The sequence below is a fragment of the Sylvia atricapilla genome, chromosome 4 (assembly GCF_009819655.1).
Source record: "Sylvia atricapilla isolate bSylAtr1 chromosome 4, bSylAtr1.pri, whole genome shotgun sequence".
Taxonomy (NCBI): domain Eukaryota; kingdom Metazoa; phylum Chordata; class Aves; order Passeriformes; family Sylviidae; genus Sylvia; species Sylvia atricapilla.
This window is the reverse complement of record NC_089143.1, coordinates 12,475,668-12,547,756: the sequence shown is the minus strand read 5'-3', so window position 1 is coordinate 12,547,756 and position 72,089 is coordinate 12,475,668. Positions and strand designations below refer to the sequence as shown.

General features: G+C 34.2%; 1 long non-coding RNA gene across 1 annotated transcript; it reads right to left on the bottom strand.

Annotated features, from left to right (window-relative positions):
* Positions 1 to 24,823: 24,823 nt before the first annotated feature.
* On the bottom strand, positions 24,824 to 49,679 carry LOC136359881 (uncharacterized). The gene is made up of 3 exons (XR_010743360.1): positions 49,579 to 49,679; positions 44,433 to 44,515; positions 24,824 to 24,955 (listed from the first exon to the last, which is right to left on the bottom strand). It is a non-coding gene; the product is annotated as an uncharacterized lncRNA (long non-coding RNA).
* Positions 49,680 to 72,089: the final 22,410 nt, after the last annotated feature.

The window sequence follows — 72,089 nt, the reverse complement described above, 5'->3', positions numbered from 1 at the left end:
TTTAAAAATCTGTGGTGTTAACACAAGCAGAAGAGAACAGCAGGTAGAGTTAGAACTGCCTCTGCCAGTGCTCATGATTCCAAATACCTAAGCCATCATCACTGGGAGTTTTAGGATGCTCCAAATTAGAGCATATGGTTGGTCATGTCTTCCTACCTTTAAGGAATAGCCTAGTAGATTCCTGTCTAGAGACGCACAATGTTTTTATGTTTTTGTTTGTTTTTTTTTTTTTTTTCTTAGTAGCATAGTATTATATATATATATATAATATATATATATATATAAGAGCATTTCCAGTGCTCTTATAGACAAGCATTTATGTCACACATAAACAGAATTATATAATAGTTCTTTATTATGCTTAATAACATACACCTTTGTACTGTACAACTACAGTAAGAAGGCTGTTGCTTTCAAATAGCCAAATGGAGTGGTGGTGATGCAGGCAGCAGAATCACATCAGCTAAGGAGAGCTCCAGCACTCAATTCTAATCATGCCTAATGCCTCTGGTCTGCTGTAGGGGTTGCGCATGGTAATTAATTGCAGAGCACTTTACTGTAGGGACATAGTATGGGAGCCAAGGACTAACATCACTACAGAAGCATTTGGCTCAATTTTTCTATTGACTGTTTGGAAGTATTGCCTCTAACAACTAGTTCATCAGAGGAAAAAGCTTTTCTCATTAAGTTATTGCAACACCAGATTTAAACAGTTTTCAGAGCTAACATAATTTCATTTCACAGAAATGTAAACAAAAAGGGTCAAATTGTTCTGTGCTTCTTCACCTCTTAAATGCTCAATGGCAGAGGCTGTAGATCAGAACTCACCCTTAACAGCACAAAGTGTACCATAAGGTTGAAGGTGTCTCCAAAAAATCATGCTTTGACCTCACTGTTGCAGGTAGTATTTATTGATATTTTTTTGCTCTGTCTGTAATTTCAGTATCACAATTGTGTCCAATAGTGTTCTACAAATAGTGTTCTACAAATACTTCTTAATCTGATGAATTACCTTTAGCTTCACGTTCATATTGCCTTGTCCAATCCAGTTTGTTTTTTTCTATCACTCAGTCCTCTGACCTAGCATAAGCTACTTCATGACCTTGGCTCATTTATCTTTTATAGTACCCTTCTCAGTTCACTTTTTTCCTTTTTGTCAGAATGGCACAAAATCTAAAGTTCTGAAAAAGGTATATTAATATATCATCAAAATTGTACAGTGCCTAGACTCAGTAAGAGCTGGAAGACTAGATACTAAGGACCTGTCCCCCTTTATTTAGAAGAGAATTTTGTGATACGTACCCCTTTATATAATCTTAGAGTCCCTGGATGTGGGGTGAAGGAAGAAGAAATAAAAAGTCCCCTTACTCACTGTCTCACTGCGGTAAGCTCTGACACTTGTAAAGGAATAAGTTCAGTACATGATGGTGTGGAGTGATTCTTAGAGGCTCTTATAATTTAAAAGGGTATTTCAAGTCTACAGTATCTTTCAGAAGACAGTGGCACTTTTCAAGTTTTCAGCACTGCGCTTGGTTTAAATGGAAATAATCTATCCTCAAATTTTAGCTCTTTGCACCTGTTGTTCATGGTTCAAAACAGCATGTCTTTGCTTTTGTATGTCTTACACAATTCCAACATAGTCATTCACTATGACTAGGCATCTAAGAATGTGACTCTCATACTTTTTCAGGTGCTGTGAAACAACACCAATCAAACAGCAACCAATAGAATGACCTGTGTTACTCCTTCCCTGCTCTGTCACTTGTGTCTTTGCAAATTCACAAAAACATGAGGAAAAGCTGCAAATTAAACTACCATAGATGGAAAAATTATTTCCCATCAGTTTCCTACTCTGAGGAAAGAACAATGAGTAGAGTATAATGGAGCACAAGGATAAAGACCTGCATCTCTCAGAGGGAGGCTTTCTTTAAGTGTTTATGGAACTATGAATTACTTTTGAAAGATCTATTTTGTAAAGTGAACTAGAAAAGTAAGAAGAACCAGTTTTGCACCACCATGAACTTATGATAGTCAAAAAATTTGGTTTTTTTTCTCCTGTGTTTATCTCTTGGGATGTTATTTTCATTTTATAGTATATTAAAATAGCAGTAATATGTAAACTAAAGCAATGTGAACATTGTTTATGTCTCAGTAAAAATAACAACAAACTGGTTTATACCAGTTTGATTAAAACTAGGAAAGTATCTGCAGTTAGGTATTTCATCTACTAAAATACTGCTGCAATTTGAAGTTGTAAAAGGACCTTCAGAAAAGCTAGAACTGTTTCCCATGTGATCAAATTAATACACAGAAATATATTTTAAAAAATACTATAACAAACAAACTCTTAGACATAAGCCATTTTAGTATTCTCAAACCATTTTAAAATCAGGAAACATTCTTATTTTAGCCCAGTGTCAAAAATTAAATAAGGCACAAACTTCATAGTAAAACTGGGCGAAGGAAAGATTTTGATGAAGTTTTGTATCATGTTCTACTGAGAAACAGAATGAATGTTGTGGTGAAAGAAAAGACTCTCTTTTGCCCCTAATCCATCACACCTGCAGGCAATAAAGGAAGACTGCCACTATTTTCCACTCATGTGATCTCTTCATCATCTTCTTAAATAGACAACACTGATACAACACTATGATGACAAATCTTTGGTTATCTTCAATTAATTGATACCATTGGATTAGTTTATTTCAGCATCCTCTCCCCCCTCTGTTCAAAATTTTATTTCTGAAATTTTACTAATATCTGTAGGATCTTGGATTTCAATAGACTACATTTCTTGGAGAATCGTTTTTGGTTTGTGAAATATAACTGAGACTTATTCTTGAATGAAGCCATTTACTTTGAGTACACCTGCTGTATTTCTTGTATTGAAATACATATTTCCTGGTGTGATATAATTTAAAAAATTATACATAATCACAAGATTCTACAGCATTTGGTCTGTTCTGTTCTGCAACTTTCATGTATCTGGAGTTGGCTGTTTCTCTTGGAGGTGGGTTTTTTTTTCCTGTAATGAATGATTACTTTTTGTTTCTTTGCTTCTTCTACTCTCCACACAAAAGCCATGGAGATTTAAACAGAGAAACTTTTAGATGGCATGAGATGTGACTTCAGGTCAAATCCAGGAATTATTTACACTAAAACAGTAAAATGCATTGAATTTTCTAGTGGTTTAATACTGGATCACAATATTGAAGCTATTATGAAAGGAAACCACCTGTCATCACAGCACTACTAGAGATCAGCCTTTCATTGTATCAGTTGTACAGAGAAATTCTCCTGCAATGGGCTGAATATTTCCTTTTAACATTTGTGTGATGTTCAGTAGACCATTTACAGGTTCATTTTATTTGAGCAAATATACTATCATTTATCTTATCCTGAGCAAGTCCTGCATGTCCTATGACAGTTTTCATTTAGGTGGTTATTATTCACTTATTTTTTGACTTCCCATTATTTGCAGTCCTGTCTGCCGATGGAATTTCTCCCTTTAGTCATTCTTTTGTAGGGATTTCATTCCTCTGCATGATTGAATTTATCCTATATGCAAAGTAATCTTGCCAGGTTAACTCTTTCATTACTTTCATCTGCAGACACCCAAAGCCTGCACAGTTTTGCTTTTTGTCAGTTTTCAAAAAAATTTTTGGGTATCTGCAAAGGGCAATACTGCCAATTTTATTCTGGAAAAATATAGTTCAAAGTTACAGAGCATTAAAACAGATGATCCTCTCTGTCAGTTTTGGAAATATATAGACTATTTTCTTGCAGTGACTTTTCTTGTAAGATACAGCACTAGCTCTTTTATATGTCCGTGGTGCAAATAAATTATTGAGCGTCACATAACTTCTATGGTTCTTGCTTTTACAAGTAGATAGTCAATAATATAATCAAAACACACACCTCTGAAATAAGATACATCATAGTCTTTTACATTTGATTCAATATTCACGCCTTAATTTATGGGTTTGTTTTGTTTGTTTGCTTAAAGCTAAGGTTTTTTAATGTAGCCTAAGATACGCTTACTCTTTTTCATAGACTCTATTGAAAGCACAGCAAGCCTTCATTTTCTCTGTGAATTTACTTGATGTTATGCCAGTACCACTTTCAAAATGCTATTGGGTTTTTTGGTGTTGTTTGTTTGTTTGTTTGTTGTGTGTGTGTGTGTGTGTGAATTCATCCATATGGTAGGTGGTTGGAACAGGATCTCCATAAGGTTTGGATCACTTGTTTGACCTGCGAGGCAAACTGTGAGTAGGTTGGGAAACAAAGGAAAGTGAGTCAGCTTTGGCTCCATAAAGAGACTGGATAAATCCATAAAGGGGAGCCATGGATGTATGAAAGCAGGGGATGAGTTTCACCTCATGTTTTCCTCTTTTTTCTATTTCACAACATTATTTTTTTCTCACACCTCTCACATTTATTCCTGAAAAATAACCCATTAGTTAAATTCTGTTATGAATAGTTCTAATTTTCTTATTGATCAAAACTTTTGGTCTCTACCTAAGCTTTTTGTTCTCTTACTTAGCAGTTATGTAGTTTGCTGCTTTTCCCTTTGCTAAGGATGCTTGGCCTTAGATGTCAGAGGAAGACCAGTCCCTAAATCTCCCTTTTGCTTTATTATATTTCCCTTTTCTGCTTCTTCATAGTTCTGGGATGAAACAAAGCAAGAAGTTATTTAATGAAATATCTCTTCTATTCTTCTGAGTACTTGAATTCCATTTCTTATTTCTCTCATCTGGCATATGAATTTCTTAGCTGTTGCACATTTAGCACTTCCCAATCTGTTCCAAACTGTCCAGATGTTATTAATTAGATCTGAAAAATATAATGCAAAACCCTCTCTCTGAATATTAGCTGGAATTTAAATATGAATGAGGATCCCTACCTGACCTTGCTGAGGCAAAGTGCGTTAATAATTCTGCTGGGGCATCTTACAGATGAATTTAAGGACCCTTCTACTAACTGAACTTGTGCTAATTTTTTGAAGGAAGCTTTCTAATTGAATGCAATGTTTTTAAAATGTGAAAAATAATATTACTTCAGTGAAGAATTAAAATACCATAATATTTTTTTTGAAAAGGTGGAGAAACTATCATAAAGCTTTATGGAAGATATAATATGTTCAGCTTTGCTCTAATTATTGCAAGCATATTTTTAAAAGGATAGTCTGAGAACAAGGACATAATTTTCAGATTTGCAGGTTTTTCAATTGGGTTTGGTTTGGGGTTTTTAAAACAATTTTATTGTGGAGAGTGTTGAAAAGTATGGAATAATTCCTGCTAAGCTTCTTTTCGTGTTGTTTAATGTTTTGCTAAAAACATACCAGTATAATACATAAAGTATTATTTGATGAATGATCTAATATGTGTATATTAAATGGAAAATATAATATGCACATTTATATATATATCTATTGAGTCGTTAAGAGAAATCTTATTTCTTAATGTAGACTAGATGTGGTGATCTCAAAAGTGTGAAGGGGGCTTTCCCTGACCTTTTTTAAAAATGCAAAACCCCTAACTTCCAAAAATTTCTGTGGTCCAGTTTCCAGCTATCAGTTTGTGTTTGATTTTGAAAACCTTATTAGGTACACCAGGTATACATGCATTTGAGATTTTTTTCCCTGCCTCAGAGTAATTCAATAGATAGACTCATCCTCCTACTTTTTACTGTCATCATTTTATGTGAAATGTGGAAGTACTCAAATGCTTAAGATTAATAAGAATGTAAAATTCTCAAAAATAGTTCTGTTACTTATTCAGTACTGGGACACATTTCTTGTCACACCCTATGGGTGCTGCTTCAGGTATTTCAGGTGATGATGTTAGAGTAAGCAAATTTTTTGGGACATAGTTGTTTTCAGGGTTTTCATGATCTAAGCTAATATATTAGCAATGAAGTACAAGCACTATTATGTAGAAAATTTGATTACTTTGATTAATGTGAAAATATATTATTTTTAGGCTCAGAAATATGTTAATCTAGAAATCATCAATAGAAAATGCCTTAAACCCAGAAATTGGTATTTTTGTCATTCCATTATGCATTATAATTTTAAACTTATTACAAGTCAGTTCAATACTTCATCATAATGTTAATGTCCTTGTTAAAAGCTACTGTTATCTACATTTCAAGGCAGGATATTTTTAATATCCTTCTGACTATCAGTATTAGAATCTTGCCCTGTTCTTTTCTTTATATTCTCCAATTGTCTTTTTTACCTGTATGCGCATTAAGTCTTAGTCACAGAGTGTTAAGACTGCTGTGGCTATATATAGACTTTCGTATTTATAATATCAACAGTGGTTATCTGCAAACATAAGGATTGAGATTTCTTTTATCTGTGTTTTTATTTTTGTTAAATAATTAGTGTGTATGTATCTAAGTAACTGTACATATGCTTCATGATGATTCTTTCCTCTCTTGTCAGGTTCACAATTCATAACTCAGAATTTCAACTGCATTATGAATGTCATTTCAGATACCACATTGACTAAGATTGCTTAAGGGTAAATAGTTGTATACTAAGTATAGTTATACATTACTACATTAGATTTTTCTTCTTATGTACTCAGACTTCTTATGTCTTTAGACCAGATCATCATTTTTTAAACATAGTAAAATTAAAATTAATGTATATAGAAACACACAACCATTATTATATTTTATCAGACCTGTGGAGGCTTTCTAGTCCAGACCCCTACACAGACAAATTTCTGTTAGGTTTGTGGCTCAGTACTATGTCCAAAGATAGAGATTTCAGATCTTCTTGAGAGTTTAACCAGCTTTCTAAATTTAAAAAAGAGAATAAATTAATTACAAATGCACCAAACAAACAAAAATAAAAAACATCAAACTACTATACTATCTAATCAGTATTTTCCAGAAATTACTTATGCCAGGAAAAGGGAACTGTGCACCTTTGATGGGAGTATAGCCCCATTGTCTCTTTATTCTCTGATCAGGTAGCTGTATATATATAAGTTCATACCTGATCTCCTGAGGTTTTTCTTCTTCAAGCTAAACAGACCCAGTTCTTTTAGCCTCTTTTATATACCCTATGCTCCAGAATTCAAGTCTCGGGGTGGCCTCTGATGGACTTGTTCTAGTATGCCAGTATCCTTCTCACACTGAGGACCCCAAAACTGAACACAGGATTCCTCATGGACTCTTAGAATTGCTGAATAGTGGGGGAAAATCACTTTCCCTATTCTATTAACCACACACTTAATAATACAGTCTGGGATATTTGACCTCCCTCAAAGCAAGAGCACATTTCTGGGACATTTTCCACTTATTTTTCACCTGGATCCCAGATTTCTTTCTGCAGAACTGCCTTCTAGGGAACTCTCACCCAGTCTGAACTGCTTGCTTTGGGTTATTCCAGCCTGGTGTGAACATGTCCCTGTGAAGAACAGCCCTGCCCTCCTGCAAATGGCTTGCTCTTCCTAATCTGGCATTGTACACAAACTTGCTGAGAATCAACTTCATTCCACACACCAATCACTGAATTCCAGAGCAGGTGATTGTGGGATATAATAATACAAATCCAGCAAAGAAACGTCTCTGATTAAAACCACCAAGATTTTTTTGGATATTAATAGGTGTAAATTTGACATTTCATTGTTAATGTTGAACAAAAATGTTTTAAGAAGTTTAGTTTTGGTTGCAATTAGAAAATATTTTCAAGTTGCTCCTCTACAGCATGAAAATCCCACAAGAATTTGTACTCACTGAAACAGACCTGGTGATACAAGTTTATTACTTGAATTCATTAGTTGATCAAGTATGATTTAATGTATCAAATAGGATTAAATGAAAATATTGTAGGTTTTGGATTATTCTTGTGAGAGTTCATTGTTCTGTTGTTGTTGGTTTATTGTTGTTGGGTTTTGTTTTGTTCTATTAAACCCAAAAATTTAGACTTTGCTTTTTACCCCTTTTGGCTCTCAGAGTCATAAGGACCCTAATAGACCTTAATGAATTCAACAAGGAGCCTACAGCGGTGTCCATCCACACCCTGGCCCATGCACTCATGATGCCCAGCTGTGTTCAGCCTTGGGCAGCCAGTTCTTGGTGATCTGTGCCCAAGGTGTGCCTGTCCCCAGCCTGGTCTCTCCTTGCTGTGTGACTTCATGCCCAGCATGCAGGCACCTTGTCTCCTGAGGTACACTGTGACTTGCTTCCAAGCTTGTCTTTGGGTCTGTCTCCACACTGCTGCTCCTGACTAGACCCCATGAGTTGGACTTCAGATCTGCTTTTTTTCGTTTTCCCTGGTCTGGAGCTGTTGCTGGACCCAGTTTCCAGCAGCTGGCTCTGGTCAGGACCTGTGGGACACGGCCTGAGCTGGAGTCACCAGCTCTTGGCTAACCTTCCCTTAGGGAACAACTTCACTTCTCTTTTCTATGCCAGCAGGGTAAAAGTCTAAACTAAATTAATCTTCAAGAGATGTTCTTATAATCTTTTTGGCCAAATTTTAATTTTATTTGGTATTTTGCACTTTTATTATCCAAATGACTTTCCATTTAGTATAACTGATATTTCTCCTTTATCTGTAAGGGCTTACTTGCAGATCACAAGCAGAACACAACTAACACAGAACAATATAAAATAATGAGCCTGATTTCTCTGAAAAAAAAAAAAAACAAAACCCCACAAAACAAAAAACAAAACAAAAAACAAAACAAAAACCTGTCTTGCGACATAAAGTCTATATTTTTCCATAAGTCCTCACAACCAGTGCTTTAAAGACAGCAAAAATAAAAACAAATTATCATTTAAAATAAAAAAAACCCACCATATTTTTTTTGTATCTCCACATAGAAGACAAGAAGACGACTTGTTGTCAGCTGAGCTAAAACAGAATGAGTGTACAGTAGGTATAAAGGGCTGTGTCTGATTTTCTAGCATTTTATACCCACTTGCATTTTGCACTGGTAGAGAAAGATGTAAACAGAAAGCCAAGACTGAACTGAGACTCGTATATCGAAATGAATTTAGTTGACGCTTAGAAAAACTTCATCTACGGTTCTTGGAGTATTTTAAAAACTTCAAATCCCTATTCCTCTATCTTTTATGCACCTCACTTGAAATACAGATTGCTTTGTATTATGAAAGTAATATTCCAATTTCCCTTCTTTCTTATCTGAAATAAGGGAATTCTAAGTTTCTTTTTCCATGTGCATTATAAAGAACACAGCATAGGAAGAAGTAAATCTCTTTTCCCATCTTATTAAATCTGTTCCTATTTTACTTTGCACTGAGGGTTATGTGACAGGGTTAGAGAACAGACCTATTTTTGAGAAGTAAACTCTAACTAGGTCAACAGGAAAGAGTGATTTGTTCTCTGATGCAGCCCCTCCTCCCTGGTTTACCTTGTATTAATCTCAAAGGACTTGTTATCTTCTCACAAACTTCCAGGCAGCAACAATTGAATTTGTAAAGAGCATTTCAAGTCCTTTCCATTATAAATATTTACTGATCTTTCTAGATATCACTTTATGAAATGTTATAGTGTTTGTAACAGCAGTATTTATGGTAACTTTCTTATTTATGAGTATTTGTAATAGCATTTTTAAGTCTATCACATATTTTTTATTTATCCTTTTAAATGCTTTTAATAACTGAATTTAAGCATTAGGAATTAATTTTCTCAAATTTCTATTAGTTTTCTTGGCAGTCTGTGTTATCTCTAACAACTTATTACCTGATAGCTATTTTAGAAGTTATTTTCTTGTTATCTAGTAGAGCTGTTCTGCTGTTTATTTGGGAGGCACCAGAGCTTTGTGTTACTATAAGGTTGATTAATGTAAAGCATTAAAATATTCATCCTGAAGGTCAGAAGGAACACTTGAAGATAATAGATAAATAGAAATACAAGTGTTTTTGAGGGGTGGGTTGGTTGTTGTTTTTGGTGGTTGTGTTTTTGTTTGGATGGTTGGGGTCTTTTTTGTTTATTTTCTGGAGGAGATAGTTTTTTGTTGTTGTTTTTGGGTTTTTAAAATTTTTTGGGTCCCTTTTCTCCTTTTTTTAAATGCTGTCCAGAAGAATTGTTCTATTTTTAGACATATTTTCTAAAAAATTTTCACAATGTCATTGCAACATTAGTTTTAAAACATGGCTTTTCCAGTCACAAGGCCAGGAAAGTGAAGACCTGGCTATTATGTCTCTTAGCTAATCAAAGTCGCTTAGAACCCTTGTTTGGCCAAATACATATACTTCAGAATAAAGGAGCTAGAAGGATACTCTCATATTCCTGATTGTCTGTAGCTGATGACCAAAATGTTTGGGATGATGAATTTTTTTTTTTTTTTTTTTTTTTTTTTTAAACAGTGATACTTACCTCGCTGAAACTAAATGTAAAATAAGGCGTGTTTCTTGAGCTTCACCAGTTAGAGGATCTGAAGTGTGATTTCAAAGCAGGAAAAATGCCAGGGCTTATTGCAAGGCAGAAGGTAGAAGCAAATTCTGTGCTTTCGGTGACTGTAGTTTTTCGTGTACTTTGCATGCCAGACAAACTGTGCAAGTTTCCTGGCAACTCTATTGTGTTTTCAGTTATAAAAGGTCATTATAAAAATACCTCATCACATTGTTGCTAAATACTTGTTTTCTTAAAAAACAAAGTATCTTTTCACAATGTGTGAATACTTGTGTGTTTCTTTGTGTGAATACTGGTCAGTATATTACTGCAGATGGTAATTGATGTCAGGTCAGAGAGAAATTCTGGAGAGGAATTGATATCCATTAAAACAAACAACCAAACAACCAAACCACATTGTGCTTATGTGACAGATGAGTGTCATGAATTACTGAAAAGTAGGTTGTCCTTGTTTGAAAATTGGTGAGACTTGCCTCTTGCCATGCTATTGTCAGTCCTTTCTGACTGTGTTTACTTGTGCTCCTGTGCAATATTCAGAAAAACTGAGGTTGTGGCCCCCTGAATGCTGGCACTAACACTAACAAAAACACAGGGGTGATGCTTAGTCATTTTCCTGCAAGCAGACTAAACTTGAATGAGTATACTACCTGTGCATATATCTGTTATTCAAAAGAGAAAAGAAACAATGCAACTTTGTCTTGATTCTTGACTTCTGCTTTCACCCTGTTTCATGTATCCCAGCTCCATGTGCCTTCACATCTAATGTTTTCAGACTCTGCAACCATTACAAGCCCAGCACAGAAGCCTTTTCTACTCTGCTTTGCAACCTTGTCAGCCCAGGCCTTGAAGGCTTTTTATATCCTGGCTTTTCAAGCTGTGACAGTCTGAGTTCTTTAGCCTTTTTTTTTTTTGTTGTTTTATTGTAGACATACAGGTCTTGGCAGCTAAATTTCCTACACATTTAGAGATCACAGCCAAAGAAATAAGTTTCAACTTGCACAGTATGCAAACAGAAAAGTGAAAAGAGTTATTGAAAGTAGAGTACAGAGGGACAAAAAAAGAAAACAAACCAGAAGAGGAGGAGGGGGACCAGACAAGCTGGCAGAGTTGCTATGCTGGATTAGGTCCCAACAGAGGTTGATAAACTGTTCCTACATCTTCCTGCAAGTTGTTCTCCCTGTCTAGCCAGGAGAGCAGGAGGGCTGGATGGCCTGTTTCCCAGACCATACACAGAAATATCAAATAGGAAGCTACTAGTGTGAAGCAGTAAAAAAAAAAAAAAAGAAGGGTGCCTCTCCTGGGTCCTGCATCTCAGTTCAGGAAATGCTAGTTGGAGAGCAACTATCCTGAACTTTCTGGGAGGCAAAGGCCATATGAGCTGCAGCAGGATTCACAGAGATGGATACTAGGCAATGGAGAAGTCAGTGAAAGAACAGGGCTCTGCTGGTGATGTCTTTTATTCCTCCCAAGTATCTGCACCCTAGCTGAGACAGACTAAATCAGGAATATACAGTTTCAGTCCCTAAATGAACCCTAACAATTTTAAGTGTACATCAAGAGAGCAAAAATAAGGGCTATTTAGTCCACTTCAAATGCATGAATACACATACAGTTCTCTATTAAGAAATAGGTTTTTGTTTTATATGTCTGCAGCTTTCTAAGTTAATCAAAATTCTATGCAGACCAGAAAGCGTAGATGTATTCACAAAACATTTTGTTACTGACAAAATGAGGCAGATCAGAACATTACCAGCCTGGCAATGCCTTTTATCTGTATGAATTTGAGCATTTTTACTATTTTATATTTTTTTAGGAATACTGTGGGAAAATGCAGAAAGTCATTCAACAACATGAATTTTTTGTTGTTGTTGTTCCTGTGTGGGAATTGTCTGGTAAGCCCTCTAAGTCGCAGATTAATCAATCTTATATTTCAGATTTTATTTTTCTTTGTTTTGGACTGACTTTGATGGATACCACATATTTTCACAATCCTTTCCACCAAGTGATTGTTCATCAGGACACCTTTTAGAACATTCTAAAGCAGTTCTCCAAAAAATCTCAGGTAACACATACAATTTGGCTATCAATTTGATTGAAGAAAAAATTTGTAAGGTATATCCTGAATAGAAAATCTCTTTTAATTATTTTAATTATTTAAAATTACATAACTTTCAAATGTTAATTATTTTGTTTTGAGGGGGTTTGTTTGTGGTTTTTATGTGTGTACATAGTTTGGTGGGTGGAGTCTGTTTGTTGAGGGGTTTTGTTATTTGCTTTTTTTATTTATAGATGTCTGGAATTGAGCAAAGTAGGAAAGATTGTATTTATTTTAAAAATTTAAATTCATTTTCCTTCAGATAATTAGTATGTTTCTTTAAAAAGAAGAGTCTTTTGTAGCCAGTAACAATGTATTGTATTTTCTGCTCTTGTTTGTTTGTTTGTTCTTTGTATGGAAGGAATTTAGAAAACTTGAAGCAAGTTTCATTACTTCAGAACTAGATTCTTAAATTTAGTACATAGCTACCTAAAACAGGTCTATTTGGGATGTGAATGGTCACTGAGATCTTAAAAATACGCCCCCCCCCCCCTCCCCCAAATATTATCCTTCCAGCTCTCATTGAGCCTTGGAACATGCAGGCTACCTAGATAATGTCCACCTTCAGTTTCAGGTTCTCTGGTAAGCTACCCTTGTGCCTGTGCAGATATCCAGACTTTAAGTCCAATTAGTTCAAAATCAATCCAGACATAAACTTTCTCTAGACACAGAAATTAGGCACTCTTTCACCAAAACCTCTTGAAGGAGTAGAGCTCAGACAGATCATTCCTGAGTGCATAGCTCTCAGGTTTTTGGTGTAAATTCTCTGCTCAACTGGAAAAGCCCATAAGTGGTGATCTAATTGTTAGAATATTTTATTAGTATTCTGACCATGACCGTTTGACCTCTTCTCACTAAGCTTAAACATATACTCACCGAAGAACACTGCACATAATGAGAGTATGACAATTACATTCTCAAAATTTCAGTGAAATATTCTAAGTTTACAACGGGGAGAATTTTGCACTATCCTCGAGGCTTTTTTTACTAGTTAACTCTGCTTAGCAGCCAAATTTCCTTGGTCTCATCCTGATATAACATGCTGATTATGCTCCTGTAAGTGGTAGCTGGTCCAAATTCCTGACGCATTTCCGAGAACATAAATACATAAAAAATTCTGCTATTAGTTACCCATTTACCATGTTTTTCATACCTTGGACATTCAAATAAGTGGAAGATTAGGTAAGATATAGTTAAAGACTAATAATGAAGCAAATATAATATATATTATTTCATAACAAAATAGAGATTAGGACTCCCCTAAAGCAATAATTTCTGTATATCTAGAGAAATATTTTTTCTTTTTAAAAGCAGTTCCTTATAAGTTATTAAGGGCATATATTTTAAAAACTTAACTCATTCCAGAATCCATCTCAAACTTTTTAACAGCTTAAATTAAAAAAAAAAACCAAAAAACAAAAAACAACACACTGAGTTGTATTTGCATCACTGAGAGATAAATAATAAAACTCGCACTGCAGACAAAATCAATGAAAATGCAAATAATTTCTCTTGTTTGTTTCTCTCATAAGTTCTTAATAGAAGCAACACAAACATTCACATATGAAAACAAACAGAAACGAGCAGTCTAGCATTTGGTTTTGAAAACGAAATTTCATATGGACTAAATTACATCTGAGTTCCTTTGAAGAACATTTTTCATTTTATGACCAAATGATTTTTCTAGGGACAGCTATGAAGAAATATTAGGGATAAGTATTTTAGTGGCATACAATGCCTTTGACCATAGTGCTCTGTGTATGTTTGTCTCTGCGGTTTTTTTTCCTTTGTTTAAATATGATTGTTTGCCTTATAAAAACTATTGACAGATAAAAGGCTTTTTTCCCAATTTGTAGATACACATACTCCTCCACTCCCCACCAACAATTTTATGTAATTCCCTTGTCTGATGGATCATGTTGAGGGGTAAAACTGTGAGTTCCTTAGCTCTGTATCTCATCTATAACCAATGAATAGGCTGACATCAATAGACAATGAACAGATCTATAACAATAGGTACTTTGCTGCATAAGAGATTGAAATTTATGTTAAAACAAAAAGGGAAAAATTGAACAATTTTGTTCACTCTGTAATAGCAGATTTTTAACTGTAATTCAAGTATCCCTTTATAGCACCATTTTTTTACCAGAAAACTATGTTACAGTCATGTTAGTTTTTATTCACATGTTCCATGAAAGCCAAATTTTGAGCTGACACAGCTCTTTTAAAGGACTTACTCCAAATTCAAGTACAAGATTTTACAGCTTAGTAAACTCTGATCAATATCTTGTTCCAATCTCACACGGGTCTTTAATTTTTCTTGCCTTACCACAACAAGAATGATAAATGTCTGCTGTGCATGGCACTGAAGCATCAACACTCTATTTGTTTCACCTTCCTACTCACAGACATTCTTAGATACCCAGGATTCAGATGTTTCAAACTGGTGTTCTTTTTCACCACTCTTTCCCCTTTAGTTATTCAAAGAAAGATTGCCAAATAACTGATAGAAGGGTGTTTATTCTAGACAGAAAAAATAGTGTAGAATATAGTAGAATATGCAAAATTCTTTTTAATTTGGACTGAAAACACCGAATAGTGTTGGATTAAAAGGTGAATTATCTTGAGTTGTTCTAAATAAAGAGGACATAGATACAGCAATGATTTATTTCTTGCCAAACTAGTATATATCTCTAAAAAATATAAGTATTTTTCTAGATGTACAGAAAAATCTATAAATATTTTGACTCTAACATCACCAATCAGGTTTATGTAAAACTACATTTAAATTAAATGTTTTTTTTTTTATTACTAAGTACCTTTACAGTATATTTCTTAATTGATCTTTATTTACTTCTCTTTTCTAGACAAAAGCAAAATAAGAAGGCCTTATTTTATATTTTATGAGAAGAAATTCAAAAGTTGTAGAATTTTGTTTTGATGAAGTTTTGAATGCATGTTTGAACTTTATACTCCCTCACTAATAGAGTTAAAGAGGAATATTCTAAAGTGCAGTTGTGCATTGTATCATAGAGATTAAATTTTCCTTTCCTAATGAAAAATATAGTAAAGATACACAGTGTAACCTGTACCATATAAGAAGGCAGCAAAGAATAAAATCTTTCAAGGTCAAAAGTCATGGCAAATAGCAAATAAGGTAACATTAACATTGAATATTATTTGGAATTCGGACTGTAGTGGTGTGTTTTGGGGTTTTACCTGCTTGCTGTATTTGTTCCTTGTTTTATACTGTTTCAGAATGTTTTCTCCCAGTGCCTACATGTAAAACCCCTTTTGGTCTACCCCAGTGATTGTCAGATGTCACTCAAAATTAGGGATCTTGTCCATCACTCCACAGCCTTGCCCAGATGCCTGGGCTTAATAGAAGGTTCTGTTTGGGACATTGAGTGATTCGGCAGAGTCTCAGTTGTCCCACCCTGCTAACTGATTGATTTGTTCTACTGTCTGTCCCTTATGTTCTGAGTCACTCCCCCTCCTCTGAGATTGGTTCCAAGTATCCCCACCCCCCTAGATAAGGTGTCACCCAAAGGGGAACAGTGGCTTTGGTGGGCTGACTCCTGGGTGGAAAGACTCACGTGGGATTAATAAACCCGGTTGAAGTCCCCCACTGAAGTCCATCCTTTATTTCTCACCACTGCCCACACTTCTGCCGAGGCAAGGACCCACAGGATCGAGGACATGTTCCAGGACACTGCATTGTACCTCTGCTGCAGCACTGGTGCCAGAGCTGGACAGGGAGTGTGGGCGAAAGCCACAAGAAACCACCGAGCCGCCGCTTCCGACAGAATGTTTCAAAAGCCAGGACAAAAAAGATCAGTTTTTAAATAAGATATCAAAAGAATAGTGAGTGTCATTGTGTAAAAAGGGATGAGAAACATATTTAAACAAGTGGAAGAATCATGAAAAAGTAAGGAATAGAGATGATATCCTTCCATTTGGCTGTATTTTACTATGAGTGACCCTGACCAGTGCAGTAGATTTTCACAAAGATGTGCATGACTATCCTGTGTTTGAATAGTGGTAAAATACCAAGTCCTTCCAACTTCAGAGAAGATTAAACATATGTCTAGGTTATTTCAATACCTCAAGAGAGATTGAGTTATGTATCTTACTATAACACTTACTGTTCCTTGCAATGTGGTAGCTCAGGTTAAGTACCTAAAGAACAGTGGTAATTTGAGAATTTATTAACCAAATGAGGGTAAAGGACCTTCAAGAAGGAGCTTTTCCAATTTTAATTTTTTTTTTTACGTAGGCAACTGACCTTCAAGCTACATATCCCATAACAAATGTGTATAACATATATGCTGACACATCCTTGAAGATGTGACCGAAAAACCTAAATCAAGTAGTGTTGATGTAAAATGGGAGATCAGCATGCAGTAGAAAATTCTGGAGGTTTCAACTGCGATGCACATTTGTTCTAGGAATGTATATATTTATGGAATAATATCCCTTTTAATTGTGGATGTAATATAATGGAGGTATAGCATCATAGTAAAAATTTGGTCTAAAAGAAATTGTTTTTAGTATTTCCATCCCTTGTAGTGTTCCTGTAATTTCTAATGTAACTAATAAAGCCCCAATGAATTTAGCATACACTGTTAATCTTGTTGATTTTTGTTTTTTCGTTCTTTTTGTTTCCTTCCCACTCAAGAAATATGTAGTTTTCCAAAGCAAAACCTTGTAACATTCCAATGGGCACATGGATAAATTTCTTGGAAGGTGAATATTGGAGAACTTCAGGAAAAGAAAAAAAATCTTAGAACTGTTTAGTTAAGGGAGAGAAAGAGAAAAGATTGGAAGGAAGGGAGAGAGAGAGAAAGATAGATACAGAAACAGAGAGATTCTGAAAGTCTTAATAGAAACTACTGTGACTCAGAGAACTTGTTTCTCATCCTGAGCATGTAATCACACAATCTTGACGAAAATCAATGAACAAAATGATAAAAGAAATTGGCAGGAAAGGGTACTCATGTGTGTGTGCAACAAACCAGAAAATGTGTGTGCAGTAAAACAGAAAGTGCTGGCTTTCCTGGGCATGTGGAAGAATTATCATTACTCCCTTTTTCTCCCCAGAAGAGACGAGGTGCTGCATACCAGCAAGCTGAGCTGGATTCTGCATGAGCAAGTTTTGAGATAGATTTTAAGCATCTTTTTTTCCTTGGTTGTCTGGTTTCACTCCTAGTTTAAACAACACAGTTTCTCCCTCTTTACACTTTAAAACAGTAAGTTTCAAATCCTCTTTTTCATCTTGCATTCAGCAGTTGAATCTCAACTATCAAGTTCCACTTAATATTCTGGAAAAAAATAAGTGTTGTTCCCCAATAAAAGGCTTCTATTGCTCTAGTTTTTACATTATGAATGGCAATTTTTTTGCTGACTAATAAAAGGCTTATCTTGGATGCTTGAACATAACTAGAAGAATATGAAGCTAAAAAACCTAACAAAGATTCTGCATCAGTCAGTTTTACACTGAAAAAAATCTGAATTAACTAATACACTGGGCTGTAAAATTATGAGATGTTAAACTTTATTACAGTTATAAATGTGATTAAGCATCTTTTTACCTTTTATTTCTATGATTAAGAAAACCATTTACGATAACTCCAAAAAATTTGGTTTGAAAGCAAAACCCAACAAATGTTACAAGCAAAATTTACATCTTAAAAATGTAAAAAATCAATAAAATCAATGAATGATATGGTGCAACTTTCAACCATTTTTGTATTAAACAATATTGGTTTGGTTTTTTTGTTTTTTTTTTTCAGAGAGTAACACATAGTGATAATTGACAGTGTCACAATTATACTCCATATGTGTATCTGTAAATATTAAAACAAACAGAAACTATTTTGTTATTAAATATTTTTGTAAGAAAACACAGTAATGTTGCTCTACTTACTGTAGTGAATTGTATAATACATTTATAATTTCACAGCCAGCATAAATGATTCTATTGCTACTATTTTTTTAAAAAATCAATTATAGTAACTTTTTTAAGATCTTTGCTCAGAACCAATAACTCAAATCTGTGTAACAAAAATTACTATTAGTTGCTATTTAATAAAATGTCCGCTATATGAGCTGATTATTTGCAAACTTGTTGACCTTGAATATAATACATGCAAATGAGATACTGCTGATTTTAAAGTAAATTATATATATATGAAGAGACAACTGTAATGAATTCACCTGCTGACATTTTTGGTATTGAAAGGCGTTGCTAACCTCAGGTAGATTCAAAATTACAGCAGACTGAATCAATAGCTTTCCTGGATTGTAGTGTAGGATGTATTCTATCACCATCTTCATGAACTGATGAAACCAATTGTTGGAGCAGTGCTCTTCCCAGGCCACTCTCCCTCTGGGGTGCCTTCTGTTCATGGCCCATCAATGCCTTGTGCATGACTCATAGATAACTCCCTCTGGAAGCTATCTCTCTTTAATGGGCCATCAAGGACCTCCTGCATGACTCATCATCCCATTGTGAGCTGCTCCACCCAGGGGGAGGAGTCAAGCATTCTCACCTGGGTATAAGCTGGGATTTGGGACACTGCAGGCAACCCTTACCCACTGGATTCCCAGAGGACCAAAGCTACTAGGTGTTTTCTATGAGATCATTGCTTCAGGAAGACCACCTCACCTGGACTGCTTCCATCATCCTGCTCAGGTTGTATTCTGACTCCTCTTTTTGCATTTGGTCTTTTTGTATTATTTTGTATTATTGCATTATTATTTTGTATTATTGCATTTATTTTATTTTACCTTTTTTTCCCTTTCCTTCTCATTAAATTGTATTTCTGACTTGGAGTGTCTCACTCATTTTACTTTCACACCACTACAATAGCATACATGAATACTTGGAAGAAATAAAAATCTGCTATTTACTGTTCTATTATGAAAGACTTCCACTTTAGGCTGGCTCCTTTATTTACTTTGGCAATGATGAAATGTAATTTACTTTAGGCCTCTCACGCTGTTGTTCATGAAGAAAAACAGCCAAAATTGTATTCTTGGTATCTTGTGATGAAGCCTTTTTACATGCCCAGCAAGTGGCCAAGGAAGAGGTTAGTGCTCAGTGCCTTTTTATTTGTGATACCTTTTATCCTTCTTTACAAAGGGAGAGCAATTGATGTTTGCAAGATAATTGATTTCACTCAGCTATGTTTCAAACTAACTGTATTGTTGGAGTGAAAAACAATCTCTCTGTCCTATGTAAATACTAGGCTAGTTAATTCTCATCAACATGCAAATGTCACTAATTTTCACTAACACAGAGTGCTCTATAAAGGTGATTGGACCCCATTTTGTCACTGAAGAGAAAAACAATGTGTTGGCATGTGTTTTGACCTTTTAATTGAGTTCATCATCACTTGTAAGTCACATGTAGCATAGTGATCGTGGTGTAGCAGAAAGTAGAAACACTGGGAAGGAGGCACAGTAAAGGCGTTTGCTATGGTTAGCTTAACTTCAGCTTGGGTAGCATAGACCTGTGTAGTATGAACGAAAAAATGAATAGGAACTAAGCTGTTGTTGATTTTGAAAGCTTTTTAGCTGGATATCATCTAAGCATTAGGCAGAATAATGCTTCCTTTTTAAAATGGTTTTCTTTATTTCCTGTGTCTCACAGACTCATTTTCAAGTTTCAACCTGGCCTGAACTTTTTCACAGAATATTATTTTATGCCATATTTTCAAGAAAAAGTATCTAAGCAATGTCTTCTATAATTCTTTCTTTACATCATTCTGTGGTGAGGTAAATATACATTCAGAGCAGTATGTTGTAAATTTAAAAATGTTCTACCCCCCTGCAGAATAACAAACAATAGTCTTACTAAAAAGCAAGACTCATCTTGCAGATATACTATTTGATTTTAATATGATCTAACTTCTGCAAGGATGATGGTGTGGAAAACTTTTATTTTTATAAGACCTTTATGTTACAGAATGGTCCTGACACAAAATAGAAGAGGCCCTGTTCATGTTAAACAGAAGATCCAACATGAGACGTTTTATCAGAGACCATGAAGTAGAACTGTCAAAGCACACTACCTTATTCTTCAGAAATGAAATATGCCTTCAAATTAAAAGATATTTATAAATTAAATTTTATTTAATAATTAGTATAATGATATGTATTAATATTAATAATAAATAATTATTTAATTTATGACATTATTTTATGTTGCTTTAATCAGAATTTAAAAGCTTTTAGCCATTAAGTGAAAGATGAACATCTAAAAAATACTTTATGGAAAATATTGGTTATTTCAATGTGACTAAGGTTTCCTTGATAATTTCTCAAATTAAGATTAATAGAATAAATTTCAGTGTAAAGAACTGTCTAGTTATGTGAAAAATATTCCATTCCAGATATCTTAACTTTGACATTTTTTGAGTGTAAGGCAGAATTGTCTCACTTCTTTTAAGTTTTCATTTTCAGCTGAGTTTTTCACAGAAGTGAGGCAGTTGTGTGTGTTTTTGGGAAACCTGACCTAGGAAGACATCTCTTCTCATGATAAAGGGGTTGGAGATAGGTGATGTTACCTTCCAACACAAGCCATTCTATAATTCTATATAGAAGCAAGGATGCTAAATTATTTGACAGTGGTGACAATAAAGCAGAGTATTCAGGTCAGAGAACTCTAATAATAACCCTAATTGCATGCTCATAGGGATTTGGAAGCCTGCTAAATTCCTACTAATACTTAGTCCTCAAAGGAATAAGATGCTGTTCAGTATGAGAATTGATTACAACTGATTAGCAGTATAGGAACAAAATTATGATAATACTTTTAATAATAAATGAAGCGCTTACTATGACTTAAAGACACTTTTAAGGATGTAGTTAATTATAAAATTTATTTTCTAAACTTGCAAATGTGTTGTAGAGTACACAAGTCTGGAATATTTTAAAAAGGGAATTTCATGATCTATCAGCCCTTGATGAAAATGAAGGAATATTCTTTAAGAAGTCAAAAAAAGAAAGAATTCACACTTTTAAATATTTAGGGAACTTTTAGCCACAACGATAAAACTAGTACAGAAAAATATGATGCTACTCTTTATTGCCATTCACAAACTGAAACCCTTAAACCAAAGCTCATGGTGATACTGAACTAGTAAGAAGATAACAGCAACATTTAAAATATAAATGTCTTTAGGTAAAGGGTTTCAATGAAGTTGGAGAAAAAAAGTTGATAGCTTTTTGAGATGGAAATGCCACTTATTTTGCTAACAACCTCACAGCTCTCCTCAGCTTCTCAGTTTTGCTCTTTGCTTCTCTACTGGTCTTACTGAATTTAACCAAGCCTGTGTCAGCAGTGTGTTGAACCACATTTCCTTCCTACCCTAAGCACTGCTGTTTCTTACAACTGTCACTTCTACACCTCTTTGCTTGAACCTTCAGCTTCTTCTGGCTGTTGAGCTTGGACTTGCTATGCCCTGCTCCACCAGGCAGTGCTGGCTGCTCCCCATCTGTCAGCAGTGAATGGACTGCATTACCTTTCATTAGCTTATGAAAGTACCAGTGATAAAAACTGCACAATTAACTGTTGTATTTGCATATGAAAGATAAAGAGAACACTTGCTTTTTCTATTGTGTATGAATAAAATGTTTTAGGCTTCACTGATTTTAGAGCAAATCTCAATGATACAATATTTCTGAAAAGCTCTCCACAGAGAAATATAAAGAAAGGATTGTAATTGAAGGAGTAATTGTCTTTAAATATGTTTTGGTCTACACATTATATTTGTTTTAATAATAAAACAATTATTATTGATAGCTCTAATTTTACCTTTTTTATTTGGGAGGGTGCGGGAGAGGCTTTGGGGAAGCTATTGCCTTCAAATGTGGCATCCTATGAAGCATGGAGAATAAATATTCTGTGAGAAGAAAACTCCTTTCTGTTACTAAAAGTTCTATCTTCAAATTCAAGTTTTCTGTTGTAGGACCCCAGTTTTTTGCTGATAGCACCAGGACCTGTCATACACAAACACTCCCCCTTGCCTGGCCCTTCACTCTTGGTGGTGAGAAAGACTTCTCATAATGCCTTATTAGGCAGAGAGGATGACAAGTTTTAATATAAATTACCTGATCACATCTCTTGAATGCATCAGTCCATGTAATTTTCTATCATTATTTATTCAGTATCAATATTCAGTTGTCTCCTATTCCTAGTGCAAATTCTTCTCACTTCCAAACTATTCTCTGGAATGCCTGCAGAATCTGAATTAACTGAACAGATGAACCTTAAATAGAATTACTATGCAATAGAACTCAGGTAGTCTAATGTCAAGTACACACCACAGCTGATTTTCTCCTTTACTGTTCCTTTGCTTTAGACAAAGCTGTACTTTTCAACCAGAAATAGGCATCAAGACATTCAGTCCAAGTTTTAAGGTAAACAGCTTCGTAGGATGCCAACACAACCATTCTTGTATTTGATCTGCACTACTTCCAATTGCAGGAAATTACTTTGGTGTGTCACATTAGATTTTGTGCAGCTGAATTACATTTATTAATTTACAAGAAGGAAGCTTCATCTTTCATCAAATTTCTTGAATATCAAGATGAATCCTGCTTAGTTGTGAGGTTGGTTTTTTGGGTTTTGTTTTGTCTTGATTTGTTTTGTCTTGTTTTGTTTTTAATCTGAGAAGCAGAGGGAAATAGATTCCCTTAAGTTAAAAAAGAAAAAAAAAAAAGATAAAGCCAATGACATGTAAAAAATACACTATATGGGTGCAAGTCAAGTCAGATATTTATAACTGGCACACCTCAAGTTCATTGCTAAAGTCATCTCCAGCTAGAATCTAGGTCTCTATATATATTTAATGAACATTTTGCCCAGTCTTGAATATAATAAATAATTTATTCTCTTTGAACTTCCCATGGAAATGGTGTTAAGAGGTAGTCTTTGACTACAAAATGGCACTGCTTTACAATTACGGGAGCTGCTCAAAACAACACTATTTATGGAAGAAACACAAGTTCCAGACACTTAAAGGTCTTGTATGTTTTAGAGAATATTCAGAAGTGAGAGTGGAAGCAGATGGTTTTGCTACTAAATATGGTGTGCAGCAGTGTGATCTGATGACAGAAAAGTATTAAAATAGACACACACCTACCCCATCTTCATCCCCTGCTCTTGGTTTCAAGCTCCTTTCCTCATGAAATAAGAACTCAATCTAATTTTGAAAAATTGTCTAGGAGTAGAAAAGTCCAGTAACCCTTCTTTTGCCTTTTTTTTCCACATATGGAGGAAAAATAGTATGAAGAAGCATGATGGTGTGTAATAAAATCTTACAAGGATGTTAAAGCAATGTCAGAAAGAATGAGGACAGGTATGTGCTCAGAGGAAGTTATGTAGTGCAAGTGCACTGATCAAAGTGGTTTCAACATCTGCTGTAGCACACTTCATGTTCCTCAGCAATCCACACTGTGGATGATAAGAGGGAAGAGATAAAAGATTAATGTGACGTCATGGAGAATGTAAAGAAAGCTTTTACTTGCCCAGTATTTTAATAAGTATAAAATATATGTTTATGGAAACAGCAAGAGACACACAAACAGCTCAGAAAATTTTTTAAAGAATTTATAGAAATTAACTTTCACATTAGAAAATTAAGAATAAAATTTCAAAAAAATATAAAGACTAAATTAACTGTGCTCTATAGGGTATCTTCTCAGATGTATATTTTTCCCTAGTACTTTCTGAAATGTATTCTGCTGTGTAGATATTCCATTTTCTGATTGTGTGGTGCTGCTTCTGACTCAGCAACAGGATATAAGAGTCTTTTCTATCCACTACTTCCAAAGAGCAGTGCCTTCTCTGTGGCATGTTGCAGTCTACCTCTTATATAGGCACCACAGCCAAGAAGATGATTCTTATGTTCTTGTCACTGTAGTTTATGGATCTGAAAGGAGTAACATATAAGCTGACATATTGTTTTTTTTTCAAGATTTTATAAATAGAATTAACCTTCTGGGTCCAGTGAATTAACAAGACCACTCAAAGTTAGACCTTTAATAGACCTTTAAAATGCTAAGGATAAGAGATGACCAACACAGTTTAATTAAAAAAAAAAAAAAAAAAAAAAAAAAAAAAAAAAAAAAAAAAGCTCAGATTAATGGGTCTATAGAAAAGTAAGAAAACTATTAAATGAAGGGGAAAAATGATCCTGGGTCAGAAGAGACTATAAATAAAACATTGTATTTATTTATTATCATTACGAGGTAACACTGTGTAAGTGTTACTTACAGCACTGACAAGGATTAGCCTCTCCAACTTGATTTGTTCTGCTGAGGCTAAAACACTGCAGGATCCTCCAGACTCTGAGTTTATGTCACCTCCTGTCTATTGTGTGTGTCCAGACTCCTGCATGTGTCAGACACCATCCCACAGCCTGCTTCTTTGCAGAGTTAATCTTCTGGATCTTGATCTGAAAAGGAAATATTAGTCTGTAAAGTGTAAGCTTGCAGGTCATTTCTCATCAACATTGCAATTGTTATGGCTTATTCATGTAAAGTCTGGGATCTCATCATGCTACATTATTATAGCATTAGGAGGGGCAGAAGAGGTATGTAGCCTTTAGAATAGATAGAAGATAGAGTTTACACCCTGTTCAAGCCTTGCAGAAGGCAAGTATGTGCAATTTTGAATAAATATTGAATATTTTTGTGTTAAGTGCTCACAAAAAGAGGGAATTATGCTGGTGGAAGGGAATGAGGATAATCATAAGGGGGAAACAAAGGAGCACCATACTTTACTTTACTTTTACTTTATGTACTTTACATACTTTTACTTTAAAGTCTGGAGAGTCAGATTTTAGAATTATGAAGAATTCTAGAAAATAGAGAGAAAAGCAAAGGAGTGAAAGCTGAAAGAAAATATTATTGTTAATTCTACAATGGGAAGGATCCTTGTCATAATTATATTGGATCCCTGATAAAAGTAAATAATAATTATTTTATGGTAATCCATTATATAAAAAAATTCAAAAGCAGACATTGTATTAGGTTTTTCATTCATTCATCGCTCTTTGTCTTACAAATACATATCCCTTGTAAGAAGTCCCCCTCCTGCTTTCTTGTATGGCCCCCTTAGGTACTGGAAGGCTGCCTCCCCAGAACCTTATTTTCTTCAGGCTAAACAGCCCCAGCCTGTCTTCACAGGAGGGGTGCTCCAGCCCTCTGATCACCTTCATGGTCCCCCTGTGCATTTGCTCCAACAAGTCGATGTCCTTCCTGAGCTAGATGCAGATCTTCAGGTGAGGTCTCATCAAAGTGGAGCAGAGGCACAGAATCACCGACTTCAGCCTGGATAGAATTGCTTTACTGGGCTGCAGTGCACATTGCCACCTTGTGCCCAGCCTCTCATCCACCAGCCCTGCCAGGTCCCTCTGCTCAGCCTCCTCAGCCTGTAGTGACACGGGGGATGCCCCAACCCAGGTGCAGCACCTTGCACTTGGTTTTGAGAATTTTCTGAGGTTCCCATAGGTGCACTGCTTCAGTTTGTCCAGGTGCCTTTGGATGATATCACATCCTTCAGAAACATGTTACCTATCCTGACAGCAAAGAAAGCACGTTAAAATGCTGTGTGAAGGGTCATACAAGAAACAGCTTCTGTTTTCACAGAGTGGAACAAAACTGCAATCACATAGCAAGCACAGTGGGAAAGGAAGAAGTGCTGCAGCAACACCATGGTGCTCTACTAACCTGAGAAGAAGGAAACAACAAAATAAAGAAGATGAATGGGCAAATAATGAGTATGCAGAGGATGACAGAGAGTGTAGCTTTGGACACAAACTCTGAATGGAACTATGACAGACTACAGGACTTAGACATGACAGGTCACACAGTTTTGATGTAAATTCAGCTAGCTATTTAAACTGAAGTAAACTGCTGAAAACATGGACAATAGGAAAAAAACCTATCCTGAGTAAGACACTTGAGATAGCAAAGTTCAGCATGAAACTGATTATCTTTCTTGGCATATGTTTCTTTATATAAGCATTATACAACCAGAACAGTCTCCTTTCAGCAGCAATGAAAATTGCTACCTGATAAAATGAGGGAAACTCAAAAGAAAAAACCTCAAAAGCCCCAAACCAAACACTAAACCACGAAAGATCCCAAAACCTTACATTTGAGAGGGACAGTGAATGAAAACACAGTTGTGTTGTTTCTGTTGTTGACTGATTTTTTTCAAGAAATTAAGTAACATTTTGAATATTCTATTAAATTCTTGTCAACAGATTGTATAAACATGCTTAAAATACTATAATTACTATATTACAAGCATTGATAAATGCCATATAACTCTGTTCAACGAGTTGTTGTATGATCTACTGTATTTGGTTTGCGTGGCCAAACTTTGGTAGTGGGGGGCCACAGAGATGGCTTTTGTGAGAAGCTGCCAGAAGCTTCCTCCAGGTACAGCAGAGTGATTGCCTGACATCTTCAAAGATATGCACCTGGCCAAGGCTGGACCAAACAGATATATGGTGGTAAGACCGCTGCAAAAACATATTGAAGAAGAAAGAGGAAAAGAGGAAGGAGAAGGAGAAGGAGAAGAAAAGAATTCCACACTTTTAACTGAAGTCAGAAAAGACCTAGATGAGATGGACTCACGTTGGAGAAGTTAATGCAGAGCTCTGTGGGAGCGACCACAATGCTGGAGCAGGGGAAGCACTCCTCTCCATGAGCAGCAGGAAAAATAACTTGTGATGAACAGACCATAAGTCTTGTTCCCTGTGCCACTTGGGGAGGAGGTAGAGACGTGAAGGAGGGAGGGGTGAGGGAATGTATTTTTGAGGTTTTATTTTACTTCTCATTATTCTGTTCTGATTTTGTTAGTTATAAATTCAATTAATATCTTTAATTCAAGTCTATTCTGCCCATGACAGTATTTGGTGATGATCTCTACCATGATGAATGGATCTCTATCATGGTGAATGATCTCTACCAGTCCTTATCTCAACTCATGAACCTTTTGTTATATTTTCTCTCCCTTTTCCAGCTGTGGAAGGAAGTGATAGAGCAGCTTTGGTGATAGCCTGGAAGCTAGCAAGTTTCAACCTAGTTTCTACATCTACTTATGTAAAACACATATTACATTAAATAGCCTTTGTTAACTGCCATGAAATATCAATGACTTTTGGATGAAAAGTTTTTATATTATTTATATCGGCATTTCCATAAAACATTAACTCTTTTTTTTTTTTTTTTTAACATTTACCAAATCTATAAGGCAGATAAGCATCCATTACAGAAATAATATTGGAAGAAAAATCCATTAGAACGTAATTTTCCTAAATTTATTTTCCATTCTCATGACATCAATTCATTCTCTTAATTAAATTTTGTATTTATTCTCAAGTACAATTTTTTAACAAAACATTTTTTAACAAAAAAAATCATCAGTTTCACGTGTGATAATGAATTTAATTTTATTGGTATGATGGAATAAGCTGATGATGTTCATGCCATTCAGTTAGACAAAATTAATATACACAGCTCTTAAAAGTGAAACTAAGTTCTGCTGATAGAATGGAAACAAACAAACAAATCCAGAAAAGCAAACTAACCCAACCAATACAGGTTTTTTCCTAATTTTAGATAAATTACTATGCCTGTAACTGAGATTCATGGATTCAGAAAGATACACACCAGAATAATTACGTTTTTGTTTCAGTGTATGGGTGTTCCTGAGATAAATTTCTTTGCATCATAAATGTGTTCTACAGGACACCTATACATTTCTGAGGCAAATAAAAGTTTGTAGTTTGTTGAAAGAATATCCTAAGGGCTGTTGATGAGCACAAAATGTCTTCAGGGCTGGCAGGAACATCTAGTTACGTACTTTTTACTGCTATTGCCAATGGCATTCTAATGAACAGCTTGTCTTATCAGCAACCTGTTCTTTATTATAACAATAAATGGTACCATACAAGGCATCATTCTTCTCTGCTATAAGCATTATGATAATATATTCCTTTTGTTCAGAATCTGCAGGAAGAAGGAATTCTTTTCTTCTTTTATGCTTCACTCTAGGGTTGTTGACTATGCATAGAGAGCTGTAACAGCATTTAATGAAATCTTCCTTGGAAAACAGAAAGAATCCCATAAATTCTGAAGCAGAGCTATGCCAGAAGCAGAACACCTGCCACTGACTCCTTCCCATGGCTAACAGTAAAAGACTCACTGCTTGTAGGTAACAACCCACTGGCAGTAGGTATTCAGCTTTTGAAAACAGCTTTTGAATTTGATAGCTTTCTGCAACATGACCTGATACAGCCAGTGCTACATTCTACTACCAGCTTAAAGAAATTAGATGTTTTGGGGTTTTGTTTGTTTCTTTTTTATTTCACGTACTCAAGGATGTTGTTTCCTGAATAACAAATTAAGCTTATTCTGATACACACTTTTAAAATAAAAATTTCTACTTGATGGATCATAGATTTAAAGATCGAATAATATTATTTCAAAACCCCAAATCAGTTCCAGAAGAAAGAACACTTCATACAGATTGAACATTTTTCTGTACTATCTTGACTTATTTGACTAGTATATTTCCCAATTTATTCAATCATACCTGTTTGTAACAATGTTTTCCTTACATTTATGCTCTGAATCTTTCCAATTCACAGTAGTATTTTTCAGTGTGGTTCTACAATGTACCTAATATGTGAAAAATAATCACTGAAATTTTAAAGACATAAACCTACTGCCTCATAATACACCATGAAATTCTTTTCAATTCTTGCTTTTTAAAGTGATTACGTACATTCAAACCTAATCACATAAATTCTTTACAAATTTTCTTTTCTTCTCTATCCATACACATACACAAACACACCTTGTTAAAAAGGTAAGAAAAGACTAATTACCACAGAGCTTAGGGAGCTGTGGAAAGGAATGTACAGGCTTCTTTTGCCCATTAAAACTATGTGATTGAATAAATCATTAACATAGATACATATGAAGCAAACTGTGAAGCCCAGAATTACAAAAATATGTGTAAGTTGGTATTGTTTCCAAAACATGAAATAGCAATCGGAGAACCTGCAGTTTGGAGATCTCTTTATGACTGGGTCACTTTATATTACTTTCTTTTTCCCAATAGTTATGTAATATAGATAAAATGACCATTTTGAGCTATGACTAATACAGTCCTCTTTCACAACTCCAATGCTTAACCTTTGCAGTCTTTTTTCTCTGCTATGAGTGTCTTTATATACTTCCTCTTTTGATCCTGCAATGTCAAACTTTTAAAATATTTTGCATTTTTTTCTTCTCTTCATTATTGATTTTTCATTCTTATCTGTTGGTCATAGCCACTGCCTCTCCAGTATTTTTCCTTCCTCCTTATAAAAACCTCAGTAGTGGCATACATTTGGCTGTTTCATGCACATAGTACACCAACTTTGCCCTGGATCCTAACATCACCTACAGACACACTAAAATATTTCTACTTCAGTGTCTTTATTTAATTCAGCTCCCTTAAACAGTGCAACATATTTTAAGAGATTGATTACAAGCACGACTAAGAAATTTATTTGATTGTTTGCTTGGTTTTCATTTTATTTAGTATTCTGAGGTGTAGGACAACCACAAAGAATATAAAAGAAATTATTTAATTTTTATTATATAATAATAGCAAAATAAAATACATTCATTTCAATTTTAATGAAAAGATTGAGGAAAGTCCTTTTTTAACAAAATTCTGTAGTGTCAGTTTGCGTCTGCCTGTGTAGTTCAACTATATAGAAAATCTTAAATGGCAATAAAATTTTTTTGCTTTTGTTCTAATTTGCTAGCTTTTTAAGCTTTGTGTGGTGTTGGCATGAGTCCTATTAGAGTAAACATATCAATAAATATTGTTAATGTGATTATTTAAACACTCAGGTTTGGGTCGTTGTGTGAGAGTTATTCAGTATTTCCTCACTGAACTCCAAGACTTCATGATTTGCCATCTCTGTTCTCAGAAGCTCCCTGATATGGCTAGCAGATCTCTAAGAAAATTAATGTTTCTGTGGATGGACAGAAAGTGTAGAAGGTGAATTTCTTCATCACAGAGATTTGAGATTCAGAAACTGACAGAGCATCTTCAGAAATTTCTGTACAGAATTCTTTTTCCATATGGTTCACTTTGATTTTATCCATTTAGGGAATCTTGCCAAACCACTGTCAAAATTATTACACAATCTGCCCATTTGATTTTTTCACTAATTCCCCTGTGGTGAACATTTTCTATACACAAAGTAATCTTCTTCACTAGCTGTATTTCCCATGTGTCAAGAAGTACTATTTACTATTCTTGACTAGGAAGGACTCAGATTCAAACATCTTTCTGTTCCATAAAATGGCAGCAAGAGCAATTATTAACAATCCAGAAAGTCAAAATTACTGTCAAAATTTACCTCAGAAAATATTTTACTCTTTCCAATAAATTTAAAGATTTTTTTTTTTTTTTGTAACAGCTATTTTGTAGGAATTAAAAATGACTGATTAAAAAGTTTCTATAGGAATTTGGTGTACTAGTCACACTCAGTTTCCTTGCTGAAATGTTTCTTGGAGCTTTTGGAGTCGTCCAAATGAATCACAAATATACATAAAGCTTAAGAATTTATTGCAGTAAGGATATGTTCTGTCCAGCTAATTTATATGCATATTGTGTGAACTGAATTTCATACAGAAGAACCAGATATCCAACGAAAGATAAAAGTTGACCTACTCTGCAAACCAGGCACATAGATATCTCTGAGTACATGTATCTGAAGCTAAGACAAAAAAAGGAACTGTGCAGCAGTTAAGGTCAAACAAGCTGAAGAGATCTGATTCAAATACTTCTGGCTTTTACAGTCTCAGAGAAACTGCTGTTTCTGATAAAAGGGAGCGCACAGTCAAAATGTTAGAATCTCTGCTCCTGGAGCTAAATGGTAGTGTCATTAAAGTTTTTTTTCAAGCTACTCTAGACTATATTTTTATAAGAATTTTGTTCCTTGGTAGGAAATGTAATCAACAATTTGTTGCATTTGCAACCAGAATATTGAAATTTGCCTATTCAGGAAAAATACAATATATTATATATGCAATATGATATACATATATACAGAATATTGATGAATAAGCATATTTGAAAATATGAAGGAGTTGCTTGTTTAAAATTTCCTTTAAAAACAATAGTTCAGTAATTTTCCCTTTTTTTGGAAAAGTGTCCTTTTTTTTGTCTCAGATTTTAAATAATAACAACAGTTATCACGAAAAAAGGCTTTTTATTTTCCCATTTTTTTTATAATATTTTGCAACATGAAGCTTAAAACTCAACAAAACTGTAGGCTACATCTGCCTTTGTCTATAGAAGTCAAAGATTTTGCCATGAAGGAAAGGTCACATATAGCAATCCAAATAATAATGACCAGAGATGTTACATTTTCAGAAGGTTTAGTATTGAAGAATAAGCTGGGTAGAATTACTGCTGCATGGACATAGCTGAGTGTATATTTGCCAGTGCCCTGAGGTGAGATGAGCCACAGCCAAATTCTGTCTCTGAGAGTCCATCAGTGTTAGATAATCCTGTTGGAGACACTTTATCTCTGATTTTGCAATGTGTTTCTGAGAACCTTCAGATGGATCACAACTTTTTCCTTTTTCTAAGTCAGATTTTAATATCCCACTAATTTATGCATGAAAGTTAGCCTGAACCAAAACCATAATTTGGCCCAAAAACTGAAAAAAATCTTTCTAGTTAATTTGAGAAATTCAATTAATAATGATGAATTGAATGACTGAATAGAATGTGGGTACTTGACACAAGGTACTTCAAGACTCTGAGACAGAATTTTCCACTGCTGATAAATCAGGAATGGATAGGATTTAAACAGCTTGGAAGGAATGTGGTGTTAGCATTGATACCAGAAAGGTGAAAGAAACTGCATTAACAAGCAATTTTCCAGATACAATAAGAAAATACTTTATTTCTCTCACAAATGAATGTAGTATTTCTACATTACTATACTGTAAACTTTTCTATGTTTCATGCACAGCATTTTATTTCAGACTCTCTACTTGCAAGAAAGGAAAAATTGCCTATTGAAGATATCCAAAGAAGGTATTTATTTTTAGACATCTCAAGAAAATCTGATGTGAGGCTAAAGTTAATGGTATTTAATTTGAAGAAGGACTTACAGCTTTTGAACTTTGCTCTTATTACTGCAGATAATAGATAACAGATTGGATGATTAAATAATAGCAAGGAAACCTCTTTTTATTCCAGGTAGCAGCTATTATTCCTCCAGAGGTTTGGATTAGGCATGAATGGAGGACTATACCTTGCAATTCAGCTCTACATAATCAAAAATTTATAAAATAGCTATTCCACCCTAACTTAAAAGATTAACAATATTTAAAAATGAATATTAAAACAAGTTATTCAGAAACGTTATATATGAGATCCTCAAGATGGATCTTTTATATAGATTTATTTTTTTAATCAAAAATATGTACCTAAAAGCTTTTCAGCTATTTTAATAAAAAGTTTTGAGTAAATTTATCTGAGACTGAAACAAAATATGGAAATTAGTAACATAGTAATGCTGCTTTAATTTTATGAAAAAATCACTTCCTTTCGTAGGATATGTAGGCAACTTTCTAGTGCAGACTGCACAATTGCTCAATTTTTTATTTTTTTAGATGCTGCTGTTTTCCAATGAAGGCATTCTATGTCAAATTCCAGGACCTTTTCTTTCTGTCACTATGTAGTAACTATTTGGGTGCCTGTGTTGCTGGTCTGACTCAATGCAAGAAATTATAATTCCATGTAAATTCCTAAAGAAAAATGGACAATTTTCTTGAATTCAATTCAAGAAACTTTCATTCAAGACTTAATAACAGAACTCAGGGCCAACAGCTGTTCAGTGGGAGAACAGGACACAATACCTCAACCTGGAAGCAGCTCAAAACGTTTTACGTTTTGTATAGCAATTCTGCTATGTCTTAACTGAAAGTAAATATTGATTGAATGGAAAGTAAAATATTACAAGTTCCCTAAAACAGTAAGGCATATTTTTTCCATTTCTTTAATATAATGTTAAGTATTAGCATAAATAAATAATTTAATATATAGGAAAATATTTGTTATAAATATTTTCATGAACTTGTCTTGAAACAGTAGGCAACTTTTTTTGGCAACTTCATGAATACTAGACAGATATGTTCATTTTTTCTCTGTTTTTTCTTACGAAGCCATTAATCACAACCTTTTTGGCTTCACTTCATGATGATAATTACATAAGATAAAAACAGAAAAAAGGTATGCAGGTTTCTGTATATAGGTTGGAATGGTCCAGTACAATTTTGTGTTATGCTCATGTGTTTTCAAAGTACCATCGTTTTCCCAGAATTGCTGTTTCTCATGCTTGATTAAACTGGTTTCTCAAAATCATCTTTCTTAAACTGAGACTTACTCTGGTAACCTAAATCCAGCCTTATCTCTATATCTGTTTTGGAAAAAAAAATTTTGTTTGTTTTATTTTTGAGGGTGTGCTACTCTTGAGATGATTATTTTTTTCTCATGATCTTTTAGACCTAAACCCGGATTGACTGGAGCTGATCTGAGGTGGGTTTTCTCTTTGTTTGGTTAGGATTTGGGGTGGGGGTTTGTTGGTTTTTTGCTGCAAGAAAGGTGTAGTCAATCTTGGATACTTCTCACTAAAAGTCACATATCTCATAGCAACAGAAATGGCCATTTTTCCATAAACCAAATTATCCCTAGCAGTGCCTTTCCAAAGTATAAGGAACAATCAAACACATTGCAAAAAATATATTTTCATCATTCAAAGAATAAAGTGAATTGTCAGTGACCATTTCAAAATTAGTTTAAATAACACAAAGCAAGTAGTATTTTGTTTTTGCAACAACCTTTGGGCTAAAAGGAATCGTAACATATTGGCAATATTTGGAAGCTGATATTTAAGGAGACCTCTTTTTAGCCCTTCACTGGGGCTTCTATATTTAGGAATATTTGGGTAGAGATTGTGAAAAATAAACAGTATAGATTGATATTCAGAACCCCTAGTTATTTTTTCTTAAAGTTATTTTTATTAACTCAGAAGTGGAATGATGATGTCCAAAATCCATTCTATTTTCTGTGCTGTGTTTTTCACCTGTAAAATCATGCAGGTTTTTTTCTGGCTTCTCAGCACTGAATATATTTGTTAGCTAAAATTACCATACTAAATTCAGGGAAGAGTTTTTCTGAGGTGGCCCCTCTATACATAACTTCATGATCAGTTCTTTAGGATATAGGTAACGACACTGCATATTTCTATCATGCCTCAGTCTCTACAAGTATTAAAAAATAAAAAAGTTAGCATTGATTTTACATGCACTTGTAGCAGAATTTACTAAATTACATCTCAGTATTAAAACCACAAAGACACTGAGCCCCCTGTCATATACATGGCTGGCAGGACTCCTTTTAAGAATTACTTTTCCAACAGAAGATCATGATGCTAATACAAACTTCTCAAAGTTTACTGGTTTTGTGGAACACTGAAATAAAAACAGGATTTCTTCTTTTCCCTTTAGTAAATCTAGAATCACAGACAAAGAATTAATCTTGTCTTTTCACAAATTTATAACAGGAATGCAAGCAAAAAATTTAGTTGTCAGAAATGCAGTAGCTACTGTGAAATAACCATCAGCAGAGCAAATAAAACCCTCCATAAGAGCATGTTATTCTTCCCAGAGGACCATGTGAAAGCCATGTTCCTATGAAAAGCCCTGTTCTGTGAGCTCATTACTGTACCTGGGCAGCCTGCTATCACTGACACAACAATCTTTACTATACCTGAGCTATTTATTGAGAGAAAGAGGCACTGTGCAATAAATGACCTTAAGACCTTGAGAGAAAAAAAAAAATAAAGACCATTTCTTACTGTTTTTTAAGTAAAAATGTGCCTGTATACTGGAATACACCTAGTCATTTTCATGGTGACTATATGGAACATACAGTTCAGAAATCTATTAAAATAAGTCAATAGTCATTAATAAAATTATAAGGTAAAACATGTGTTTACCCTGCATTCTTTAGTGATTGGTAGCAGGGACAACTTTCAGAAAATAGCAGTGTTAGTCCTATATGTGCCTTATAATTCCACCTGCAGAGTCCTCTTACTGGATCATGCTGTTAATCTAGGTTACCTTAATTAGAAATTTGAAAGCTGATTTTATTTAAGGATATAAATACCTTCTTAGGAAAGAAAGATTTGAAAAGAGCAGGGTTGAATTGCTGTCTCCAGTATGACCTGATCTGCTCTCCACTGTTTCTCAATGAAACAATTTACCAACTTTCAAGCAAGCAATGTAGATCTAAATATGATCACAGCCAACCTAATTTTAGCCAGAATTAACAAAACAACGTATCTGAACCCCACAGAAGACAAGGCTTCCCTGGAAGCAGACAGAAATAATATAGTATTATAAATTGTAACACTACATAATATAATAATATTATTACTGATTTTATTAATATACTAACCATCCATGCTGAAGCACTCTCTTCTGAATGCCAGAACATTTTTCAAAAAGATTGCCCAGTTTATGTCCATTAACAAAAACACTGTTAGTATCTTTAGCCCTGTAAATTAATTATTTTACCACTTAATTAATTATTTTACCACTTTCATCAGATTAACAGTAACAGAAAAAAGATTTGTAAACCTTACAAAGGAGCTTAATTCAATATCATGTCAATATTTTAAGGCTAATGACACATTCAATGTATCTTCCATAGGTCACTTACTACCTCAAGCCTTCAAGGTCTGCAAGTGCTGCTCTGTCTTGTATCCAGGGCCCCAGACCCTTCATAATATTCTTAATGGCAAATTTTGGTTTATTTTACTCTATGTATATTATTAATCTATCAGGAAAAGAACCTAATAAAACAACAAAAATTAAATAAATTTATTAATATCTACACTCACCAGCTAATTCTCTTATTTTCAGACAGGTGGTTATTTTTGGATTATGAGAAACAACAGATTCTCCTTGGATCCACTTAAGGATGCCAAAAATGTTCTGGTGGGGTAGATGTTATTATATCAACTGACATACCCTGGCTTTTTCTGATGTTTACTGGGGATAAATCACAGATAAGAATACAGCTGTGAGACTGCTATGAAATAAAGCAGGACAGATTGATTTCTCTGCAAATGGAGTTTCTGTTGATACCATGATATAATCAAGTGATTGGTGGGGTTGTCTGACAACTGCAGGTCTTCTTTTCCATCTTCTATTCCCCCTGTAGTCTTTCATTTACTTTGTTATAGTTCATTATTGTATTTTCCTATAGCTCATATTTATTTCAGTATTATCTTTCTTTTTATGGCGATTACAGCACCATAGATACAATTTTATTGTGTAGTTTTTTTTCTTGCTACTTGTGCCTGAGGACACACTATGCTCTCAGATAAAAATGACAGCTGTTATCAGTTATGCTAAGGAAATAAAATGGTGGAATAGGTCATGTCCTTTTCTAGAAATCCATCTTTTTTCAACTGGAAATATTTAGCAGCAATAATTCTGACTACTGGAACTTAAATCCTATGTCTATGATAATGAAACCACATGGGAAATATTCATATTTGGAAATATTTTCCTAGTTCAAATCACTCCTGCATCTGCTACTACCAATACACATGAAGGAGAATTTTTAACAGTCATTATGAAAAATGTATACTACAAGAGATAATGTATTTAAAACCTTGTTGCAGTATAACATGACAATAAAGACATACTTCATATTTGCAACTAATAGTGTAGTAGACATAATTTGGTGCTAGATTCTTGAAAGAAAAATGGATGAGACTTTGTGTTCAATAGCAAAACAGATTAACTTAGTTACTGGAAAAAGTAGAAAATAATGAAACACATCATTCTAGAGGTTTCCAGTTTCTGTAGTCAACTAGGATGTGATTAGTGGATGCCTGAAATAATGAGCCTTCTTTTCTCAAAATAACTTGAAATTCTTACAAAGTTCCCAGTTCACTTCAGTGTCCTCTGTATATAGTTGCCTAAGTCATTGCATTCTTAATGTAAATTTAAATGCACTAAAACTGCAGCAACAAATTGCATAAGTGATTGCATGTATAATTGGTTAATGTAGGATGATATAGCACAGATATGTAGATGCCACGTAACGAAAAATTCTTAAAGAGTTTGATGGATTTAAATTAATGTTTCTTTGGAAATTTTATAGTGTCAAAAGAAGGAAAACATTCAAAGTCTAATTCTACCTTCCTTAGAAATGGTTATATAGAGTATAATTTCATTACTTCCATGTGATGATTCAGAATATGAAAGAGACATCAACTACTATAATAATTCAAATGAGCTTTTGGCAAATAAAGGCAAGAAAGTTTTCATAGATTCTGCCACATATTAACTTTATTTATTCTTCTGTGTGTGTTTACATTGATTACCTTGACCTTGATTGATTTTATAGATGTTGATTATGAATTAATGAATATGTGAGTTGAATATAAGAAGGATTTGGAATATTAAATGATTGCATAACTGCTAAGTATTATGACGTAAATAAATTGTAAGTCACTTGCTAAATGCTGCAAATTAATTCCATTTGATTGTGTACCTATATATGCATATATATATATGTATATATAAGAAAAGTTAATGTTTAATTGAATTTATGCAATGCGATTTGAAATATTAATACAGATCAAAGGCAAAATATCAGTAACATATTGTCTGAATAATACTTACAGGGGCAGAGAAAGGGCAACCATTTCCATGTGGCCAGCTGCGATTGTGGCCTTTAAAAATATATTATACCCACATCAATTTTTTGGGGCTGCTTGACTCCAAGGCCATCTGTCTGGATGGCAGAATGCCCATTCAGAAGTTGGTGGAGCTTTTTCCATTAGGCAGAGATGCCAGGTATCAATAGGACTGGGGTAGGAAGACCTGCAGAACACTGCAAAGGACATCTGTTCTCCAGAAAGGAAGAGAGAAGTCCATCTTCTGTGACAGCCCCACTACACTGACACCACATGCTCCCTTGCACCTATTGACACCTGTTCATAGTTATATGCCAAAATAACACGAAAAAAATGAGCCATCTCTGAACAATGGAAAATGGGTAGCACGGGCTGTTAAAGACCTCTGTGGCTGCCAGGAAAATAGGTTTCACTGTGGTAAGCATCTGGGAAACCAAGGAAGACCATATGGGACATCAGAATCAAAGTCCAGGCATTTTGTATACCAACAAGCCCCTGGCAAACAATATTTCTTGGAAACAACCAAAATTACAAAACAACAGTAAATGAAGAAGATCTAGTCACAGCTTTTTTTTCCACTTTTAATTAGAAGTGCAAATTAAGGATACTAGCAAATCACTAGAAGTATGTGTTATTCCTCTATGTGCCTTATAAAGAAAGAGTATAACTTCTAACCTTCTGAGTTCATTAAAATTGTGGATTACATATTACAAAATAAGTAAATACAGGATAACTTGCTATTTTGTCATGTCATCCTGTCAGATAAATGACCAAATTAACCATTCTTCCAAATGAAATAGCTATATGACACATACATAGAGATGCTGAAATTTTTGTACTGACCTGTAGATTATAATAATGGTGTGAGACTTTTATATTTCTTTTATCATATCCAGCTTTAAAGATTAAGTATATTAACATTTATTAGTAGTTTTTTCAGGGAGAACACCAAGTCTTTTGGAGACAAAGTTGTGGCTAATGGGTATGTATGTATAAAACCTGTCATGCAAATGCATGAAAAAGGAGCTTTTAGTCCAGTGTACCAACTTTGACAGCTGTCAATAAAAATACTTTGTGGTGAGTGTGAGAACTAGTGCTTCTTCTACAAAGTGATGGAAAAAAAAAAAAAAAGTCTTTGATTTAGAGATATTTAATATACATCCAGCTAAAAACTATTACTTATCTGAGAACTTAAAAACAAATTAAAATATTTATTATACATTTAAGAAATTCCTTAGTTTGTTTTTTCCCTAAAAAACTAAATATGCTTTCATTATAAAAGTTAGCCACTAATTAGTTGATACATGTTTTGCAGAATTAGTTGCTTTCTCACTGAATAATGGAATATTGTCTGTTTAGGATGTATTTCTGAATCACAAGGAACAATTAATAAAAAGCCATCAGTTGAAGACAACAAAATCATTTATTTTTATGGGTCCAGGATATAAATCTATGTCTTATTGTAATGAGTTGCATGGAGCTGTCTTGGGGGATATCAAGAGTCAGTTGAGAGCTTATGGGTCAAAATTAGAGGACAGACTGCAAGTGGCACTGTTGTAGCATATATTTCCTACAGACCTAATGATTAGGAAAAAGTAGAGGAGCTTTTCTTCATGCAGCCGAAGGAAACTGCAAATTCTTTGTCCTCATCATGATTTTAAGCACTCTGGTGTCTGTTGGAAGTATAGCAGTGCTCAAGACATATAAGAGATTTCTTGACTGACAGCAGGATTACAGCCTTGGATTTCAACCCCTTCAGATATTTGTTTGAGAGTCATATTGGAATAAACCCTGGAGAGAAAAGGGGTCCAGGAGAACTGGTTATTATTAAAGCTTCCACCAAGCTCAGTAACAGTTCAGTCTAAAAAGTAGGAAGTTGAAAAAAGATGGCAAGAATCTATACGGATGAGCAAAGACTTCTTGTCTGAATTCAGAAGTAAAGTAGGTGTACAACAGATAGAAATAGGGGGAGTGGACTCAGAAAGACTTTAAATTTTCTGTCCATTCATGCAGATTTATGGAGTTAGAAAATCCAGAACCTGGAGATGAATTTGCCAAGTCTTGTAAAGTATTCTGCAGGTGAAATAAGAGAGAGGGAAGATTATGGACAACAAGAGTCCTGGACTGAATGAGGTAGGGAGTCTGAGTCAAAGAACTCCAGAAAATGCTGAGGTCACTAATAACCTGAATGATGGAACAAAGTGCACTCTCAGCAAGTTTGCAGATGATAGAAAACTGGGAATGATAATGCATCAGATTGAGCTGATTCCAGAGGGATACAAAAAGGCTGGAGAAATGACTACAGAGGGCCCACATACATCTAAACAACAAAGGGAGAACCAAGTCCTGAATCTGGGGAAGAACAACCCCACACAACTGCATAGGGTGATGACTCACCAGCTAGAAAAGGGCTTTGCAAGAGACAACAGCAAGGTGACCACAAGCCAGCAACTTCTCCATGCGACAAGGAAGCTGAGCAGCCTGGGCTGCATTAGGAGAAGTGTTGACAGCAGGTCGATGGACATGATCCTTAGCTTCTACTTAGCACTGATAAGACCACCCCTAAAGTGCCCAATTCTGGACATGAAGGAGATACAGACTTAATGAAGTGAGTCTGGCACAACGCCACAAGGAGGATTGAGGGGCTAAGAAGCATCTTTTGTTTGAGGAGAGGTGGAAAAAGCTAGGATTCTTTAGCCTGGAGAAGAGAAAGGTCAGGGAGAATCTTATCAATATGTCCCAATTAGCTGAAGGAAGGGTACAAAGAAGCTGGGACAGGCAGTTTTCAGTGGGACTGAAAGGAAAAGTCAATGAACACAAATACAGGTGCTTGCAACTCCACCTGAATACAAGAAAATGCTTTTCTACTGTGAGGGTGGTGAAACTCTGGAGGTTTCCAAGAGAGGTGGAGTCCCCAGTCTAGAGATATTTAAAGGATAACTTTCTCTAGCTGACCATGCTTGAGCAGACAGTTTGGGAGAGATCATCTCAAGACACGCCTTCCAATCAAAAAAATTATGTGGATTGTGTGTTTCTGTGAATATTAAATTTTGTGAATGGAACAAATGGTTAACAGATATGTTTGACAAAAATAACTAATCATCAGAGTTTAATTCCACAATTTAAAATTGCATTGTTAATGTTTTTAATACATCTGATATAATTATTTTAAACTTATCTTAAAGGTTCCATATTCTTAATTCTGACTATTCCCTAGACATGTTTATAAATAGGATTCTATTATTTTTATTAATAATAAATAATATAAATATACATTATTAAATATAATTTCCCTTCCATTTGTATGAAGAAGAGAAACTTTTAATTGGTTGACTGAAGCATCTTAAAAAGAAAGCCATTAAAAAGCATATAGAATTCTGAGAGAGATTTCCTCATGAATTTTACTTTGTGTTGTTATTTTCAAAATATGAAATATGAAAAAGAAAAGCTTGAGCTCTGTATCCCTCATTTGTGAACAAAAAATAATGTGGCTTTTTTCAGGAATGCACAAAATCAAAAATTTCCAGAAAATGTTAATATTAAGTACTATATAAATTCTTAACATATATTGCAATGAAGTATTAATGTTTATACTTAACTATATATAGCGTGAAAGGAACTATTTTTAAGGTTATAGAAATGTGTTTCTAATTAAAGTGTGAAAATTTCTGCACTATTGCTGCAATAACTACTAACTTGAGTAGTGATCAAGTTGTCAAGCAGAGTTTAAATCTTGCATGCATGTGATTTTATGCTCCAACAAGTGTTTCTGATTTTATCAGATTAGACAAACTTCCACATTTCAGAAAAACATGGCTTCTTGTGTGACTATCAGTAGGATTCATGAGAAGTTCTTTGCCTAATTTCTAGTCTTTTCCTCACATTCTTCATATTTCAAACATACAAAGACACTTTTATGAATTGTACATTTTCACACATTTATTACATGGAAATGAATTCAAACAACAGCTGTGTGTTCAGCTGTTCTTGGTGATAGCCATCATGGTTTAACAGGTCTCTCTCCAGTTTCTTATCTCAGGAACAAATAACCTCCCAAGAATACTTGTAATAGATTCAAGATGACAGGCAGTGTAGTAATAACATTTTTAACTGGCTGAAAAGCAGGCATATTTCTCATTCCAGGGAGTTTCTAGACAGAACTTGCATCTCCCAACTGAAAGGCTAAATTTGGTATATAGTGCACCTCTATTAAGATTTTATGTTATATTCCACAAAGTTCATGTGAAAACATAAGTTTTTAAGCGATATTAAGATCACTTTTGTAAGTAATGTGAAGTTTTTGCTGTTAATGACAATACCTGCAACATAAATACTAAGGAAGTCTACTTCTATTTTCATATTAAAAAATGAAATTTTTTCATTAAAAACATTTAAAGAATGTAAATAATGACTATATTATAAATAATGAATATAATATAACTTAAAACATTAAAAGAATATTTTTCACTGCATTGTACATAATTTACTAGCATTGGTTAGAAAATATTGATTGTTCAATGTAGGCTTTTTGTTCTGGAACTAAAACTGCGTCTTGAAAAAATTCAAACATGGGTATGTATATAATAAAGAACTATTGACAGTATATATGGGGTTAAAAATGAAAATTATTTCTGCAACTGCAAAGCTGGGGAATAGAACCTCAGCTTCACTGCAACCAGGATGTGGCTTTCATGCTATTGTTTTAACCAAATCAAGTATAACTTTGCCTGGGTAATCAGGGGGGAGGGAGGATAAGGACAATTTGTACTTAGGCCTATGTATCTTATAAATAAAGCTATTTTCTACTAGGTTAGGTGAAACTATACCTAATCATCATATGATAGATAATATAATTGTAACTATTGTTGGTAGCTGAATATGATTATTACCTTAAACCAGAATCGTAAGAATCACAAGGGAAGATATTTACCAAAATTCATGCTTGGGTGTATACAATAGAACAATGGAAGGCTTAATGATTAACATAGAGTTGTATAAAGAAATGATATAAGACTGTTCACCTTTTGAGCCCTCGTTGGAGTTGGATTTGGGTCTGTGCCTTGACTCCCAGAGCTCTTCAATAAAGCACTTCATATAATCATTCTGTGATTATGTGTTTTCCATGCTAACATTATTATCTCTGCTATGCTCAACATTGTGTAAATTGGCAGTTATTTTATTTTGTTCTTTACACTTGGAACTCAGTGCTACATGCAAGAAATATTTCCACCGAAAAATATACAGACAATTAAAAATCTGTAAGGAACTTCTTCTTTGAAAAATCAAGCTGTTTGTAGGAACAAATAACATCTCCATATTTATAGAAAGGACAGTAAAGCTTGCTGAAAAAGTTTATTGATTAGTGCTCCTTCATTCTGATTCAAGTGTTACTTTATATATGCGTAGATTTTTAAAAATATTCTTTCACAAAGGAAAGACTATATAAAATTATTTAACATCATAATTAATATTGTTTTCATAAATACAATGTACAGGAAAAATACAAAGTGGAAAAGGACATGTTTCTAAATTCCTAAAATGAGCTAAGCACAGAATATTCACCTTTTGCTTTATATAGCTGATATGTAGGTTCAACATACTATTATCAACCAATTATATTTAGAGCTACTCAGTGAAGCAGAGAAAATATAGTTTAGTATACATGAAAAAATGCTATCAGAGTATTAAGTAATGTTTTATTAAATTTTATTAAATAATATTTTCCCCAATGCATTTATAACAGATTTCAAAATCATGTATTATGTTTACATCAAAATTTTGGCATCTATTTTTTGTCTGTATTTAATTAAATATATAAATGGTAAGATTTCCTCATCTGATAATCTTAGTAGGTGATCTACTGTTTTTCTATGGTAGATAGAAAAGGTAGATCAAAATCAATTTGGGCCAGGGAGCAGGATAACACACCCACCATGTACTAACTGTACATTAAGAAAAAAAATCTAAAATGAGCAGTTAATTAGCTATTTTTCAATTATTTTTTTGTCTAAAATGTCTGTTAAATATTAGATATGCAGATGAGTACAGCAATTGAGCATGAGTAGTTCAGAGTTAACTAGTAGGAATTTTTAAAATGTATAAATTAAACAATACTCACATGGGATTTTGATTTCTACCAAATGACTAGACATCTCATTTGCCATTTCTTGGTTGCTTTGGATACAGAGATGACCTGCAACACTGAAAATATTCCTTCTGTAAGTAATACTTCTGTGGTATTAGATTTATATCTTTAGCGAGTAGCAGGTTAGGAAAAGGGACTTTGAAATGTGACCTCCATAACTGATTCCTCACATATTCCCCTCTTGAAATTCTATCTTATAGGAAAAAGGAGTCAGATTTTAGTAATTTAACTGACATCCTTCTGAATAACATACAGTTCTTCTCTGACTTGGATTTACAGATAGATACTTTCTTGGCACATGCATTATTAGTATATGTGAACATGGTTATCACACATAAAGAAATTCTTTTAGAATTATTTTTTTCATCATGATAAAAGGAAAAATTATGGATTTATTTTTTTCCTGTGGATTGTTTTAAAACTTGCTACCTTATTTAAATAAAGATGTTTGGCCAAGATAATATCTACTGTTTTTTCATCAGATTTCTAATTAAATCTTATTTGTTTTCCTTTGTTCTCAGGTTCAGAGCTATCACTAGAAAACATATGTTTTTAAAGTCAAAGTTTGGGCTTTGTTATAGAATGGCTTAATTTTAATTACAGTGATAGATTTAAAACTCTAGGTACTGATTTAAGATAACAAATTCTTAAATATATATATATTTAGTTGCTGTTTTTAAAATATTTAATTTTATTATTATTTTGGCTCTTCCTCTGTGTGTACTTTCATACTTATATGAAAGTAGGGATAATCGAAGATAAACACAAGTCTCAAACTTCGGAACTATATCTGCTGTGCTCTGGAAAATAATCTTTCTGTAATTGAAACTACAAACAGAGCAAAGATTAAGAACAACGAAGCCACAAGCTGGGTTTATTACATAAAGCATCAGTGTGATATTAAATTAAATTACTTGGGTTTCTTTTTGGCCTTTTTATAGTCAATAAATAATGAACAGAGGTAAGCTACACCAAAGCAGAAGGTAAAGATTAGGCTGCCTTAACAAAATTCCATAGGAAAAAATAGTTAATTCTTGTGCTTTTGGAGAATTTCAATAATATCCAATACTTAAAAATGTTAAGATATTTCTTAAAAGCAATGTAGTATTGAACTTAAATATTGAAGAATAAATTAAAGATCTTAATTTAAATATCTGTTTGTTAAAGTCAGTATCACAGTTTAAATAGCTCTTCAGATATTCCTTGAAGAAAGGAAAATGTATTTCCATCAAAGAAATAGTATTTTTTCCCTTTTGGTTGTTTAGGGAATTTAGAACAACTTTTCTCCTGTTTGAGACATAACAGGTGCCAAATATTTGATAAAGAAATCCAGACATCAATGACTATTTATGTAAATCAGAAATTAGAATTTCTCTTTCCAGGAAACAAACAGTCTTCTATTTCTTTGTGGTAAAGCAGGGGGATTGTTTCATCAGCAAAATAAATTATAAGGCAGTATGATTAGTAGAATAAACATGTATTTATATTATAAAATGACTAATGAATATCTTATTTAGTAGCACATTCTTAAATATCTCTGAAAGAGTTCTGTAGAAAGACAAAAAATTTCTTTAAGAAAGAAAAAATGGGGTGGCTATCAAATGTTCATCTCATCTGATGAGTACTTGTCAGTGTTATGAATGATGGTGTAGTAGGAGAAAACAAATAGATTTGACAGAGTAGCAAATCACAGAAATCAAAGTCTTCTAAAAGCTGTTGCAAGAAATCTCCATTCTGAGAAAATCGTTCACATATTGAAAAAACAAAATGTCAATTAATAGAATAAATGTTTTCTTCGTTACTTGCCCAGACACAGTAAGAAAATGGTAGATTAGGCCTCGGGGAACAAAATTTATTATGAGCATGAAAAATGTTACAGTTCTAATGCAGTTTTTAAATGACAGAATAATATGTTATGGATCATTTGATTTTTTTGTATGAAAACGCTACTCAGCGCCCAAAAAGGCATATGCTGCTAACGGCATGTATTGCAGTCCTTTCCTTATGACAGCTGGCAACTAGCAAATGCCAGTCAAAACACAAAATGTCAAGCAGAAATTCTTCTCAATAAATGCATTTGTTCAGATAATACTACCTAAGTAAACTTTGGAAAAATGTTTCTATTATTTTTAGATGCATCATGCAAGAGATCAACTACATTAACTCTTCAATAGTACACACAAATATGTAATTCAAAAGCTGAGACAATATATACCCCCCTTTACAGGACTTGCTATTGTTTCTGTTATTAATATTTTTAAACAAAATCAACTTCAACTTTTCTAGTCAAAATATTTAAGGTGACAGTAGAACATTGTCTTTTTTTACATAATAATAAAAAAGTCTCATTTCAGAAAAGATTATGACTTGTATAGATTACTGCTACCAAAATTTTTGCTTTCATTGAATTAATAAATTATGAGATATTTAGTTTAACAACAGTTTGTATAGAAATCACCATTTGTCTCCTTCAGAAGTGACAAACTATTAATTCTGATTTGTTTCCTACAAGTTAACTTGTCACAACAAAATCCATTATTTAGGAAATTACATTTTTCCTCCCTATAGTTTTCTAATTTTTTTTTTTACTCATAAGCACCATTTCAGTGTTCTCTTATTTATTCTGCTGCATTATGTAGTTGCCTTGTCATTTGAGGTCTGTATGTGTTTAAACAAAGTTTAAAAATTTTTAAAATTTATTAGAAGTAGAAGGAAACAGGAAATGTTCATTAAAAAAGAAAAAGAATGGTTGCCTTTTAGGAAAATTGCGCATCAAATAATTTGATTAAAATTTCATGTGATTTTCAAAAAAGACAGAGAAAAGCTGAGTAATAAAGCAAATTATGTAGAATGCCATCAAAATAACTTAAGTGTTGTTTATAGACATATATACTTCATGTCCAGCTTCCTGACTTATGCTGCTTAAAATTTTCTGAATTGATCCCTGTTCAGAACTGAGCAAGTATTTCAGTGTTATTTTTTATCTAGTGTCAATTCAAAGTGAATAGTGTGTTTTCAAAGTCAATGAGGAATTTTTGTGTCAGTCAAAGATATCTAAAGCAACTATGAAATAACTACAATAATAGACTTCAATGAATAACCATTTCAATTTGAAATCAAGGGTTTCAAACCTTATCAGCAGAAATATTTTTCCAAGATGAATACAATAATTAATAATTGCATTAATAATTATAGAAGATAAGTAGTCAAATTTATACATTCAAAAGAGTAGAAAATTATATGGGAACACACAGTCATCATCATATGGATAAGCTAGCCCAGATCACAAGGAGCCACTCACATGTAATTGTGGTGGATTACCCTGTAGGTAGCTAAGCCCCATACGGCCTCTCATTTTCTCACTCCTCCACAGAAGAATGAATAAAAGGCAGCTAAATGATTTTTACTAGAAATTTTCTGCATTTTAGTTTAAAAATGAAAATTTGAATGTGAGATTTCTGAATAATATTTTAAATATAAAGAGTTTCAGAAGTGTGTTTGCTATATGATATGTGAGTAATAACTAGAATAACCTTATTTATGAACAGGCCTTACTTCAATGCAGCAACAATTTTTAAAATTGGGCTGTTTGACTTGTGAAATAAGGAAGTTTTTCTCTAGAAAAGAGCAACAAAGTTGGTGAAGGGTCTGGAGCACAAGTCTTATGAGAACCAGCTCAGGGAGTGGAGTTTTAGCCTGGAGAAAATAAGACCCAGAGGAGATCTCGTTGCTCTCTACAACTGCCTGAAAGGAGGTCGTAGTCAGGTGAGGGTCCACTTTCTCTTTCAGGTAACAAGTGACAGGGTGAGAGGAAATGTCACTGTGTTCACCATGGGAGTTCAGGCTAGGTACAAGCCAAATTTCTTCATGGAAAGGGTTATAAAGCACTAGAACAGACTGCTCAGGGAAGCAGTTAAGTCACCATCTCCAAAAGTTTTCAGTGGATATGACACCTGAGGACATGCCACCACTTCCTTTAGGGTAGAACACGGTGGTGGTCCTGTGCTGCCTCTTGGACTTGGTGATTTTAAAGATCTTTTCCAACCTTAGCAATGCTATGATTCTGTGTTTGGTCTATGAACTCACTGATTAGAAACTAATTATTAGTGCCTAATGTTGGAATAAATGGAGAAGTATATTTAAGTGTGTAAATATATAAAATATATTTTAAAGTAATTTTATTTTGTGACAGTTAGAAAATCTTTTTTTCTAACTATTATGGAGTCATTCTTTCTGAGTTTCAAGTGGCTGCAGTTTTCTTTGGTTTTTTGTAAAACAATTATCAGAAATATCAGAACTAATTATCAGAAAAATCATGGGTTAAAATTTCAAATTTTTCTGCGTGAAAAGTATGTAATGATTACTCCTTTTTGAGATATAATGATGTAATTTTTGCCTGATACCAATTGATTTGCACCTGCTTAGTGTAGGCCAAATATCAATCAATCCTCAGAAAGTATAAAATATAAAAATAACCTGAAATCCCCAAATCCAACAAAAACAGCTAATAGTTGATTCCTAATATAATAGTGTCCTGATTTCAGCTGGGATAGAGTTAATTCCTCTTCAATATCTGGTACCAGGCTCTGTTCTGGATTCAGTATGACAATAACAATTATAACATACGGATGTTTCAGTTCAAGGACGTGTTTGTGTCTCATGCTCTGCCAGTAAGAAGGTGTAAAAAATCCCTGGAAGCCAGGAAGGGTGATCTGAAATGGTCAGAGGGGTATTCCACACCATAGGACATCATGCTCAGTATAAAAAGTGGGGGAGTACCAGGAAGAAGGAATGATTGGTGGGTGGTAATAAGGTCTGGCATCACTCAGCAGGTGGTGAGCAACTGAATTGTCCATCACTTGTTTTTCCTCGGGTTTTCTCAGGTTTTGAGTTTTTTCTTTTATCACCATCAGGATTTTTATTTACTATTATATTACCTTTGTTTCAATTAATAAACTGTTTTTATCTCAAAAACAACTTTTACTTTTGATTCTCCTCCCCATTCCACCATGGTAGAGAGGGTGAGCAAACAGCTGTGTGGTATTTAGTTTCCAGTTGAGCTTGAACCATGACAAAGAGCAATGACAAACAATAACAAAGTGTAACGCAATATTCATACCTGAATCTTAGTTCACTCTTCCTGCACTAGTGTTTAAGGTTTGGTTCCCTTTAAAGATCTCTAAAAGTTGTTTTTTCTTTTTCTGGTTTTGTTAATTTCCCCATTTCAATGTAGTACAAGGAATGTCTGCAGAAAGCAAAAATAATTACAGTCTGTTTAGGAAATGAATTAAATATCTAAGAAGAAAGGAAAAAATTCTGATTTCTTTTTTAACCTCTGTTGGAGAAGAATCACCTAAAAAAATTCCTTCACATTTACTGCCTTAGCAATCCTAACCAAACATGACTTGAAAGGTAGAACAAGTTGCAGTTCACTTTTCAGAAATTAGTTTCTAAACATATACAAGTTTATAGAAGATTATTTTAAGGAAATGGGAAAATGGGAATACCCCAGACTAGAAATGGGTAAATATTTATGGAATCAGCTCATAAGAGCAAAGGCATAGGGTAATTCTACAGGCATAGAGATGTCCAGGTGCCCAGTAGCCTTTACACTACTAGATGGTCCAAGTGAAACACTGAATATCTCTTTAATTAATCATTCATCTCTCTTTTAAAATGTCAAGTCCTGCAGGTAACAAAAAAAAAAAATCTTGAATGACATAATTAATGATGAGACTCCAAAAGTAGTCTTTAAGTGTTTTAATGAATTTACAGAACTGATCCAGGCAGTGAAACAAACAAAAAAAAGCCTTGAAAGCTCTTACCCCTGCACTGGTAAAGCTATTAGGCACTTAATTTGATGCTCACACATTGTTATTTAGAGAGGAAGGATGCCCATTCATGTAGGAAAGGAGTCGATATATGAGCAAGTTTTGTAACAATCCAGAAGAAAGGCTAAACAGAATAAAACTTCTGATTGTAAATGAGAAAAGGTCTCTGATTATACATTGAAATTAAGATGCTAGCAACTGTTTAATAAAATGCTAATGTTAAAAAATAATTAGGGTATATTAAGACAGAGAAAACAGGTAGCTTTAAAATAGAGAACATGTATCTATCAGGTAAAACAAGTTAAAATAAAGGCCTCATAAGGCAGTCTTTTTCCTATCCAGTGTTTGTGTTGTGGGTAGTTCATTCTGACTTCTCCACCATCAACAAACTTTGAGTCACTGTTGTGTTGGAAATAACTTCACATGACTCTCACTAAGTTCCTAGAGAAATTTTTAAAATAGTCTAAAGATCTGAAGAATGAAAGACTATACACACCATTCCTGTCACCTGCATGGCTCTCTGTAACAATTTCTGTGCATTAGCAGAACTAACTTAATCATGAGCTAAAATAACTACCATAGAGAATGAAAATTTAGCCTGATTATGCTGAAGCCTGCCCTTACTGTCCTCTACATTCATGGTTGCCACATTCAGTCTTTCAACAGAAATACATCACTGGGGCATTTTGGTTTCTGGATATGCTAGTTTCACTAACTGCTGCATCTTCTTACTGGCTGCCCTTGCTTCTTACAGCATAAGCATTTCCCTAACTGAACATGCTCAGTTACTTTCAGGGAAAATCTCCTCCTGAATTATGATTCTTATAAGACAGTGCATTGCTGCTACAACAAAACAAACTAAACCCTCAGTTCATACAGTAAGCTTCTCGCAAACAAAACAGATAACATCTTTCATAGAATGCTGAAGCATGCTTAACTCATGTCAGCATCCCTAATACAATATAAATCACAACAGCCATGACCACTCTTCCTTTGAAAGTGTAGCTGAAGGAATGGAAAATACTCCTTTAATATTGAATATAACCATTAGACTATGTTCTTCAGTAGTGAGTAGGGAACTTACAGTTTAGGTCCCTGCAAACTAAGGATAACAAGGGGACTTGACTTGTGATATCAGCTGTTAAGATATCAGAACTCTATTAGAGCAAAGTTAGCATCATTGAAGAGATTATGTTTGATTTTAACTGACCAGTCAATTTTGGAACATTAAGGGATCAAATCCCTAAAATGGACACATGATATGAAACAGAAAACTCCGTAAGAGATCACAGAAATTGACCTGTGATGAAGCACTTCAAACTTCCCAAGCAGAGGTCATCAGGTCCAGAGAGAATCTAATGAAAAAGAAAAAATAATCTGACACAGAGAGCAGGACAGAGAATAGAGAGCTGAGGATAAAGGCAAGGGAACTAAAAATCCTTTAGATCACGTACAAAAAGCTTTGCACATTATGTTAGTAAGAAGATTATCTGCAATACATAGAAAAAACAATGAGAATGTAATTTATTAAATAATATTTATTGTAAGGAGCTCCAAAAGGCAACAGAATGTGATGATGCTCTTTCTGGTCATGTTATAAATGGAAATCTCAGACTGCTGAGTTAAACTCAGTTGATTCTTAGATGGCTTCCACATCCCTTTAGTCTCATATGATTTCAGCACACAGTCTCACAGTACAAGGAGTTGGTCTGCAGCCAACCCCTTACTTTATTTTGAATGTACTATTGCTCACAGAATGCTGTTTAAAATGGTATTGTGGTATTTCAGTCTTGTTTACCTCAAGGTGAATATCAAAAGTTTTGGCCCTAAACCAAGCATGACCAATAGTATCCTCAAAGGGTCTTTATGGGCAGATGTGCTTTGGTTTTTTCTATATCCTATTTAATCACATAAGAATTATTTGGGCATTTATCTATAACTTATGTTAACTATGTACCCAGCCATCACAGCTAGGCATTCATTATTAACACCTAGATAGTCACATGGTCAAAAGATCTCTAGAACTGCTCAACTTGCCACTTCAACTCACATAAAGAATAGCACTGCAGAATGTATATAAAATTTATAAAAGTGAATTATTTTTTGGAGAGGACATGAATATAATATTCATAAAAACAAATTGAGCAAAAGAAATAAACCTTAACTCCTATGCACAAAAATGTATTGCCAGAAATACTGAAAACCCACAGATTAGTGCAGGTAAATAGGCAAATCTCGGGGACAGCAGTGATGTGCTTTTCTCCTTGCTACAGAAATCTAGCTGCTTGAGAAAAGAATCTGAGCATAATATTACCATGCAAAATTTCACATTGATGAAAGGTTGGGTTTAAGAAAATGGAAATGGAGAGTCCAATCCTGAGACTGTAGAGGTAACACAGAAGCAACTTTATCCTGATGGCTTCAAAAAGCAGATTCTTCCTCAAAAATGACCAAACATTTGGACATTCAGACAAACTGAATATGTATGTGTTTAAAAATATTTTTAAAATACAGGTGCTATTATCTTATGAAACAGATCACAAATATCTGTCATCAAAGGGATATGTAAAAGATATAGCTCCTTTCCTGAAAATGTATTTTTATGTCCTGTTTTGAAATTAAAATGTGGAAAAATGGTTATTTTTACAGCTCCTGTATATAGCATAAGCTATTGATATAAAGACATGAACTGAGGAAAATCTCTGGCCAGCTCCTTACCCTAGAATAATTAGTGAAGCACTTGTTTTGCATAATTTAAAATAAGTGGTGTCATTTGCATTAATTTAGACTACAGAAGGCATAATCAAACTTACTTAGCATATATAAAGTATGCCATATTCCTTTAACATAATTAAATCGTGCAATGATTTGGGCTGGAAGGGATCTTGAAGATCATTTAGTTTAAACACCCCTGCCATGGGCAGGGATATTATCCACTAGACCTGGTTTCTCAGAACCCTACCCAGCCAGGCCATGAACTCCTGGAACAGCACAACCAACTGGGCAACCTAATGCAGTGCCTCTCCACTCCCACAGTAACAAATTTTGTCCCAGTATCTAATCTAAACCTAATCTCAATTTCAGTCATTTCCCCCTTTCCTGTCACTACATGCTCTTGTAACCGTTCCCTCTCCATCTTTTTTGTAGGCTCATTTAAGGTACTGGAAAGCCACAAACGGGTCATTCTGAAGCTGCCTCTTTTCCAGGCTGAACAAACTCTTTTCTCTAAGCTGTTCTTCTTAGGAGAGATGCCCTATCCATCCAATCAATGACTGCCCTTCTCTGGACTCGCTCCAACATGGTTTTTTTGTGATGCGAACCCCAGAAACATATACAACACTCCAGGTGGGATGCCATCGGAATGGAGCAGAGGTGCAGAATCCTCTCCCACAACCTGCTGGCCACTCTGCTTTTGATGCAGCCGAGGACAGGGTTGTCTTTTGGGACTGCAAGTGCACATTACTGGCTCATATTCAGCCTCTCATCCACCAGTACCTCCAAGTCTGGAGGTACCAGCAGGGCTGCTCTTGATCTGGTCCTCCTCAGTCTGTACTGATACTGAGGGTTGCTCTGACACAGGTGCAGCACCTTGCAGTAAAGGCCAGCAGGCAATTGCATTTCTCATTAGTCATCATCCTTTAATTGTACATACTGTCAGATACAGGCAAGGCTGGCTGCTTCTCAAGGAATGGTAAGCCAGCCGCCAAGAGTGCCAGCAAGCCAAGCTGGGAAAGAGGCCTTGCCTGCAAGGAGACAGGATGCTGAGCCAGCAAGTCAGGGTCAAGATCAAGTCCAGGAAAAAGTAACAAGGGTCAGCTGTGGCCCAGTGGCTGTCCAACAAAGTCGTTAGTTATGAACAGTTAGTCATGGCCAGTTAGTTATGAGCATCTCTATTTCATCTTGAAGCAGGTGAAAGATCAATTAGAAAGTCACAACAGCTCAGGGTCAGTTGTATACCAAGCTGCATGCAGACACAACTGCAGTGACTGTGGCAATTGCCAAAGCTGCCTGAAACATGTCAGTGGTTCATATGAAAGTCTTGAACTTCCAAAGTTATCTTTTTTAAGACGTTATTGAATATGATAACTGGTAATGTACAAGGAAAGTGTAAAAGTTGAACACGCTGATGCTAGAAAGCAAATGTTTCATCAATGAAGAGAAGTATTATTAGGGTTCTTCTTTAAGAACTGAATAACCACAAAGATAAGTTAGTAGAAGTGGCAGTAAGTTAGACATTGATAAGATAAAGAAACAGATGAAACACAACAAAGTAGCAAAATTAAGTCTAAAAACATGTTGGAAAGTAATTGGGGAACAGAAAATGAGATGAGAGAAGAACTATTTCTATTGAAGAATAATATGGGTACAAAAGCAAATGAATGAAATTATCTGCAGAGAAATTTACCCTAAAAAATAAGTTGTCTAAATGTCAGAGGAAGGAAGTCCAATAATAGTAGCAGGCGAAGAAAGACTAATTATTTTTAAAATAAATTTTGAAAGGTAATATTTCCTAATCTTCAAGAACAAGGGAGTTACAAAATAATTTCCATTCCTACACAATTATTATTTATGTATAAATAATTAATACATAGGGTACAGATGCCTATATGTTAGAACATTTGTCTGCAGATATTTAGTCTTACTAAATATATCCTAGAAGGTAATTTTTCATGTAACTGCATATCATATTTTAATGATTTAATATCTTGTTATGATTGTTATCACATATCTTGCTATAATTGCTATTACATTTAAAGTCTGATTTTTTTCATAGCTTGCAAACGTAGTATTTAAGGGTGCTTTTCTTTGGAAGTTAGACATTTTCTATTGACTTAAGTGAAGTTCGGATCTTACGATAATTTTTGTTTGTGTAAGTTATAGTTAAAAGACTCATGCAATAAGTGATCACAAATCTCAAGTTTTACATGGAATGGAAGAGATGGAGTTCTAAATGTGTCATAGTATGTTTTTGAAAGGCAAGAACATCTTGTCTTTAATTTCATCAGTCTGAAAAAGAGGAAAAATACTGTACATAATTCTATATTGTCACTATATATTTCCAGAGTCCTATAATGCTTCTTATTTTATTTATTTCTTTATTTTATTTTATTCTAAACCCAAATTGAAATGTACCATCTTCACAGAAATGAAACCATGGCATTAAATTAATTTTGACCCCTATCCTGGGCAAATTATTATTATTCTGCTATTAATTCATAAGCCTGAGTGACTCCAAAACATGTTTTTCCATTTTAATTGAAAGTAACTGCATAAAGGTGTACCAATTTTTGGGAACAAAAAGTAGTTTGCAACAGAAGAAAAACCCATTCAATATGTCTGAATTCTATTCAGTCATATATGGCCACAAAGCATGTCTCCTTTTTATCCTTCAGTAAATTGTTATTCTGTAAAACACGGAAGAAAAGGAAAAAGATTTAAGGATCTTTGTCAATTTTGTTGTGAATCAATATTGTTCTGTTTCTTGTATAATTTATCCACCCCTTAATTGGTTTCAAGTCCCTAGACAGCAAGGTCCTGTGATAAACTGTGTAAAATATCTGGGTTATAGCTTTCCTCTCCACCACCCCCTTCCTGTTATTAATAGTTTTCAAGATTTATAGGTAGAATATCTGTCACAATGCAGTCAATGTTCAAGCTCCTGCATTAGTCAAAATTTGCATTTTTTCCATTGTGAAACTAACACTGTATTGCTACATGCTTTTAAAAACAGTAAAAAAGGTAACTACTTACATAAATGAAGTGATGCAGTGTAATGTTTCTGCAAGCTACTTAACAGCTGGAAGCCTCCTTTTTAAACCACGGTTACTAAAGAGAGAGACATCTTATTTACTGCTACTATTTTTTCATCTGATCAAAAAATTTAGATCTTTCTGCATTTACTGGATGTGCCCCAAAATTTTTAAACAAAATATAAAACTATTTAATTGTGTTGGCTGACTTTTAGGAATTGTAACATCTAAACACAGAAAAAAAGAAAAGGAAAACGATTTGTAATTTTTTTTGTATCATGCTCAAGCATAGATTACTCTGTAAGTAGCATTATCCTGTTGAATTACATCATGTCATGTTGTTTTTATTTGATTTGCCCCATCTTTAGCTTCTCTAATGTTGGCATTATTTGTTAGTATGCATAGCAGTTCCTAAAATTCTGTGCCAAAATTCTAGTTGAACATGCAAATGAACTGTATATCTGCCACAACATTTTCCTCTAGGGTACCTTTGAATGAAACAAGCCAAAAATATCTTATTCATTTTTGCTAGGAAAAAAATGAAACCAAAAGGAAGAGTTTATATATGCATTTCCACTGCTTAAAGAAAGAAAATAGAAGACATGCTGTCCAATACTTGGTTTTGGGTATACACCTTGGGAAAAGATCTTTTAAATTCTGTAAAATACTTGCTTTAGTTATTTTGCAATGCAAGGTTTGTTTTGATCTAAGGCATGTAATACTCAACATGATACATGCCATTCTTACTGCAATGATTTTTGTTAGAATTTTAATCAGTCTTTGGTATGTTATGATATCTCCTAATATTTTTTTTCTTTAGGGTTATGGTGCTATGACAATGCAATATGTGACAATTCTTGACAAAAAAAAGCCATTAGAAATACTGAGTTTGTGTCTTTAGTGTATTATATTCCCAAACATAAAACTAAAATAGGAAATGTATGTATTTATTATTAATAATATTATTATTATTGAACATTCTGCCAATACACAGACTCTAATACCTCACAGTATTTCTAGTTTTGTATTTCCATATTTATTCTCTGAGGTATGCCACGCTCACTTATTGAACTGGACAGTGAGTTGCTCCCTGTCCAAGACTGGCTACAGGCTGACATAAAAAGGTACTGCAGTGAGAGAGAGGCTGGTGAGATTTTAGAAGAGTAAGAGATCCAGCAGACTGGAGAAAAGGAGGCAAAGAAATTAATATTGAAAAATAAACTGTTTTTGAAAGATAAGAAAATAAATAGTCTGTTTAACAAGAGAATGAAGCCATGTCCTCTAAGGACAAAGTGCTATAATGTGACACATACAGTACAATAAAGGCCAAACAAGGTATTTGTCATAGACTTTTTCTACATCAAGTCCTAACTCAGTCTTTCAGCACAAACTAGACAAGAAATCTGTATGACAAACAGCACCAGAGGTAACTGTAAGTTGTCCAACCTTCTGATGGAGGAACAGAAAGCTCCAGTACATTTTGCTCAGGAAAAAAAAAACAAACCAACTAAACAAAAAATGCCTAACATTTTCGGTGAACACTGTATGTCATTATTTATCTTCATTAAGAGCAGCCAGATGTTGAAAGTTATGTGGGGACACATATCCTCTGAGGAGCCCTGGCTGGCAACAAATACGTGATGGGAGGCTGTAGATTAATTAACCTCTATTGTTCATTGTACATAGGAAGAAAATTATATTCATACAGAAGACCTTAAAAAGATAAAACCTCTGGAAAAAATTTGGAATGATGAGCTTCTAACTCATCAGTCCATCACAGGACCTTTAGAGCATTTAGATAAATGTAAAAAGGCTTTTGAATGCAGATATTGGTTCCCTTTGCCCACACTCCAGCTTGACCTGAACTCCCAGCAGAACAGAGTAACTGCTGTGTTATCACCATACATAATGCAAGCTACCGTACTTGTCTCTCATCAGGGATTACTAGATTCATGTATGATAACACACTGAGGAGGGCTAGGCAGTTCTCCATCCAGCAATAGAAAAGCAGAATAAGCTTTATTTGCCTTTGAGAAAACCACATGAACATGCACACAATGTATTTAAAAAAATAAATGCATAAATCCCAAACATTTCTGAAGGGATCTGAACATTGTTTGAAATTTCCAGGTTAAATGATCCATACAGATTTTTTTACCATGTTAATCTACTGTTAAGTTTTGGCAATTAGAGGTCACTGCTTCTATAAAAAGTTCAAGCCTGATATCAAATATCTCAGCTTATTTGCTTTAAAATGAGCTGGATACATTAATAAACATTTGCCAGGTGGTTTTAAGACTTCCTCATAGGGTTTTAAAACCATATTTGACTTTATTTCTCATCATTATAATAAAAACTAGTATTAGTACCACATTCCTTATTTTCTTAGTATTTTAGAATATCGTTTAAAAGTTCTGTGTAGACAGTGCTTTCCTGCAGGAAGAAGAAAACCCTGGAATAATTCCCTGGGAAACCTCTTTCTAAGCACAGTAAGATTTTCTTCATTTTTTTTTTTTGTCATCTATCAGGTATTTTTAAAGTCAAGAATGCTGGATTGTATGTTTTGTTGTTAGCTGTTTGGATTGCTCTTACTTTTGCCTTGGTATTTTTGTTGGGTTATAATAGGGAAGTGACTTTTAGATTTATTATCACTACTATTATTATTATTATCAAATAGGATCCCAAAATTTACATATTTAATTAAATAACAAAAAAAAACCTCTGAGAGTAGACGATTGATACTTTGTAGAAATGGAAGCTAAACTAATATACTCAATAAAAGGCTACATAGAGAAAAAGATTAAAAGGGTGATTTTGTTAGTTCAAACAAGGTTATATCTTGTCATCATTAAAAAGAAAATAATGTGATGGAAACCAGGATAAAGCAAAAGTTCAGGAAAGACCCATAAAGAATTCTCTACTGAAAGAAAAGTGTTCAATCAAGGAATTTGCTATAATCATCCTGGTTCATTCCCTGTTTTTATGCAAGAGCTGAAGTACCATTGTAATGACTATTTCCATTAAATGGAAGACAATAAGGAAGGATAGCACGTGTTTTATGCAAACTTCCTATCCACATCCATGTGCATGACATGCACAGATGAGCTGGACCACTCTGATACCTTCTCTCAGGAAGGTAACAATCTCATTCTTATCTAAAGTCTGTAAAAATAAACCTCCATGCACTAATGAACAGAGGTGCTATGAGATGGCTCTGTTTGGCACATGTCCCCTAAATAGCTTTATGTGCTCAGTCTCCAGTGGCCTGAGGAATGTTCCTTGCGTGCACAGATCACCTCCTGCACAGAAAACTGTATTAATATGCAGAAACTGTGCCAGGGGGATGGCCCTTCTCCTTTATTAATTTAAACATTTTAATATTCTCTATATGCAAAACATAATTAGAATTAATGGACTTTAGCACTAATGCAATGCCTGAAGCTACCTAGAGCATCTATCTTGTTCATATGATAAACATGAATTCAAATACCTTACCACCAGCAAGGCTGGGAGCTCAGCTCAGTCTGCTGATCTAGTTTGTGTCCACATAAAGATCATATCAACTGACAGACAGAGGGAATTATCATCTTTTTGATGAGATAAGCAATTGGTCCTCCAGGGAGGCAGTAAACCGTGACTGAGTTGCACTGATTGTTAAACAAGATCTCATTATAAATCTGTAAAGACAGTGTAGCTGGGTTACAGTAGCATATATCAGACAGAAAATAAATGTAAGATTTTAGTCTGTTTTGCCCAAACTGTTTAGAGTTTCCTTGCAAAAAATCATAAAGTGCACATGTGACAGAATAGAAAATAGAATTTACATTCTGTCTGATATTTCACATTCACTTAAGAAACAAAAACTTATGGAGAAAAATATCAGAATATTTGATTTGAAGGTAAGCATGAAAAAATGTGGCAAAAAGAAGCAGAAATTCAGGATGTGCTGGGTACAAATCCTGAGAAATTATTAAATTTCTGAATATTATTAAAAAGCCAGAACAACTCCTGGATAGGGTCATATTTACAGGAAAATGAACCAGCTTAATTTTTTGGAACTAAAGAACAAGGTCATCTTGTGAATAAAAAACCTGATGTTGCAAGAAGAAAGAAGCAGCAGAAAAGTTGCCAACAGACACAGGGGTGTCAACAAGAGTAAAATGATGCTTACATCATCAACCAATTAGATTAAGAAAAGGATGTATGTTTGCCTCATGGACAAGATAGAGTTACCAATCAAGAGATGCATGAACAAAGAAAACTACCAATCAAATAGTTTGTGACTGTGTAAACCAAGATAAGAAGTAAATATAAACAGAGTTTAGAAGTACAATAAATGACTTTTGCTAGATTCATATTGAATTGTACAGAGTCCTCTGTCTTCTGTTCTCACTCATGCATTGTTTTTATTGTTTTCTCTTAACTGAAAACAGCAATAAAATTAAGGTTGTTTTTTTTTTCCTTTTCTTTCTTTTTTTTTTTTTTTTTTTTTTTTTTTTTTTTTTTTTTTTTTTGGCAGTTGTACAGCCTGAGAAGGAAAGAGTCTTCAGTCTCTCATGGTTATTTACTCTCCCAAATATGTTCTTCTATGGGATTAGTGAGGGAAAAAATATACCAAAACAAAGGTCTGAATTCAAGAGCTGCACACAAATACCTTAAATCTACTGCAAGTCTTCCTTTACTTATGCTGTGGTTTAACCCCAGCAGGAAGCTAATCCAAACAAGAACTGCTCACTCATTCATCCTCAGTGATATGGGGAAGAGTATTTAAATGGTAAATGTGTGAAAACTCATGGGTTGAGATAGACAATTAATTATGTAAAGCAAAAGCTGTATGCATAAGCAAAACAAAATAAGAATTCATTCACTGCTTCCCATCACTAGGCAACTGTTTAGCCGTTTGCAGAAAAACAAACCTCCATCATGCATAACAGTAGCTTGGCAAGACAGGTGCTCTAATTCCAAAAGTCTTTGTTCAACAGTCCTCTTCCCTCTTCCTCCTTCGTTCCCCCAGATTTTATTGCTGATCCTACCTTCCTATAACATGGAATATCTCTTTATTTGGTTTGGGTCAGCTCTGCTGGCTGTGTCCATTCCCAACACTCTCAATCTGCCCAGTGGCTGGATAGTGTGAGAGAGATTTGACAATGTGCACTCACTGTTCAGGTAGAGCCAAAATATTGGTGAGTTATCAACACTGTTTTGGTCACAAATCCGAATGATAACATAACAGGTGTTATGAATAAATTTAAATCTATCCCAATAGGGTTACTTTTAATAACTTTAATAGATGTAATAGCCAAACTCAATAATCATCTTTGTTGTGACCTGCCAAACAGACTTGGCCTCTGTTTCTTGTGTTGTTACCATACAGGTTTAAGTGAATTGCTAGTTTATTACCATTTCCTCCATATGACGTGGAAGACAACTGTACTTTGTGTACTCTGTATACCTTGTACATATGAATGCTTTATCTCTTTATTGTAGTAACATGCTAGACAATCCATGAAATTGCACTCTTTCTCTGTACATGTCCCAAAAAACCACCTGTTTCTTTCTATAATTAAAGTTTTGGCAGTCCAGCCACTGATCTTGCTATGTGTCGTTGTCCACAAATCTTCAATGAGTGCACTCATGAATTTATTTTATGTCAATATTAAACACCTGCATTGATATTTCCTCAACCAAATGCAAACCAGAAACATGCTTAATAACAGCAATTTTAATTAAAAACAATATTTTTCCTCTAACTTGTTGGGGTAGTGATATATGAATTCTCACAAATTGTAGAAAATTCATTTTTTTCAAACCTTTTAAATGACTATCAATGGGTGCAGACAGATATGTAGAGCAGCATGAGAAAATAATAGTGCTGATTATTAGCTTATGGGTACCTGATAAGCCTGATAGACTATAAAGGAAATGAGGTGAGTGAAAGGGATTTATCAGTAAGGTAGAATTTCTGTTATGGTTGGGGTTCGTGCCAGGAACCTGGTGTTTGTCTTTGTGAGGTCTTAAAGAATGCAAATTGCATGTCTTAAAGCACTGTCAAAGGCACAGAAATAGCTTCTGGTAAGATAAGCCACCAGACACACCTCCACTGAGATAAGCACAAATGACAAAACAGCAAGATGTTAGTTCCAGGTGTGGTGAGGCACATCTGGGTAACCTACCCACAAAAACATTTGCACAGTGACAAACTGTTGGAAAGGAAACAACAGCTTACAAGCATGGCAACCCAAGCTATGGGAATGACATCTATGCCCTACTGATAGTGTTTCTGGTATCTCCAAAAAAAAGTCTTTAGGACACCCACCACTGAAAAGATGGGGAAGAATACCACCAGGATTCCGTGGATCCATGTGGTGAAATCATTCTACTTAATCCTTCTCTTTCTCTCTGTTTCTTCCCCCGTCCCTCTATTACTAATACACAGGTTAAAACATGAAAAGAGAAGATAAAACTAGAAGCAAGGGGAGGGGAGAGGGAGAGGGAGAGGAAACTGATACAAAAATAGAAAAGAGAACTGAAACAAAAGTAATAAGAAATGTTGTCTTAGAGATATTGGAAGAGTGGCAAGACCTTACATACATATCAGATTGAAAATTATCTACCAATATTTGATATAGTACATGTTAATATTAATTACACCATCATGAAGTCAGTTTGTGGGGACTGTCCAATAGTTCTTTTCTTTTCTTTCCTTCCAAACTCATTTTTACTGGTAGCCTATCACTTTGCCCAAATAATAGAGGTTTGTGTTCTTGCCAGTTGGAAACCTTTGGTCTGCTTTTCTGTTTCTCAGTGTCTATAGGTAATATTTTCAATGAAAATTCACTTTTCAGCATTGCTCAGACTTGTGCTCATTCTCACAGGATGAAATCTTTCCCAAAACATCTGCTCCCAGAAAGAACAATCTACAGTAAACTTGGATACTTGCCAGCTTTCCAGAAAGTTATCTGCTGGGCTGTCTAAAATATAATATTTCCCACTTGAGTAAGAGGAAAAACTTCATTACTCAGTATAATAATTTTGTGGATAATTAGTTACTCTCCCAATTCATATAACTCATTCTTCTCCTTGCATTGTTAATGTTGCCAGCTATAACATCTACTGCAATAGATTAGAATCTTAAGGACAGATTTTGGATCTGCTTTAAATTTTCTGTACCCAGATGATTAAATGAACCTTTAACAAGATTGATTATTTTTCAGGTAGAAATATGAGTGTGCTTATAATATCTAGTGGCACATCCCTGGATCTTTCTCTGTTTCAAGTTCAATTCTTTTCAATAATCACACTCAGTTTTCCCAGAGCACCAATTCAGATCCATTATAGCTCTGATGACAGTTCTTGTTCACAATGATGACTGCTCAACATTAAGTTCCACTAGCTTTGAAACCAGTCTGACTTGGGTTTATTCCCTGGCCACAACACTGCTGTATATCAGCAACTTTTATTTTCCTGTGCTACTTATGACAGTGAAGGAAAAGCCAACAGCTTTCTTCCAAAAATTAAGATTATAATCTATGCTTCCAGCAAGAACATTTAAATTTAGTCAAATTGCATCAACATCCATCTTGAATGAATTCCCATTCAGAACATCAGAAATGCCTCAGAAATACAAATTCTGTGACATTGCCATGTTTGACTCTGAGATAATATCATATGCTGAGGTTTTGACTAGGAAATATACTGAGATACAGACAAGGAACTACAACAGTATGTGGCTCTCTAGTGTTTTGTCTAGAAAACACTCTGTAAAACCATCTTTATATATATATATATGGGGGAAGTAGTTTGTTCTCTTAGAAATTCAGAGATCTCAAGACTTTAATTCTTTTTGCTTTGCATGACAAACCACTAAATTTCAAATGCTTACCTAAATAATTTCCTTTTACAATTAGTAATCCAGTGAATAGATCTTATCTTCTCAATAGTAATTGACACATAGATTTTGGCATCAAACTATAAGAGTAAGTCCCAGTCTCACATACAGCTGTCTACCTCTCTATGCACATTCAGATATATTTCAATGTAGTAACTGTTTTGGCTATCTCCTCTACCCTTCATCTTTATTTCTTCAGTAATGTCTGCCATGGAGACAGGAAAGATCTTGCCAGTTTAATTCTTATCTCCTTTGATCCTGTAAGCCTGCATGATCCCCAGTGCATGTCTGTCAATCACCAATTCTGAATCTAGTATCCCATCTTTTCCATTGAATGAAAGTCTAGGCACTAACTGAAGATTTGCACAGTAGTCAGCATCACTTTTTGGTTTTAATGAGATTTTGATAATAAATTGAAGAAGAAGGGACCAGATTGATAGCTGTGAAAATATCTAATCTCATTGGTACCATTCCAGCTATGAAATTGAAGATTTTGAAATTCATGAAAAAGTATTAATTCTACAGCTTTTCTCATGAGCTCTCTAATTGGTTAATAGTTATGATGCTTTATTAACCGTAACTTGCAATCTAGTATTTTGTTTAGACAAAAAATGGTCTGATTTTTTCAGCAGTGAGTAACCCTTCTAAATTGCCACCACACCTGTAACAAATACTCCTATATTCTTCTGCATAAACCTGTGCTGCAAATGAAATTGTATCCTAGTGCCATACTTCCTGAAAAGACAAAGTTAATAAAGTAGTTAATATTAACATGGATATTCAAAATGCTGAAATGCACAATGGATGACCCCTGATACTTTCTTTTGTTGTAGGAAAAACTCTGCCCTTAAATTTGAAAGCAATATTTCCTTAAGCTGTTCAAAACTCACTTTTGCCAGCAGTGTCTACATGTCCTTAGAATATTACAGAATAAATGATAGGCTTTTAAAGAGAAGATATTATACAATTAAAATTCAAGATGTTGTATGTGACATTTTAAGCAGTAAATGGCCATACTTGGGGAGCCTTTAACGATGAGTTCTGATTTTTTTTTGCTAGTGCTTTGAATCCTTCAAATTATTTATTTTAAACAGTGATAACTGATGTTTAGAAGACTCATTTACTTCTGCTGGTTTTGAAGGTCAAAAACCAGAATAAAATAATAATAAAATGCAAGACATTTTATTTTTCCTTAGCATTGAAGAGCACTGTTTTTTTAACAATGACCTCCTCAGTCTTGGTCCACAATGACTGTGAACCATTATAATCAATACAGACTGAAGAAGTCTTAATGATTTTTACAACAAAAGATAATTTGCTATATGGTTTAGAGGCATGAAAAATATTCCATTGAAAATGATTTTCATATATTTTTATAAAAATTAATTTCCTATTTCTTAACTTTATAGAACAGTTCCTTAATTCTTTATGTATATTTTTATTTAAATAGTATGCAAACACACTGTCTCATATAAAAGCATAATGTAGTATTTTCCATTTTGCCCCATTTCTTGCTTCCTTTATCTATGGAATTCTTCATTAAAACTACAGAACAGGATATTCATTTTTTTCAAAGACCACTTTTTTTTTTTTTTTTTTCATTTTTTTCATCATCATTTTCCACTTTTCCTCAGTGGTATACAAGCAGGACTAGACACTCTTCTAAATGCAAATATCCTTTTATTTAGTCTGAAATTAGTTCCACATATTGGTCTTTCAAAGTTATATGAGGAAAACAAATTTCTCTCAGTTCAACTATTTAAACAATAATAATTTTGGACCATTTTTTTACATACAATAAATAAGTGAGCCTCTACACGAACTAGATAATTTGTGCATCTATAATTAAAATGTAACATAAATATATGTGCATTTGTTTAGGTAAGGCTACTTATTAAGGAACAATGGTAAGTGTTATTCAGAGAAGATTTTTCATATGCTCTAAGATCTGATTTTGCATATGATGAAAAAACATATATCCATGTCTTAAAGTTCAAAAAAGTCAAAAGAAAGAATAATTTGAGAAATAACTAGAGAACTTTTTCAAGTGCAGGACATGAGTAATATAATCAATATTGTTTGATAAATCTAATAGAGGACTTATTTTTTATTTCATGTATTTCTTGCAAAATTTTTTTACTTTTTTTTTTTTCCAAGAAATACATGAAATAAAAAGTAAGAAAATAAAAAAATACCCAAATTCATTCCATAATTATGGAAAAAAAACACTGACTACAAAAAAGTCTTTCTAAGACTTCCTACAAACACAGGCTGTCAGGTGGTTTGATTTTGTTTTGTTTTATAGCATTAGAGAATAAAAAAAAAAAAAAAACCAAAACAAAACAAACCAAACCAAACCAAACCAAAAAAAAAAAAAAAAAAAAAAAAAAAAAAAAAAACCAAATAGATTATCTATGATCAAAGGTTTTTTTCGAAATCAGAGGAAGAATATTAATGCATATGTTACAGTCACTATTTCATGTGAATTGTTTGTTTGATGTATAGCATTATTAAATTTCAATCATATTAACATAATACAGAATTGTCTTTTATGATGGTTCTGCATGTTACAATTGGTACCTGGAAAATGAGGTAGAAGATTGTCAGAAACCATTTTTGGCCATTATAACCCAATCCTCTCCTTCCTCTCCTCTTCACAATTAATTTTGCTGTTGTCATTTATGAGTACTAATATTTCTAAGTTCTCATTTATGAAATAACTGTTCTTCCATAGTTCATATGTGCTTATTTATGTTTTGTCTTTTTGGTTCTTTTAATGTGTTTTCTTTTGCTTTTTCATAATATAGGCTCTGTGTAAGATCCAAACAATGATTAAATTACAGTCTCAGTAAACATTGCAATACTTCTTTTAATTATCTAATTAAAATATTTATGAGAAACTTTTGGGTTTAGGTATTGTTTGTAACAATTCCATGTAATTTTTTTTTTTTAAAGATTACAATGGTGGTGTAAAAACTGGAATATTTCTTTGAAGGACAGATGATACAATTCCAATGGTTGTTTATCTTATTTTTTGAATGTCAACACGAACATATAAAATTATAGATTTTTTTAAAGAAGTTTAATTTATAGCACTTAAAATATCCATATTGGAGATATTTTGGATATTATTTTTAATCATTCTTCTTTTTTTATGCAGTATTGTTACCTGAAAAATATTCAGAGATAATCAAATTATATCACAATCTAAGATTCTTGATTTTATTTTGAGTTTTCCTATGAGTTTTTGGGATGGCCTACATGTAAATTGGAATAGACCTATTCATTCCTGCATTTCATTTTGATAAGCATCAAAGCTTATTTAATTTGCCTCTTTGAACCACATAATTGATTTCTCAAATCAACAGGAATATATATGAATAAATGTGAGTATTACAGATCAAAGTAATTTTAAAATTATATATTTAGACTATAATTTATTACAGATGGGCAATAATACCTCAAAACAATTATTTAATTTTTTCACTTTTCAGTGAAGAATTCACAAGTGGAAATGGAAACAAGTGTTCTATAAACAAGCCCATTGTTCCATCATCCCCCCTCATCACTTCCAAAGAATCAGAAAGAAAAATGCGATGCATTCTGCCATAACATCCCAAATCCATCCAAATGATTACAGCACTATTTTCAGACATCTTTCACTTCATTATTTATGGAATTTTTCATCCAAATCACACCAAAGCAATTTGTGCCATACTGATGTGCTGAAGAATTATAGGTGATTCCTGCAAAATATAACAGAAGAGTTTAAATTTCCATCTGCCAGCTGTATCCTATAGCTACTATCATACTTTCTAAAGTTAGATATCCTTACAGATCATTTTGTGTGTGTGTGTGCATATACATGGTCCTACTCATGTACATGGTCCTACTTGTAATGTATCCTCACCTCTTTCTTATAATTAGAATAGATTGTGGTTATTCAGTATTAGCTCTTCCATTCATTGTAATGATTTTCAAATTCATGTTTAAATTTTACTAATTCTTTTCTGATTCTTTAGAAGTCAGGTTGTCTGGTGACCTTTTAAATTTGAAGGAGGATGTTACAGACCTTATATACACCTTTGACTGATAGCAGTCTAAGCAGGCCTGAAATTCTTGTGTTATGCTGCAATATTCAGAATAGCTCTTTAATAATTACATTCTTTTCCCCATAAGATAACTTTTCATCCATCCAGAGAGTGGTTACTGGTTCTTTCCTCCTCTTCCTCCTTGATCAAGCCACTTTAGTAGCTGAAGAAAAAGTGTTAAGATTCTTTTCAATTATTAGACATAAACTTGCCCAGTAAAAAGAGACCAAGAGCTTACAGTAGATCTTCCCAGGCAATATAATTTGACTTTGCCTTTTCAACTGAACCTAAACCTTATACTTCAAAACTTCTCAATAGCAAAATCAAAATTGCTAATAAATTTCTATTGAAATTTCACATCTATCACAGAGATAAGAAAGTATGTTCATAGGATGATATATTTGTACATAGCAAACTTTCAGGCACTTTTCTTCATAAATTGCTTCTTCTACACATAAAGAAGAAATGAAAAATAATAGCATTTCCACATCAGCAAATTATTTCTTTTATTTGAAAAGATTTTCATTGTATTATTCTAGGTTTCTTCAGTAAAAGTGGGATGACAAGAATAATGAATTTGGTTTTATTGCTGGTTTTTATCTATGAAACAATTGCATGAAGCATCTGATTTCCCGTGTTACCACATAATAGTTGTTTCTACATTCCACATTTAAGTATTATTTTTTTACAAAAATAAGCTATAATAATATGAATGTAGGAAAAGAAGAAAAAATAGGATGCTAATGACCTAGGATCTTGAGGACATCATCTAAAATGCAGGAAATACTTGTTGAAAAGACAGCCAAACTCCTGTGATATTGCCATTATTTTAGAGATGTTTGTATCCATTGAATCTGATACAGAAGAATCCTTTGGAATGTGAAGTTTTTCTTTTTAATATATTGTTTCACTCTATTGGTTTTGACTGTGGAAAGGCCTCCTGAAGTAATTTTAAAGACACCAGGTGGGGTGATAAACAAGGAACTCTATATCTGCCTAAATAGGTCAAATGAGAAAAGGAACAGATGAAGTATGATATAATTTCTAAAATGAGCTCTAGTTTAAAATATCAGTGTTTCCTCTGTGCATTTAAGGACACAAATAATGCCCTGACTCCTCTCTCTTTCAAAGACATAAAGAAAATTACAGAGTATAAAAAGTAGACAGAATTTGTCTTTTCATTCTGCCACATTTTTTTAATCCTTACCCAAAACCCTCAGTGGCTAAATTTGAGCAAAATAACACTTCAATAACACTGAAAGTGCATATTTTAAACTAAGGTGTAATTTATGGTACATTTCAAAGAACAGCTACTGAGACCTGGGCACTGTTCCAGTGCTGACACTGCAGTGCAATTGAAAGACACTGAACTATCACACATGTTTCTTTCTGAGTAGTGATTATTAGAAGATCATCTAAATTCCAGGGAACTTCTTGAAGTGAGGTGCTCTAATGAAATTCTCTTCTTTAATAAAACAGATTGCACTCTTTCAAGGTATGTCTGAGGTATTGTTGAGTATTTAATGAATAATATTCTGCAACATATTTGCATTCAAAACTGTACCTAATTCATTGCTTTGGGAAGCTTGAAAGTTTATTTATGTTTATGGTAAAACAAAACTTATTATAGATAACTGTCTGCAACATATCTTAATCTTTTATTTAGGCATTTTTTGTGGCAGTATGAATCTGTGTTTATTTCATTCTGTATGCAAAACTATATATCATTTAAGACAAAAAAAAAAAAAAAACAACAGGATGAGAATTCAGGGGTTTTTTTGATGGATAGCTATGTAGAGAACAACCCAAGATTAAGTTATAAAAGCAAGCATCAAAACTGGCAGGAATCATCATAGGTTTCCTTTTTTCTTTACTGTACCTTGAACATTTTATGGTATGTGATAAAAATAGCACTTCCTTAATAACTGCAGAAAAACTTGTATAGACATACAGAGCAATTTATATATGATTCACTGAAATTATGCTATTAATATTCATTGCTATTTAGACAATGCCATCATTCATTGATAGTTTCGACTGTCTCAAATATGTTTAATAGAAGAATGGAAGTATTCAAAAAAATCACATTCTTCCATAATTTAGAATGTATTTGCCAACATATAAAAGTCTTATTGTCCTATCTGGCTCTGTGCTGTGATAAGCTGTAAAAGGAAGATTATTACCTATTTTTATTACAGAACCATAGCATAAGCCTTGGCCAAAAGGAGCACCCACAGAGAGAGAGTTGGCCCTGGCATCAACATTCCCACAAGGTGCCAAGGAGGGCCTCTGATGGTCACCAGCAGGGTAGGGCTGCCCTTCATCATGCTGGTGTTGAGCACTAGCCCAGCTGTGACAGCCAAAGACTCGTGGGTGTACGCCAAGAAACCCTTCAACAAGATTGGAGGGTCCATCCTGCACATTTATTATTCTATTCTATTCTACCATAAAACATCACTAGTCATTTTCTCACATCCTTTCACTTGTTGTTAGGGAAAACAGACACCCACCACACTACAACCTCCTTTCAGGTAGTCATAGAGAGTGATGAGGTCTTCCTCTTCTCCTCCTTTATGCTCCTCCAGAGCCTTCACCAGCTTCCTTGCTTTTCTTTGGACACATCCACATACAATTAAATGCATATTATCAAAAATCCATTACCTCATTTGTTTCCTCCCTTGAATCATTCATACATTTCAGAATTTTTTGATCAAATTCAATTATGCAATGAAAATACATTAAGGCATTATATCAGTTAAAGTTTAAAATTATCTCACAGTTTTATATTCCTCAAGGTAATTTTTTTCCATTTATTGTAAAATCATGGGATGGTTTGGGTTGAAAAAGACACTTTAAAGATCATCTGGTCCAAGCCCAGATATGAAAGATACTAGATCAAGTTGTTCAAGTATGTTTCCAGTATGGCTTTGAATACTTACAGGGGTGGATAATCCACAACTTCTCTGGGCAACCTGTTCCAATGCCTCACCACAATCATTGTAAAAAACTTCTTCCTTACATTTAATCTAAGCCTGCCGTGTTCAAATTTAACACCATCACGCTTTGTTCTGTCACTATAGGTTTTTCCTATAAGTCTCTATCTTTCCAGTAAATACCCTTTAAAGACTGAAAGACACAGTAAGATCTGTCTCCTGTAGCTGGCACAGCCTCAACTGTTTCAACATTTATTCACAGCATGGGTTTCCATCCCCCTGATCATTTTTATGCACTTCCTCTGAACCTGGGTGAGCAGGTCCATGTCTTTCTTCTACTGAGGAATCCAGAGGTGGATGTAGCAACCCATGTTGGGTTTCACTAGAGCAGAGCAAAGAAGGAGAATCACAGAACCTTTAGGGTAGGAAGGGACCTCCAGAGATCATCCAGTTCAACACTCCTGTATGGAGTGTTGAAAAGACATGGTCACCTAGAGAAGATTTCATGTCTGGGAATGTTTTGAATATTTCCAGACAGGGAGACTCTATGGTCTCCTGGGACAGCCTGTTCCAGTGTTCTGCCAACCTCGAAGTAAAGCATATTGAGATGGAACTTTTCGTGTTTAAGTTTATGACCATTGTTCCTTGTCTTATTGCTGGGCACCACTGAAAAAAGTCTGACACCATCCTCTTGATGTCAGATGTTAAAATATTTGTATGTATTGATGAAGTCCCCTCTCAATCTTCTCTTTTCTAAATTAAATAGGCCCAGTTCCCACAGTCTATCCTCGTAGGAGAAATGCTCCAGACCCCTCATCATCTTTGCGGCCTCTTCTGGACCCTCTCAAGAAGCAAATGGTCTTCTTCAACTGTGGATACCCGAATTAAACACAATATTCTAGAATTAAACACAATACTCTAGATGTAGACTGTAGGGCAGACTAGGGGGCGAGGATCATCTCCCTAGACTTGCTGGCCACACTCTTCATGATGCACCCCAGGATACTATTGACTGTCCTGATTGTAACAGCATTGCCAGCTCATGGTGACCTTGTCATCCACCAAGGCTCTCGAGTTCTTTTCTGCAGAGTTGCTCTTTAGTAATGTCCCCTTACCTGTGCTAGCACTTGCAGTTAC